Source organism: Arachis hypogaea, chromosome 3, assembly GCF_003086295.3.
Source record: "Arachis hypogaea cultivar Tifrunner chromosome 3, arahy.Tifrunner.gnm2.J5K5, whole genome shotgun sequence".
In the NCBI taxonomy this organism is placed as follows: Eukaryota; Viridiplantae; Streptophyta; class Magnoliopsida; order Fabales; family Fabaceae; genus Arachis; species Arachis hypogaea.
Genome location: NC_092038.1, coordinates 5,527,521 through 5,597,665, shown reverse-complemented (window position 1 = coordinate 5,597,665; position 70,145 = coordinate 5,527,521). Strand labels below are relative to the sequence as shown.

Genomic DNA, 70,145 nt, shown 5'->3' with positions numbered 1-70,145 from the left:
ATAGAGTTAATACGATTAGTTGCTATAATGTGGTATATTTAATTCAAGGGAACCAATACTTCTACAACATTGCAATCTTGACTTTGTCTAGTGAACTCATGGGTAATTTCTAAGTAGAACCACATAAGAGTTTCCCATGAAGAAAACTAGCTAGGCGGTATTCTGTTCTTGCAAGAGGAATCAAGAATAGTACCTGGTTCACTGTTAGTTGGAAAATGCTATTTTGGTTCATACTGTCCGTCGGATTTTTCTTGCCTCTTCTTGTACTCACGGTCTTTGACATGCTGCATACATGCACATGAAAATATTTTGAATGCTCTATAGTAGAGCAAATATTGAAGGATTAATAGTCAAAATAGTGAATGAAAGATTTTGTTCTTAAAAAAATTTATCAATTAAATTAGTCTTTTAAAAATTATAAATTAATTATTTTTATTCTTCAGTTGTTTCATTAACAATGTTTATCAACAATTGATGATATAGAAATATAGAATGTTAACTTGACACCATCTATGACACCTAACATGTGCAATTAGACACTGAATAAATATGTTTATGAAAATCTATTATTTTAGTGTTAGATTACATTAGAATTAGAATTTATATAATTACGAAATTGACTAAATTAATAGTTTTTTATAAATATATTTAGTTAATATTTAATTAAATATTATGCATGCTATTAATTAACATTTGACTTTATTAATTATTAACAAAAATTATTAAAAGAGTGACAGAAAGATAAAAATAATTTATTTATAATATTTAAAAAACTAATCTGATTAATAAAATCTTTTTAGAGATGATTTTAAAAAACAGTCCATCTTTCAAAAATTAATTTAATCGTTAACCGGAATATAAAATCTCTTTTTAACTTTGCATTGAGGGGTTACATTTTAGATTCCTCCAATATATGAATAATGACAGTATGAGTATGATGACGAAACCGGTTTACATATTTAGATTCCTTGAGCAAACTTTCAAAAATAAGCAAATTTTTTCCATTGATCTTAACAGATAAGAAAAATATCTGTTCTGCTATGGTCATTAAATCTTCCACCAGAGGCTTGACCTGGATCTACTTCAGTACTATCTACTTCAGTACTATTATCTGTTCAATGCTAACACCATTTTTTTCCCTATTTTTATCATCAATAAATAGAGAATTATGTTACATATACATCAAAAATAAAGTTAATATCACATGTATTTATATACGAATATATATTATTAATTTAATAACTAATTTTTAGTACACACCTAACATTTTAGATAAACAAGTCTTATTAAGTGGTCACACTAGTTGCATCTAGCGACCACAAATAGAAAAACAATAAAACATGGGAAGTAGCCATCACAAACAAAGAAACAACACAACACAGCAACCAAGAATCAAGAAAATCAATTCATACTCCATCAATGGCCTCTTTTTGTAACCTTGACTTGCAACCCATGCTTCATGTGTAGCACAATGGAAACACTTGGACACACGGAATTCCCTTCCACCACTTGGAAATGAAAGTTCCACAGCAAAGCAATGGCAATGATCTTCAACTGGATAAAGCTTATATTTTTCCCCAAACAACTTCTTGGGCCTCCATTAAAAGCCATGAACTTGTATGATGGTACCTGTATATTGATTCCTTTTTCCGAAATCCACCTTTCTGGCTTAAATTCCAAGCAATCTTTTCCCCATATTTGTTCCATCCTTCCCATTGAGTAAATGGAGTAATACACAATAGTATTTGCATCAACACGATCTCCACTAGGAAGTATATCAGATTTGATGGCACATTTGTGCTCAAATGGCACAGGAGGGAAAAGCCTCATAGCTTCACATATAACTCCATGCAAGTAAACTAGCTTGTCAAGGTCTTCCACCCCTGAAATGAGCCAATTTTCTTCATTAGTTTTGAAGTTTGATCTGATTTCTACAAGGATTTTGGTTTCAACATTAGGGTGAGTTGAAACAAGCCAGAAAAACCAGCATAGACTTGCACTTATTGTGTCCCTTCCAGCTGCTAAGAGATTAACTGCAATGTCTCTTAGAAACTTGTGATCTACCTGTTCCATTCCACTTTCCTCCACAAGAGCTTTAAGCATGTCAAAGTTTGATTCATCATCTTTGGTGTAGTTGAATCTACTTTTCTCTTCCCGACTGGTTGATATATGATCATGGAAGAATTGCTCGACAATTCGAAGGATAGCAATGGAGTCCTTCTCATGTCCAATTTGGAGCCATCTCTGCAACTTCCAGAACCATCTTGGGACCAGATGTCTATAGAAAATTGTATCCTCCATTTTGTTGAAAGCTTTCTCAACAGCAACCTCAGGGAATTGAGTGAGCTTGTTAGGAAGGCAATTGGGATCAAATGCCAACACCATGGAGCAAATACTGTCGAAAGTGAACCTTTGAAAGATGTCTTGCAAGTCCACAATAGTTCTTGATTCTGAAATGTCATTCAGAAGTGGAAGTAGGTAACATTCTAATTTCTTATGAATGACCTTTTTAACAAAGTTCTCAAAGATATTTTGCTTAAACAATGTTTGTAATATGCACCTCTGGTACTTCCACTTGTCTGAATCAGCATTAAAGATTCCATCTCCAAGAATTTCAAAGATCTCATGAAACTCAGAACCTTTGCCGTAGTTGGCAAAGTTCTTACTTGTAATGTGGTACACGTTCATAGGATCACTAGTGACGTAAAAGTTGATGTTTGTGAACAAGGGTCCTCTAACCTTAAAAGTACCTCCATAGTATCTCAAAGCTGTGGTCGCGTATTCATGAATATTGGAACTATTATATAAAATGGCTGGTAGCATTCCAAATAAGGGCAAATTTGGGATAGGTAAGTTTCTATTGATCCTCCAAATGTGGATGGAAAAGAATGAGATGATGGCTGCAAATAAAGCAAAGTAATCTAGGAAGTACATCATGGTGGTTGAAGGAGCTTGATTCTAAGTTGTGTTGAGGTGCAAGAATGGGTGGTTTTTCTCATAAATTTATAGGCACAACGTTTAGATAACTAGAAGTAAATAATTTAGTAAATATAAGGTTTTAAAAATATGCAGTTTAATTAAATTAAGGTTGAATGAGAAGTGGTTTTAATTTTTTTTTTTTTGGAAAGGAAAAAAATATAAAGCTTAGAATATTTTGATAAAAGTATATTTATTTTAAAAATGTTATGGTTATTAGAAACAATTAGACATAACTAATTTAAGATAATTGCTCATGAAGATGTTAAAACTTAAAATAGTTTATGAAGAACTATAGTGTTTTGGTCCAATTCAATAAGGATCGAAGCTCTATTTAGCAGATTATCGATCAGTACGAGTCAAAAATAGGTGAGTTCTACCCAACTCCCTCTATTTCAACATGTAAATTACCCCTGGTAACATGACATGCTTTAATTGGATGCTTAGTTTTAGTTTGAGTTAATTTAACTCAATAAGAGTTAATATGTTAACTAAAGTAGGGTAATTTTGTAATTAAATATTTTTATAAGAGGGATAAATATATAATTTCTATAAACATTAAAAAATAAAGTTATATTTTTATTATTGTGTAGAAATTCAATTTACCCCGGTCCCATTTCTCTCTGAAATTGAAAGAAAAAATCAACTCATTGGGTGTTTCATATTTTGATGAACCAGGAAATAAGTATTTAGAGAAAATAACTAATTAAATGGCTAGGGAAAAAAAATTTGAGCCTGTTAGAACACCGTGAGACCATCTCGACCACAAAGTTGTAGCGCGAACGATCCTCCACCGTTCAGATGGCATGCGCTTTGGAACAATTAATCACACTCTGACCTCACGGTCATAGTTCATCCGCCAGACTTTGGTTCCTGTCTTCTTAGAACTCAAGGATACAGATGTACGAGCCTATAGAACAGATCCTGTTCAAGTAAGGTCGTGTTCTGTGTTTTGTGTTCTTTGTGTTTAGTTATAAAAACTGCTTTTGTTTTGTGAACCTAGCCCGGTGAGACTAAGTTTACTCTTAAAATTTAAGAACGTGAAATCGATTATGATGGCTTTTTATGATGATAGTGTAAAAGGGGAAGACGAAAAAGAAGATGAAAATGATGATTATGATGATGATAGTGATGGTGATGATGATATGGGATTTCTGGATGGCATTGAAATTAAATTTGGAGGTATTTAATTACATAATCACCCACTTTGAGCTATAATTTAATTACTAATAATTTAACCATAGTTAACATAGCAACCAATTAAAAGATGACATGTCACAGAGGGTAAATTACATGTTATTATAGGAAGGATAGGCTAGAATTTACCTCAAAAATAACCCGCGTCATACTTAAGGATGGAAAAAGACTAAATAGCCTACTAGAGTCTAGCCTCTTATAAAAGAGGTACAGACAGGTTTTATTAAATATCTTAATATGTTAATAGATTAGAACCAAACTCACTAATTAGTCTTATTGGTCTGTGAGATCTGTTAAAATATAATTAAATATATAAATATTTTTTTATTATTAACAAAATTATGAAATATTTTAAATTTATTATATTTTATTATAAATATTTTTGTATATTTTAAATACTTTAAAAGATTACAATTTTTGTAAATATTAAATATGACACATTACATATAAATATTTTATTAAAGAATAATTTTTTTAAATAATATTTTTATTTTTATAAAAAAAATTATCAGACCTTTTAACAGGCCAGATCAGACTGAATAACAGACCAGATCTAGTACTTTATAAAAAACTTATAATAGGCTATAAGTCAAGCTCAAACCAAATAACTATATGACAGACTAGGGGTGTGTTTAGTAAACACGTTTCAAGAAAAAAAATATGTTACAATTTCTTGAAAGCTTCAATTTTTTGTTTGGCAAATTTTTTTCTCTACAAACGCAGAGGTGATTATGTTCATAAAACCAGGTTTAGAAGAAGCAATAATTTCTAGCTTCTCCATTACACTAACGTGCTTTTAGCCACTACCTTCAACATTTATTTTTCTTTTACCAACTTTATCCTTTATACATGTTATTGTATTATTTATAGAATTCGTATTATTTCTCTCTATATAAACTTTTTTTTATTATTTATTATTTACTTTTTTTATTAATTTTTTATTTGACATTATATATTTTTATAGTTATAATTTTTGTGTATTCTATTTATTATTATCTTTTTATAATAGAATTTATTGATTCTATTAGATAAAATAAATTAAACAAAAAATTAACCATAAATAATAATAATAGTTAAAAGTTATAACGTATTAAAAAAGAGTACTAAAAGTATTAAAAATATACTATATAAAAAACATATAAAAAAGTATAAAAAAAATTATACATGCATAAAAAAATAACATTATAATTTAATATTATGTATTTTTAAGTAATTATCTATCTAAAATCAATTTTATAAAATCATTTTTATTCAAACTACAATTTAACCAACCACAATCCAAATACTCATTAGATCCGATAAGAACTTACACCTCTTCCAAAATATATCAACTCTTATCATAATTAATCACATCATATACGAATACTTATTTTAATATCGGAATATTATTGGAGATGACTTTATCCGCCGACCCACCAACAAATGTGGCCGCACTCTTTGTTGTAAAGCTCGCGTACCTCACACCTCTAATTACTCTCAACCCAACACCCGACCAACACCTACTCCTGACGAGCAACCGAACCCGTGGAATAACAATTGACAACTGAAATGAATAGATGACTACGCGGTGCAACAAATTAACATACACTATCTCTTTCTCAATTTATGTTTTGATATTTATTTCATTCATCACTTCCAAGGGGCGCTTGGTAGAGGTTGCTTTCTGCCTTGTTGGGAATTGAGAGGAGTAAAAGGAATCAGGAATTGAAAGAATATAAAACTTGGTAACAACAAAGACCTTGAGAAAGATTACTAGATGAAGGCAGTAAATATGTGAAAAGAGATTTGGATAATAGTATTTTGTTTTTAATCTGTACAAAAAAGTAACTACCTGTATGAAATATATATTATTAAATCAAATTTAGAATAACTACATTCACTTAAACTTTTAGATGTATATGAATTGGAAAGTTAAAATATGATTTAAACTTTTCAAAGACAAACTTCGTATAAATCTACCTATTAAGTGAACATATAATCAGGAGAATAACATAACTCAATACAAATTACTGAAGTTCTAATACGACAAATGCTAATGCAATTTAGAAAAATAAGAAATGTAGTGTTTTCTGAAAATAATTAACAGAAAGTGTAAAACACTTATGATTTATAAAGGAAAACAGGTTTGAAAGGAATGATTGATACAACTACAAGACAAGCTATTCATAGAAAGAGCTCTTAACAGAAAACAGAATTGCAACAAGAATTCTGTTATTGACTATTTCTGGAAACTAACTCAGGAGCCAATCTTAGAACAACACAATCATCTTGATTTAATCTTGATATATTATCCTGTATACTCTGTTAACTTATTTAGTAAAGAGCATTTATCTGACTATGTTAAGTGTACACCAAAATCAGCTATAAAATATATGTTAAAATATAAATACACATTAAAAATAAATAAAATCACACATATATTTATATATAAATATATTGGTGACTGATTTTAGTGTACAAATAGTATTTTTGTATTAAAATTAATACTAATATTGTCACAAAATGAGAAATTGACAACTTGACATTCTACCATTCTATAATTTTGTCACATAATTATTATTGTATAAGTGTCTATTTTTTCTTTGCATTACCATTTAAATTTTTTTCTGTCTATAATGTTTTTAAAAGCCCTTACAATTGTATTTATTTTTCTCACTAATTGAATATCAATAGCTAAAAGTCCGTTAATAAAATACAAAAATTAAAAAATTAGTCAAATAAAAAATTGAAACTTTTAAAAAGTTGGTCTCCTTTCAATGTGTTTACCAAACACATCCTACTTCTCACTCATTACTATCGTTCATTGTTAGCAAAATCGGACCGCACTGACCGGTTCGACCAAAAAACTGTGAACCGATCCCTAAACCAATCCAGTCCGATGATTTGAACGCATGAGACAACGAACCGGTGCAAACCGGTCAAACCTAAAGTGAACCGGTCAAATTCCGGTTTGACCGAACCGCTTGAATTTTAAAAGTTTTTCAAAATGTTGAAGTTGGGTTCGAACTCTAGGGCTGCACGCGGATTGGATTGGATTGGATATAGCCTAAAATTTTATTCGATCCGCACTGCACTCGTCGGATTGTATCGGATATAGGGATGGCAACGGGTCCCATGGGGCGGGACATGCCCCCCGCCCCCGCCCCCGCCTCCATTATCCGTCCCCGTCCCCGCCCCATCCCCGTGACGGGTAACGGGGCCCATATCCGCCGGGACCCGGGTCTCCGCGGGTATCCGCGGATTTTTATAAAAAAATAAAAAAAATTGAAAAAAATTAGAAAAAAATTTAAAAAATAGTGTATTGTATATAATTTAGTATTTTACTTACATCAATATCTACTTTAATATTATGAATTACATGTATAGCACTCAAATGCTTAACCAAAAATTCAAAATCAGTAAAATAATAAAAATTTTAGAATAATTATAACAAATGCTTATCCAAATCACAGTAATTATAATAGAAAAAGCAAATAAAGATAATGAAGATGATAACAAATGCTTAATTATAATCATATAAATTATATTTAACTTAATTCAATAATTATAACAAATGCTTAACAAAATCATAGTACACACAAACGGGGTATTCTAGTCTTTTTACATAAACGGAGTTTAAACGGTCTCCACGGGGCGGGAACCTCTATCCCCACCTCCGCCCCGTTTAATATACGGGGCCCCGTCCCCCGTCCCCGCGGGTACAAAATCATCCCCATATCCGCCACGTGACGGGTAAATCCCCGCGGATACCCGCCCCGCTGGGGATTTTTGCCATCCCTAATCGGATATGATATGCGCATTTTTTAAGGCCCGAGCAGATCGGATCGGATCGAATATCGGGTATATCCGCATAATTAAAAAAAACTATTTTAAGATTTTGTTTGGCTATTTTTACAAAAAAATATCCAGAAATTTTATTTTTTATCTGTTTAAGCCTATTTACTCATAAAATATTATCAATAATAGTTCTCTCGAATAAAAAAAAAACAAAATAATAACACAAGATTTAAGTTTAATTATTCTAAGTTGAAGTACAACATAAAAAATTAAAAACAAAATATCATAAAATTCATAAAATAATACACTAAAATTCATATTACATTAGGGTTTACTTTCTTAAATTATGCTATTTATATGTGATGTGCAGATATGCAGATTGGCGGATCGGATCCGCGAATATCACTGCCAAATCTGCAATCCGATCCGATCATAGTGTGGATCGGATCAGATCCGATCCGATGGCTCTGCGGATCGGATAATATCCACAAAATTCGGATCGAATACGGATAATTACCGCGGATATGCGGATATTATCTAATCCATGTGCAGCCTATTAAACCCCCTCATCAAGAAAAAATATGATACTCACAATCACAAAGTTGTTAAGCTTATTATCAATATATATGCAAATTAATATATATATATATATATATATATAAATATCTTTCAGCAAATAATTTACTTCTATTTAATTTATTTTAATTTTAGTTACATTATAAACTTATTCATTCTTAAATTAATTATATTTTTATTTAACAATAATTATAAACTCACTTATTTTTTTATAATTATATAATATCTATTAATATTATTTTTCAATAAATACTTGTAGTATATAATAGTATAATAGATATAAACTAATTAATAAATTATTACAATTCGAAAATAATAGTTATTTTAATATAAAAATAAAATAAAAATATTTATGATAGAGTAAAATTAACAAAATATTTATTGTTCCTGTTTCATATTGTTTTAGAATAGTTAGATATTTTTAAAATATTAGTGAAAATATGTATTTTAAATTTTAATTTTAAATTTTTAACTATATTTTGTTTTTTATTTATATAGAATCGAGTCAATCGGTTCAACTAATGATTCACCGGTTGAATCAATGACCAAATGACCCAGTAACCTAATCGGTTCGATCATATTGACGCTTTGGTTACGAAAGTCGTCGGAGTCTAGGTTCGTGGATGGATTTAATCAGCAAAAGTCCCTCAAACTCAATCAAGGAGCTTTCTTTGGTGGGGAAAGAATAATCTGTACCTTAAAGGACCAGGTTATAAATTCAAATAAAAAAATACATAGATTGGTTTACAAATAAAGTAGAATAACGGTTGAGAGGAATTTGAAAAAAATTTAAAATATTTTATTACAAAAAAGCACCAACGGCGCGTCATGGTGGAGGAGATCCGCTTTATGTCATCGTTGCGTCGTCTTCCCCAGCAAGTTGGGCATGGACTCAGTGTCGCTGGCTGAGAAGATCTAAGAAAAGAGCAAAACATAGAGATTCAGGGAGGAGAGAGAACTCGCTTCGCCGTCGTCGTTGCCGTCGCCACCGCAGTTCATCGCCTCTCCAGATCTAGTAAGCCTCTGAGGATGTTCCATTATGACCTCCTCGACGAGACGCAGAACAAACTCGATTACATCCTCTCTTTCTCTCTCTCTCACTGTTGAGAACATCCATTATAACCTCCTTCGTGATTCACCTCACTCACTCAGAATCGCACGTTCAAAAATTACCCAAATCAAAACCCTAGCTTCTTCAATGGTTCTGCCGCCGCTGTCCGTGGTTGTCGGTGCCTCCAATCCTTCCTCCTTCCCCCTGTACCGAACTCATCCTCTTCTAGCTCAGCACGTTGTCCCCATCTCCCGTGGCTTCTCTGTTTGAGGATTCAAGCTGCTCGCCATCGTGTGGTTTGTCGTCTGTGGTTCGTTTTGCCACTCGCCGTCGTCTCTTCGTCGTCCTGCTGTCCATCAAAGGTTAGTGTCACTGCTTATAGAGTTTTTCAGCTCTTTCTTTCATGCTCCGTTTAGTGAGACTGATTTTTTAATGTGAATGGAAATATAATAATTGATTTTGTGTTGTTGAAATTATTAGTTAAAATGGATTTGTTATTCTGCTACTGCTTTTTTTAATTTCGGAGTATGTTGTGTTTGAATTTTTTTTATAGATTTATTGATTTTAGGTTTAGGGTGATTATTTGTTGCTGTTTTTTAATTTTGTTGCTGATTGTTCTTGATTCCTAGCTCTGTTCACTCTGTTGTGTTGTTGGTAATGGTGTTTTTGATTGTGTTTATCCTTTGAGAGCTGCTGCTAGTGCAGTGTTGCCTTGTTGATTTCAGTTATGATTTTTGATTGGGTTTTTGTTGATTATTTGTTGCTGTTTTTGAAATTTTGTTGATGAAAATCTTGCCAGCAATTGCTCAGACGTGATCATTTTCAATCTTGCCAGCATGCATTATTGGTCCCAAAGGAGGAAGACTACATTGAATGGTTTAAAAATGATGGCTTCAAAGACGTTAAGCTCAAAAGGATAGGTCCAAAGTGGTACCGTGGTGGCTTCAAATTTCAGCATGGCCAAGTTCCTCCATCAGTGCATATTAGGTCTTTTTACATGTTTTCATATGTTTACATCTTTTTACGTCTTCCGACATTTTAGTTGATCTTTGTACATGTAATTGAATTACTGGTTTTTGTTCTTGTAAGCACTCGTTTTAACTGATAAATAATATTTGTCTGAATGCTTAGTTGTGCAATTTTATTTTAGTCTTAGCCATGCTGATAGTTTTCTTTTGTTTTTCTTGGATTATTTCTTTAGATTATGATTGGTGTTCTGTTCTTTCTCTGAGTTTTATGACGACCAGCTGCTTGCCTTCATGGTCTTGATTCTTGTCTGGTTGTGCAAACTCTTTACTCTGATTAGGTGTATATCTCTCTCGAACTTGTATGGTCTTGGGTTTAGACATTTACTGTTTTGATTTTTGCTTTTGACTATATTGGATAACTGTTTCCTTTTGAGGCCTAGTCTGAATGTTCTTGGCCAAATAGAAAATTGTAATAAGGAGCTACCGCTTAAGTAACACTACTTTTGTTTAATAAATATATTGGCCATAATTATATATATTTTTGACTGGTGTTCATATGAAGCTTCATTAATTAATTGAATCTTTATGCAATTGTCGAAATGACAAATAGTTCTGCCTGTTGCACTTTTCTTAAACATACGTGTGATTAAGCAAGTGTTTGGCTGATTGCTGATATGATTTTGCTATCTTTCATGCTGTAATAAGTTTATTTTTCAAGTTGTATCCTAAAAACGTGTTCACTTGAAGTAAGAAATTGTAGTTTTTGCGTACTTAACGTGTGTTTAGATTTGTTATTGGTCATTATTGGTTTTAAAAATTTTGTCCATAATTTTTTTATCATTTTTAATATTTTTTATATTTTAATTTTTAATTTTTTTAATTAATTTTTTATGATAATTTTGTTATAATATGAATTATTACTTTTATTAAAAATGACAAAATAAATAAAAAAACTAATCATATATAACAATAAAATTAGAATTAATAAAATATTATTGTCCAAAATAATACTAAATAAAAAATACTGAAAATATTAAAATAATTATAAAATATTTTTTGTTTAATATTATAAAATTTATCATTGTAATTTTTGTGTATTATTTATTGTTCTAATTTTTTTATAATATATATTAATGTTCCTATTAGAAATAATAAATTAAATCATTTAGAATTTATTATAAACTCTTTTTCATTTCCTTCAAGTTTTTACAGAAAAAAAAATCATGTCAATACGAAAGATGAGTTGTAAAGGAGAATGTGTTTCATTAAAATATATAGTGTTTGATCATTAAAATATAGATTATTCAGGCTGTTTTTGGGAGTATGGATTTGTATTACATTATTTTAAGCCCATATTTCAAAAAAAAAAGTTGATAAAAAAAATCAATTTTTTTCAAAAAAACTGGTCTTTAAATAACTGGTTCAATTAAACCATACTGAACTGGTCTGTAAATTTATTAAAATTTGGGTCAAATATAGAATTTCCACACTTATTATACGAATGCAATCTTAACTATTGAATTAGCATTTTTTTATTTGGTTTATCAAAGTCTGAAAAATACTTTTTTCACCAAAGACCGCCCTCAATCAATACTAAGCGGGGATGCCGCCTGCTACTAAAATCCCGGTTTTTACAACAACAGTTACATTATTCTATGCAAGAAGAATACTTAAAAAGAACAAAGAAGTTTGGATCTAGAAAAGTATGCGGATCCCGGAGTGCTTTGAGAATCACCTCTTGTCAAAGCCTTAAACTGGATGTGGGGGCAATTTCAGTATTTAGGCTCTGAGACCGAGAACCCTCATTGACAGAGCATCGATTCAACCTCAGGAGGTTCAGCTTGCACTATATCCTTATTATCCCTTCCTTCTTCACTGATCATTTCAGAGCCATTATCCACGACAACTATGCTATCATTAACTGTACATAATATATTCTCTCATTCACTCGTTCTCAAATCATGGTCACAAAAATTCATTCTCTCATTCTTATACTCATTTTTTTACTCATATTTACTATATAAATCAATTTTTTTTTATAAATAATCTCATGTTTTTTATTCTATCTTCTCTTTATTCTTGCTAATATTTTGCACATTATTTTCATAATTAAATTTTGTTCTTATTTTGTTAAACAATTGGGTCATTATGTATTAGAAGTTGAATTTTCTAAAATACTAAAATGTATATTTTTATATTTTTTTTTACTTTTATCTAATTATATTTATTGGTCTTTGTTACCCAATATATACATATATATTTAACTTTTTTACTATTTCAATAATTTATATTTTTAAATATTATTTAATTATAATAATAATGTTAAAAATACATAGGGTTGTAATTATTTATGAAAAATAAAATTTAAAAACTGAAAATTATTTTCAATTATTAAAATATTATACAATTATTTTAGTTATTTACATTGCATCTAAAAGCATTATTCTACAAATTCACAAAATACAATGCAAAAAAAATTATGTAACGAATAACATTATCAAAAATAGATTTAGCATTATTTGTTTTTAGATTTATATATCCATCTAAATTTTACGCAAAATGCAGGTCTAAGACTAGTTTGAAGATAAGGGAGTAACTCAGATAAAGACGTTTAAAACGTCTTTTTTTAATATATTTTTTAATAATTAAAATTTAATACATAATTAATTAAACCGTATTATTTTTGTCAAAATTAGGCCAGACAAATTAATTTGACCAAAAAATAGTGAATCAAATCTTGAACGGGTCTAAATTAATATTATTTTTTATAAAAAATGACTACAATATATCCTTATTATAGAAAATGACTAAAATACTCTCATTATATATATTAATTTTGAGAACACTAAATTATAACCTTTTCTTTTTCTGCCGTTATAAAATTAGAATTTAGATTTTTCAAATTAATATATATATATATATATGTGTGTGTGTGCGCGCGCGCGCGTGTGTGTGATATTTTAGTTATTTTTTACCCTATTATAATTATTTTTTATAAAAAATATTAATTTATACCAATTCAAAATTTAATTTATTAATTTTTCAGTTAAAATAATTTGTCCGATCTAATTTTAATAAAAATATAACAATTTAATCGATTATATATGTTAAATTTTAATTATTAAAAAACATCTTAAAAAAACATTTTTAATATCTTTATTTAAATGATTCCCTACAGATAAACCCATTAACATCGTCTATCTTTTTCTTATTTTTCTTCTTGACTTTTTTTCTGATCATTTTTTTGTATCATCAATAAATATGTCTTGTTATTAAGAGGTCATACTAATTGCATGGAAGTAGCAATCACAAATTAAAAACAATTAATACAACAACCAACAATCAGGAAAATCAATGATACTGAATTACTGATCATGTTCCATCAATTGGCTCTTTTAAGTAACCTTGCAAGTTGCAACCGATGTTTCGTGTGTGAACACTTGACACACACAACGACCCTCCAAAGCAAAGCAATGGCAATTATCTTCATTTCAGTTAAAGCTTATTTTAGGGGGAATGTTAGGTAAAATGACTATTTTGAACAATACGAACAATCACTAATCACACTATATCATAATTTAATGCTACTAATTAAATTTAAAATCAATTTACTCTTTTAACCCTATTAATTTACATTAATCAAATATTATTAAAAAATGTTGTTGGTTATCTATATTTTTCTCTTTTTTTTTTTACCCAAATAACTTCTAGGACGACCTGCACTAAATGCTATAAACTTATATGATGGTATGCTCCCTTCTTCCCAAATCCACATTTCTGGTTGAAATTTCACGTAATCATGGTTAGAATTTATTATAATAAATCAAAACTAAATTTGATATATAAGTCAATAACCAAGTCAATATAATATCAAACTAAATAAATATATGAAATCAATACAAAATGTACTTAAATACTATATATATTAATATATAATATCCTATTATGTTTTAACAATTGTTTCCCCATAATTGTTCCATCATTCCTATTGAGTATAGAGTAATATATATGCATTAACATGAACTCCACTAGTAGTAACTGTATCAGATTTAATGCTACACTTATGCTCCAATTGAACCGAGGAGGGAAAAGCCTTAATGTTTCACATATTGCTCCATGCATGTAAAGATGTAAACTAGTGAGCCAATTTTTTTCATTGGTGTTAAAGTTTAATTTGCTTTAATTTGATTTCTTCAAAGATCTTGATTTCAACATGAGGGTAAGCTGAAACAAGCCAAAAGAACCAACAAGAGTACAATACCTGCACTAATTGTGTGAACCTGCTGCAATTTAATTGCACTGTCTCATAGCCTGCGGTTGTTTACAATAACCGAATACAAAATCGTATTTGACAGATGAGATATGAACAGAAATATTATATTTAGAGATATTAAATTAGTATATTTTATATTTATCATGATAGAAATGATATAGAAATACTAATAAAAATACAAATTTTTTTATTTTTTCTTTTATTATTTTTTTAATTTTTTATAATTATATTTTTTATTATTATATTTTTTTTCTTCAAATTTCTTGGATAACAAAAATAAGAATAAATTAAAATTTATAATTTGTTTAAATTTATCAACAAATAAAATACAATAATACAAAATTTTATATTTCTATCTTGAGTAAAGTATCGTTTTTATCCCCAATATTTGGGATAACATTTCAATCGTCCTATTTAATTCTCTAACGTTTCAAAATTGACTCAATGTTGTCCTGCCGTTAGGGATCCGTTAACAGAATTGACGGCGGAACAAAATTGAGACGATTTTGAACGTTAGGGATTTAAATAGGACGAAAATGTTGGGGACAAAAATGATACATAAAAATAAATTTTAATTTAATTTTATCTTTCAATAATATCAATTTTTTGTACTGTACATATAGTATTCAATTATTTTTTAATTACATCTAAATAAATTACACTTAATTACATTACTTTCATTTTAAATAAATTTATTTTTTTATAATTTTAAAAAATTTTGATACATTAGAGAGACAAAAAGTATAATTTATATTTTATTGTATATATATTATTTTTTTCTTTTCAGCAAGTTTATATACTAGTCATTCTACAAATTAAATATTTCATGATAACTAAAATCTTTAAGAGTAAAATTATAAAAAAATTAATTTATTTAGAATGAATGTAATATGATTAAGTGTAATTTACTTAGATGTGATTAAAAAATAATTGAATACTATGTATAGTAAAAAATTGATATTATTGAAGGATAAAATTAAAATTTTTCTATGTATCGTTTTTGTCCCCAATGTTTTCGTCCTATTTAAGTCCCTAATGTTTTAAAATCATCTCAATTTTGTCCTGTTAATGGATCCCTAACGGCAGGACAACATTAAATCAATTTAAAAATGTTAGGGAATTAAATATGACGATTGAAACGTTAGGAACAACTTTAGAACTTATCCCAAACGTTGGGGACAAAAACAATACTTTATTCTATAATTTTATATTTCTATCTTTCATATCTTGTTTTCAATATCTCATTTTATTTATTCTCAAAATCAAACAAAACCTTAGAGATTTGCAATCTATTATGTGCTCTATTCCACTTTCCTCCACAAGAGCTTTAAGCATGTCAAAGTTTGATCCAATTTGGAGTGCTTCTCCTATCCAAATTTGGAGGCACTTTGCAACTTCCAAATGTCAAAGTGAGTTTGTTGGGATTTGGGAAGGCAATTGGGATCAAATGCCACATTACTCGAGCAAATAATGTTATCAAAAGTGACCCTCTAGAAAATGTCTTGCAAGTCCACAGTTGCTTCGTTGAAGCATGTTTGAGAAGTGAAAGTAGGAATCCTCTTAAATTACAATTTAACGAGAATTGATTTAATTTGTTTATAATTTAATATTTATATTTTTGTATGTTTTTTATTTATCATATAATTTTTGTTGCTGTGACTGGACTGCTATTGGATTTCTACTACCTTTTCTTTTTTTTTAAATCCTCTCTTTTGTATTAATATCTAAACAAAAATATTATTTGTATTATACTAAAATCAATTATAATATATTTGTATATAAATACATATATTATTTAATTTATTTTTAATGTATATTTTATATTACAATATATATTTTATATTAACAACTAACAATTTTAATAACTAATTTAATATAAACATAACATGGTTGTATCCATAAAGTAAAATATATTTTTTACATAGTTAACCCACTAAATCCTAAAACAAAAGAATTTGAGTTTAGTTATAAAAGAATTTCATAAATTTATAATTCAAACCAATTCTTATTTTATATATATCATAAACAAAAGATTTGATTTCCAAATCAAATAGACCGTTACGCGCGGGAAAAAATATCCAATGTGGGCCGAATCCCAGATAATTTATTATCCTGATTCCTGACACCGTTGGCTACTTGGCTTTCATAAATCTATGGTCGAAAGAAGTGTATGCAGCTGGCGGATTTAGAGGGGCAGTGGGTATGGAGAAGTGCTAGAAATAAGTAAATTTGATGGTTTATAGTTATTAATTAGTTATTATTAGTATTTTTAATGGTATAATATTTTATTTAATAGTGTAAAATTATTTATTTTTTTTATTGCTTAAATACGGACCAAATTTTAATATAAGTGTTGATTTCATAGACTTTTTCGTGAACATAGTCTCTTTAGCAAATTTGTTTAAAATTTTTTATATATTGATAATACATGTAATTTTAAAATTAAATTGTTAATTTAATGATTAATTAAAATATTTTTTTATCTTATGACCTGAGTTCAAATCTTGTTTATTATATTTTGAATATTAATAGTATATTATAATTTTTTAAGTCAACTATTTTGATCAATAAAATTTTTTTAATTTTATTATCGTATAAAAAATACTTTAATTTTTATAACAAATTCTAATTAAATAATAAAAAATATATACGTAAAAAATAAATTATTTCAACATTTATTTATTTTTTTATAATATTAAAATAATAACATATTAAATAAATTGTATATTAGTATAAATATTTTACATATTTTATTTACTAATTTATTTTAAATACATTTAATTTATGAATGATATCAAATATAAAATTATTATTTTTTAGTAGATTTTTTTTATTTTAATATAGCATTTATTAATATTTTTTATTAAAAATAATAATAATAAATAATATCATCAATTATATAAATATTTAATTTTAACTCCCTCTTTTAAAGATTTCCGGATCCGCCTCTAAGTATACTCACTATACACTGATCCCTCCGAGTAATATAATAAATAGTATATAAGAAATCCAGCTTCTGATAATTAACAAAGGACAATTGAATTTATTTGCATGATTTTACCCTTAAAAGTGCAACCTATTTAATTAAGTCTGACTGAAGCTGCAGGCAAGAAATGAACGAGTTAGCAGCTGCTATGTTAAAAGCCTATAGAGTATTATCTTATTAGCAAGTATTCTATGTAGCAAAAATTTTGCTTATTCATCCAAACTCTCAAAGGTTGCAACTGAAATACTGTGATGCAATCAATTGCTTTCTCAGATTTAAATCACTGTCCATCCTGACTCCAATCCAAAGAAGAAAATTTTGGATTAGTGCCACCTTCTACATTGATATGTTAGTTGGTAGGCTCAAACTCATAGAAGTCAATTTTCACTCATATTTTGCACATTAAAATCAATACACGTCCTTCTATCATTAATTAGGTATATATTTAGACTAATGTAAAAAAGAAAAAAAAAGTACATTGATACAAAAGTAATATTTCTCTATTTATTTCCTAGAATTAATTAGGTAATAGTTCCAAGCTATTCAAGTTACTACAAATTGATTTCTTTACTTATTTGTAATTACTATTGTTATTAGAATTGAACTGAAAACTGATTTGACTAGAATATTAAATTATTAGATCACTAATTCAATTATTAAGTCATTAGTTAAACTAATTGACTAAATTATAATTAAATATGTATATAAAATTTTATTTTATTTTTTTATAATAAATATTTTTAAATTTTATTTTTGTATTAAATTTATATTATTTTTAAATTTTAATAATTTATTAATTAGTTTATATTTATATTATGTTTTAAGCATTTATTGAAAAAATATCATATAATCATAAAAAGAGAAAATATATTGTGATTAAGGGCATCTTTATTTTTTTAATTTGTAAATATTTACTAAAATTTAATATTCATTTTAAGAGTTGTGTATAATTATATTAAAAATATAATTAATATGAGAAAAAATGAATGTTAAACTAAAATTAAAATTGAATTAAATAAATATAAAAGAATTTAGTTGAGGATATATATATATATATATATATATATATTATATATGTATATATATATATATATATATATGTATATATGTATATATGTAGACCAAAATTAACTACTAGTATAAAATATATATTAAAAATAAATTAAATTAAATTATATATATTTAGACATAAATACATAATAGTTGATTTTAGTATATATATAACAAACTAGTTTATAAGATACAGCATGCCTTCCCCCTTCTTGTAATCGATTTCAACTTTCAAAAGCTTCTTGAGACTTGAGTCCAAATCTGCAGAGGTAAAAGAGAGTTTTTGTTTTATCTGTATATCTTTCAATTTCATTTGTTGCTAAATATTGAAAAGTTTTTGTTCCTCTAGAGTGCGGACGTTTTTGCTGGGTTGGGACTTTACCACCCAAACTGCCACTAATACATGTGAATATTGAATGCTTTATAGTCTTTCATCCTTCTAACTTATATGAGCATCACCATCACTCGTGGTAACCTTGGATCTTGATATTATCAATAAAATATCATTGGGCCAAATCATAAATATTTTACACTGTTGTTTGCTTGTGTGTGGTAATTTTTTTTTGTGCAGAAAAATCAATTCTTTAATCAGAAACAGTGGTGAAGATCATGTTATTATAAGAGACTTGAGTCTCATTTTGGTCAGGACGCTTTATAAAAAGTCTTTATATTGGGGAAGATCATGTTCCTTCTCCACACCAACTTAATTGGAGAAACATTTCTTACATTGAATTGAACCGATCAGACTATTGATTTTTTGTTTGTCCGGTCCGATTTTGATAACTATGATAGTTAACACAGTGATTAGCTTTATTTATTTTTGCATGTTTTTGTTAACTTTATATTATTGTGTACACTGTACATAATACATATATCATCACTGATTATTAAAAGACTATACTAGCTAGTTACATGTGAATTTGTGAAGTAGCAATTACAAACTTAAAAGGCACACAATAGCCAATCAAGAAAAACAACGATGAAAATCCCTATACTTCCATCAATTGCTTCTTTTGGTAACATGAACTTTCAAGCCATGCTTCATGTGAAGTATAACAGAAACAGTTGGACACACAGAATGACCTTCCACCACTTGGAAGTGAAAGTTCCACAGCAAAGCAATGGCAACAATCTTCATTTGGATAAAGCTAAGATTTTTACCCAAACAACTTCTTGGGCCTGCATTGAAAGCTATAAACTTATATGATGGTATCTGTATATTGCTCCTTTTTTCCGAAATCCACCTTTCTGGCTTAAATTCCAAGCAATCTTTACCCCATATTTGTTCCATCCTTCCCATTGAATATAGAGAGTAATAGATCATAGTATTTGGACCAATACAATCTCCACTAGGAAGTATATCAGATTTGATGGCACATTTATGCTCAAATGGCACTGGAGGGAAAAGCCTCAAAGCTTCACATATAGCTCCATGCAAGTAAACTAGCTTGTTAAGGTTTTTCACCTCTGAAATGAGCCAGTCTTCTTCATTAGCATTGAAGTTTGCTTTGATTTCTTCAAGGATCTTGATTTCAACTTTAGGGTGAGTCGAAACAAGCCAGAAAAACCAACTGAGACCTGCACTGATTGTGTCCCTTCCTGCCGTCAAGAGATTAATTGCAGTGTCTCTTAGAAACTTGTAATCTATTTGTTCCATTCCACTTTCTTCCGCAAGAGCTTTAAGCATGTTAAAGTTTGGTTCATCTTCTTGAGTGCAATTGATGACTCTGCTCTGCTCTTCATCAAATTTGGTTGATATACATTCATGCAAGAACTTATCAATAATTTGTTGGGATACCATGGAGTGCTTCTCGGATCCGATTCGGAGCCATTTTTGCAGCTTCCACAAGGGTCTTGGGACAAAGTGCCTATAGAGAATTGCATCCTCCATTTTGTTGAAAGCTTTTTCAACAGCAACCTCTTGGAATTCAGTGAACTTGTTGGGAAGACAATTGGGATCAAATGCCAACACTATGGTGCAAATGTTGTCAAAAGTGAACCTCTGAAAGATGTCTTCCAAGTCCATAATAGTTTCTGATTTCGAAACATCATTCAAAAGTGGAAGTAGGGAACCATCCAACTTCTTATGAATGGATTTTGTAACAAAATTCTCAAGAATGTTTTGCTTGAACAATGATTGTAATATGTCCCTCTGGCGCTTCCAGATGTCGTAATCAGAATTGAGGATCCCATTTCCAAGAACTTCAAAAATCTCATGGAACTCAGAACCTTTGTCATAGTTGACAAAGTTCTTACTTGTAATGTGGTGAACATTCATAGGATCACTAGTGAGGAAAAAGTTGATGTTTGTAAACAAGGGTCCTGTAAACTTAAAAGTACCACCATAGTGTTTCAAAGCTATGGTAAAGTATTCATGAATATTGGACATATTCCACATCATAGCAGGTAGCATACCAAACAAGGGTAAATTTGGGATACGTGAATTTCTTTTGATCCTCCAAATGTGGATGCAAACGAATGTGATAATGGCTACAAATAAAGCAAAGGACTCTAGTGAGAGCATCATGGTGGCCTTAAGAGCTTGTTTCTAAGATGTATCTCTGCATGAATGGTTGTTTTTCTCATAAATTTATAGGCACAAATGGAAAAGAAAAAAAAACACTAGAATTGGAAAAAATAAGGATGTGTCTATGTATATAATTGTCATTTTTTCCCCCAAAAATTAGGAATGAGACACAAACCCGAAACTTTTAAATAAAAACAGAAAGATTATGTCACTCGTATAACTAATTGTCATTTAGCTAATTGGTATTTAAGCCAAGACATTTTTTGCGCACCACAAGCACATACATAAAAAGAAGAAGCTTTATCAATTAGTAGGGGCTAACCTATGGGCTGAAGAGGCCAACCTCTTAACTTTTGGAGCCATTAGGGGCCGGGACCAACAAAAACCCATAGACAGGGTTGAAATTTGGTGAGGCTAGATAGTTGAGGTTGGAGGCCAGCTCTAATGGCTTGGGCTGAAATTTGCTCCTTTCTGCCAATGAAATTGTTTCTTTTCTTCGGAGCCTCGTGAATAATATTACACGTCCAAAATTTTTTTTAATTAAATTTAATTAAGATGATCTAATATTAATAAAAGTTATTTTTATCATTTTCATTCACCCAAATCTTATTATTCAATTTGGTTTAAAAAAAATTATATGTGTAACATTTCTCTAAAAAATGATATGAGACGGCTGATTCTTATCTCTGAGGCATTATGTTTGTCCTGGCCTCCTGGAAAAAATTTGTTTGGATGTGTTTTAAATATTCAAAAATAAGATGGATGTGTTTTAAATATTCAAAAATTAAAACTGGTTTTTATATGTGTCACATTATAGAAACAAATGTTATTTAAGGATCGGAGAAAAATGTGCTTAGAATTAATTTGATAAAACAGTAATGTCGGGGAAAAATTAATTTAAGGTTATTTTATTTAAATTAATATTTATAATTTTATGTATATACTATTTATACTTATTACATATAATATTATCAAATCATTCTAATAGTAATCTAAAACTTCAAAATTGAATATTTTTGCCTAATGTTTTATTGTATCTCGCACTTTTTTTGGGATAAAAATATACTAGTTTATGTGCTAAAAGTTTAACAACATAAATACAAGAGTAAACTATTAAAATAATGATACCTAAAAATTTATATACTTACAAAAATAATTTTTAAAGATGTTAACGATAAATAAGTTTTTAAAAAAATTTAAAAATGTAATAAAAAAATTTAGATGTTAAATATATATTCTAAAAAATGACTTTAGATATCAGAGTTTTAATGCAATTTTTTGAAAAGCATATAGAAAAATAAAATATTTTCATCTTTAAAATTTGGTAATTTTATGTCAAGTAAATTTTTTTAATTTTTTTTATTGTGAATGACTAAATTTAAAAAAAATCTAAAAATTAAATTTTGCTCTGAATTTTTGTGTGCACATTTTAAATATTTATTCAAATCTTATTATAAAAATTTTAGATTAAATAGATAAGCCATTTGCTAAATACGAAATTTTTTTATTATTTAAAAAAATATAATATTTATTAATTATTTTTTATTATATTTTTAAATTATTCAGAGACTACTTTGTCAATAACATCTTTTAAAGATATTTTTTGTCAATATCAAAATTTTTTGGACGCGGAATTAGTTGTTAACTCTAAATACAATTATATAAAAATACTATGGATTAAAGTTTGTGAAAACTAGTTGATTTATAAAATTTCTTTCATATATATATATATATAGAGAGAGAGAGAGAGAAAGAGAGAGGGGGGAGAGAGAGATGTGAGAAGGAGAGGTGAATTCTATAGTAGTTATTATTATAGTAATTATAGTGGTTATGAAATTTTGAAATTTAATATTTGCACCACTTTTTGAACAAATCCTAGTGTATTCTAGAAAAAGGAAGAATACATTATTCTTTTAATTTTAAAGTGTAAATCTTAGATTTTTAATTTTAAATTCTAATTCTTAAATTTTAAATTTTAAATTTGAATTATTAATTTAAAATTTAATAAATTGAGAGTTAAAATTTATTAATTGATAAGAAATATTCTATTTTTTATTTAATAAAGAGTGTTTAAGAAAGAATATATATATATATATATATATATATATATATATATATATATAGGAGTTAAACTCTAAAATGGTCTTTGAGATTGACATTTTGCACTAAAATCGTCCCTGAGATTCTAATTGCATCAATTATGTCTCTAAGATTGAAAAAAATGTACCATATTAGTCTCTGACCTATTTTTCATTAATGGCGTGATGATATGGCATGATGATGTGGACTGTAAGTGACATGTGTCATTTCATTATTTGGCCACGTGTAATGGTATGATGATGTGGTGACCAGTGACACGTGGCATGCTGACGTGGATGGTTGTGCCACGTGTCATAATGTTATTTGGCCACGTGTCCGATTATGCCACGTGTCGCAATAGTATTCGTCCACGTGTCATCCATTATGTCATTGTTGTATATGCACCAAATTAGTCATTCACTTTGCATTAAGTGACTCATTTTAGTCCCTGAAATTGAATGTCGTGCACCAAACTAGTCCCTTCACCAGTCTTTTCTCATTTTTTTAAATTTAAAATTTTAATATCTTGGATACACTAATTTCAGTTCTATTTTTTTATATATCATTTAAATACAAGTGCTTTCATAAAAAATTTTAAGATTTTAGTTTTAATTATATAATTCTTTTTAATAATTTAACATTGGTAAATTTTGTAATATATAAGTATATTATTATAAAAAAATAATTATATGATTGATCAGACACATTTTTTTCATAAAAAATATGTTTTAACAAAAAATTAATAATTAAAATATTGTTTTTTTAGTGAAATACACGTTTTCGTTATATATAAATGAGCTAGATTGAAGGATTTCAAGTACCCTCACTATCATCTTTGACCTCTGCAGTCTAGACAAAAGAGGTCGGAGACGGTAACGAGGGAAGCTTGAAATGCCTTTACGTCAACTCCAAGACGGCGGTTATTAGGGGTATCCGCAAGAAAAAAATATTTTATAAAAGTACTAAAAGAGGTCGAAGATGGTAATGAAGGTACTTGAAAAGCCTTCACGTCAACTCCAAGTCGACGGTTAGGGTATTCGCAAGAGAAAAAATATTTTATAAAAATACTTTTATTTGAAAAACATGTGACAAAATAGAATTGAAAATAATGCATTAAAAATATTGAGAATTTTTGAATTTATAGAAAAAAATCAGAAAAAACTGGTGAAGGGACTAATTTGGTGCACGACATTCAATTTTAGGGACTAAAATGAGTCACTTAATGCAAAGTGAGGGACTAATTTGGTGCATATACAATGATGGCATAATGGATGACACGTGGACGAATACTGTTGCGACACGTGGCACAACAGGACACGTGGCCAAATAACATTGTGACACGTGGCACAACCATCCACGTCAGGATGCCATGTGTCACTGGTCACCACATTATCATACCATTATACGTTGCCAAATAATGAAGTGACACGTGTCATTTACAGTCCACGTCATTATACCATGTCATCACGTCATTAATGAAAAATAGATCAGAGACTAATATGGTACATTTTTTTCAATCTCAATGACGTAATTGGTGTAATTAGAATCTCAAGAACGATTTTAGTGCAAAACGCCAATCTCAATGACCATTTTGGGGTTTAACTCTATATATAGATTGATTGAAAGGATGACAATGAATAATAGGTTAGACATATACACTTACTAAGATAGCCTAAGTTAAGGAGCTTTATCACTTACGCTTAGTTTGATAAATGTTTTATTTTTTAAAAATAATTTATAAACGTTAATTTTTAAAAGATAATTTTTTAAAAATTGTAGTGTTTATATTTGGTAAATAAAATTAAAAGGTAGAAACTTAGGTGCAGTCAACTTTACATGAAGTTGATAACTGAGATCCGTTAGATGATTTGACTAAATTTCCATCTAACGGCTCTTAACTATCAACTTCACGTGAAGTCGACTGCACCTGAGTTTTCACCAAATTAAAAATAGTTTTCAATAAATACAAGCAATAACAATTGTGTTTGATAAAATAGTTTTTAAAATTTAAAAACTATAATAGACATAAATGTGAGCGTTAAATTTAAAAATTAATTAACATATAAGGTTATATTAGACTTTTAAATTTTGAAAAATACAAGTCAATTTTAAAAAACTCTACCTTAATGCTTTTAAAAGTATTTCGATCTTTTAAAAACTGCAAATACAAACACATAATTTTTTTATTTACCAAATACAAAATAAAGAATTTAAGCTTTTAAAAAATACAAATACCTCTTTAAAAATCGTTATTAACCTAATCAAATTGAATTAACATCTTTAATCCATAATTTTTATATATTGTCGCCAGTATTCTTAGATCCCACATAAAAAAAATAATTCGTCATGAATCTAATATTTAAAGATTTATTATTAATTAATATATTACTACATACCAAAAAACAAAATTTAAACTTTTTTTAATATTTATTTAAACAAACAAATAAACCCACCGTTCTATCAACTCAAATTGATTCACACTTGGCTAAGCCACCAATTATTTTTTAATGATTGTGGTACGGCAAAGTCGCAAAGGCTTTGTCATCCCTACCCCTACTGCATGGAAATGTAACTTGCTCATTTAAATAACTAAGTCATAATGATATTCAATCATGCATGACCCCACATATTTAATATCTTCAGAAGTTGTTGGCTTTAAAAGATTTTATGATTGAAGTGATTGCATATATCTGGCCATCCTGCTCCTGATAACGGACAAAGGAACGTTGAATTCCCATGCATGCTTAATTAATTTTATTTTTTCTTCTCTTATCCTCCTTCTTGATAGAATATTATATATGGACACAGTAATTTAAAATTATTTTATTTAATTTAATATTTATAATTATATATTTATTATATTTGATATTTTATATATTTATTTTAACAGTAATGATTAAATACAAATAAACAAATTATAACTATCTTTGACCCCAATTTTAGCTCAAAGATTTTCGTATTAATAATATTTGATATAGACATGCATACAGCAATTGCATAATGGGGGAAGTATGTAGAAGCATCGACAATCACAATCCACAGATAGATGCTGGAACATACATGCTTCTATCAATTGCCTCTGTTATATTTCGTGTTAGATGAATTTTACGGTATCAATAATTTAGAGTTTAATTTTTGTTTAATTTATTTTTTATGATAAAATTTAAATATTTAGTAATTATTTATTTTTATATTTTTAAAATTAAATATTAATTTTTAATTTTTTTAATAAGTTAGACAAATATTTTTAGTTATCTTAACAATGACTTTCATGTTAAACACCACAGAACAATTTTTTTCCCTCAATCATAAGCTACGGAGCTGGTACTTTAAAGTAGCTCTTTTGTGCCTTAAGGTAGTGTTTGGTGAAAAGATAAAGACAAAAAGATTGAGATTAAAAGATAGAGATTAAAATAAATTTTAGTAGTCTGTTTAGTGTAAAATGGGAAGAAATTAAAATAAGAATGAAATTCTAATTTAATTTGTACAAAGGATAAAATTGAAATTAATTAATTGAAACGAAGGTATTTTAGGTATAAAATGTTATTAAAGTTTCAGTCTCTATCTCTAAAAATTTTAGTCCCCTGCGTCCCTACTTTTTGGAGGTAATGAAATATTGAAATTTTGAAGACAGAGATAGAAAATTTAATACCAGTCTTTGAACCAACAAACATGATACTAAGTCTCAGTCTTTCAATCTCTGTCTTAGTACCTCAAAACAAACACTACCTAAGGGACATTCATAATTACAAACTCTACACTTCTGCAAATTAGGCCACATTTTTATAAGCGACATCTATCCCACCATAGCCTATTTTCTATTCGTTTCTTTTTGTAACAAACTATCTTTTGCAATGGCTTTTCTTTTCTAAAACATCAGTGTTATAGGACTAATACAACTATTATTTAAAATTGTTGATTAAAAATACGATATTAGACTACTGGACTAAAAATATTGAATTAGTAACTAAAAGTAGTGCTGTCTAATATAAATTAAAATTGCTTGTTAGTTCTTAAACTTTTTCCTTTCTAAAAAATGGCCTCTAGTGGAAACTTATAGTGACCCTTTAAAGTATGACATATATCTTGATCTTATTGCCATGCTTTTTCAAAATTATGAGAAACAATAGATTATATATATGATGTTTGATTTAGATTTAGTATTATTAAATGAAATAAATTAAATATTCTATAAACAAAATTACATATTCTAAACTGTTATATATCCAAACAGAGAAAAAATAATTTTACCATAACAAAATGTTAAAATATAAAGTATAAGAAATGAAGTCTTGACAACAGTTGAAAATGGATTAAGTAAAAAAATATATAATATAAAGGACCCATAAACTCATTAATTTAAAATTTTGGATCAAAATATGATGTCCAAGGCATTCTTACTTAATATAGGCTAAAACCTCTCATGTATTCCACCAACACAAGTAGATAGAAGATAGTTACACCAATAATATATATGATAGTTATCTTTCATATTATATATAACAATATCAATATCAAAAACAAACTCTGTTATGTAAAGATGATGAAGAAATACATTAGCTGATGATATGCTTATTCCTTGTTCACTTAATTATATATCTTATACATATGACAAAATGATATATAATGTTGGTACAATAATGGAATCCATATCATATAGATTATAGAAGATGCCCCTAAATCTAATTAATACCTCTTTTAGTAACCTTGACCTTCAAGCCATGTTTCATGTGAAGAATAACAGAAAGACATGGGCACACATTATGCCCTTCCACCACCTCAAACTGAAAATTCAACAGCAAAGCAATGGCGATGATCTTCATCTGAATAAAGCTTATATTTTTACCCAAACAACTTCTTGGGCCTGCATTGAAAGCTATGAACTTGTAAGATGGTACCTGTATGATACTTCCCTTTTCAGAAATCCACCTTTCTGGCTTAAACTCCAAGCAATCTTCTCCCCATATTTGTTCCATTCTTCCCATCGAGTACAAAGAGTAAAGTATCCTAGTATTTGCATTAACATGATCCCCACTAGGAAGTATATCAGATTTAACTGCAGATTTGTGTTCAAAAGGAAGTGGAGGGAAAAGTCTCAATGCTTCACATAAAGCTCCATGCAGATAAACTAGCTTGTTAAGAATTTCTAACCTTGAAGTGATGAACCAATTTTCTTCCTTGGTTATCAGGTTTGCTCTAAATTCTTCAAGGATCTTGGCTTCAACAACAGGGTGGGTTGAAACCAGCCAAAAAAACCAACTGAGACTTGCACTGATTGCATCCCTTCCTGCTGCTAAGAGATTAAGTGCATTGTCTCTTAGAAACTTGGGCTCTATTGTTTCCATTCCACTTTCCATTACAAGAGCTTTAAGCATGTTAAAGTTCGATTCATCATCATCTTTGGTGTAGTTGAATTTGTTTTGCTCTTGGAATGTGGATGATATAAATTGATGCAAGAATTGGTCAATTATTTTTCCACATTCACCGTAGCTCTTCTCTTGTCCAATTTGGAGCCACTTTTGAAGCTTCCACAAGAATCTTGGCGCAATGTGTCTGTAGAACATTCCATCTTCCATCTTGTTGAAAGCTGTCTCAAAAGCGTTTTCCGGGAACTCGATGAGCTTGTTAGGAATGGAGTTAGGATCGAAACCCAGCACTATGAAGCAGATGTTGTCAAAGGTGAATCTCTGAAAAATGTCTTGCAAGTCCACAACGGTTCCAAGTTCCGTTGCATTATTGAGAAGTGGAACTAGGCAACTCTCGAGCTTCTTATGAATCGTTTTCACAAACGAACTCTCAAACGAGTTTGCTTTGAACAACGAGTGTAGTGTGTCCCTGTTGCGCTTCCATTTGTCGGAATCGATGTTAAAGATGCCATCTCCCATGATTTCAAAAATCTCATAGAACTTAGGCCCTTTAATGTAGTTGTCAAAGTTCTTGCTAGTAATGTGGTGCACATTCATAGGGTCAACGGTGATGAGAAAGTCAAGGTTTGTGAGCCAGGGACCTTTGAACATGAAAGTACCTTCATAATGCTTCAAAACAGTGGTTGCATAATCATGGATATTGGAGAGATGACATAAAAGTGCTGGTAGCATACCAAAGAAGGGCCAATCAATTACGAGATTATTTCTATTGGACAGCCATGTGTGGATGAAGAAGAATGAGACAATGGCTACAAAAATAACAATGAAATCTAAGGAGTCCATCAAGATTTGGCCTTATTTCGAGGGCTTGCTTTGAGTGATGTGTGATATATATATATGCATGATGCGGTTCCTTTGATCATAAATTTATATAGGCACATAACGCTTTCTAACCATGAAGATAATACTATATAAAGAAAATATAAACAAAGTAAAAATATTCTTATACATCATTACAGGAATGAAATTAGCTACTTTCTACATAACTATTCACTAATCTACTTTCATAAATATCTAGGCTGAATTTAAAAAAAATAGTAATGAAATTTAAATCTAACACTTCTATATAAGAATATCTAGGCTGAATTAGCACTTACCTCAACTAACACAGTAACACTTGTATCCAGCGGCGGAGCTTGAAACGAAATTTTGGGGGTCAAATGGAAGATAATTGTCAAGATGTTTTTGATATGGATCCCATTTAAGATAAGCTCGTCTAACCTCATCTCTCTGATTTGGGTGACATTGCCAAATTTAAAGCCGTTTTTCAGGGTGTCGTTTCAAAGAATTATGGTCAAACTCATCAGATGTAGTTCTTTAAACTTTTGAAGGTTGTATCTTACTTTTTTCGTGATTCATTAAAGTAGAAGAACTATCTACAAGTGTTGATATTGTAAAAGTTATATATTTTCCTTCTTGAATATTAGCCTTCCTCTTAAAAAATGCATCATCAACTAACTCTTTGATTTTTTATGATTACTTTATATAAAAATTTGAATATATATCCGGTAAAATATATAAAAAAAATTATAAGGACAAATGTTAAAATTTATAATATTTATTGATTTTTTTATCAATTTATACAAATACAATAATATCAATACTTATTGAATATTCTAATATTTTTTATCATATAAAAAATTAAATTAAATAAACAGTAAAATATAAAAGAATATTAAATTACATAAATAAAAAATACTTAATTTTTTATATTTGAACTAAAAATTAGAGGGAGGGTTGCTTATTGAATAGAGAGCTGCCAAATGCGAATACACTCAATTCAGACCAAATCCAATATGTTTTGAATGTTTAAAATTAAAAATTATTGTGCAATAAAAGCAAGAGATGAAGATTGAACTTTGGTATTTTAAGTCATAATAAAATATTTGAACCAACTGAACTATTTTTTATTTTTTAAAGAGTAAAGTATCGTTTTTGTCCCAAACGTTTGGGGTAAATCCTATTTGTGTCCCTAACGTTTAAAATGTCCTATTTGTATCCCTAACGTTTGTAAAAGCGATTCAATGTTATCCTACCGTCAATTACACACCATGAACGCTTTAGTTTGAGTTTTAAAAATCTCTTCTTAAAGTTAGAATACAAATGTTTGGGATAGAATCGATGATCCACTCCGAAAAATAGCTCATCAAAAGTTGAAACTAATTCCTACAACATTTACATAATTCACTTTTCTAGGACATAATTGAATCTAAACACAAATAGTGGGTATAATATTAAAATCGAACACATCCAAGTGAGACATAATTGAGAATAAATACATCTAAGTGAGAATAATTGAAAAATAAAATCTGATTTGTTAGTATAATTGATAGTAGAATAACATTAAATCACTTTTATAAACGTTAAGGATACAAATAGGACAATTTAAACGTTAGGGACACAAATAGAACTTATCCCAAACGTTGGGTACAGAAATGATACTTTACTCTTTTTTAAAAAAGTATTACTAATTTTTTTAATAAAAGTTTGGGGGGCCATGGCCCCCCTTTGTCTGAACTAAGCTCCGCCACTGCTTGTATCCATCCATTAAAGTTGAGAATTATTATTACGTATCTCAATGAGATGGTTGATCTTACGTACTTTTTTTTTTATTGTCATTGAGATAACTAGGATAATTGATTTAAAATAAATTTAGATGATTAACACCTTTTATATTTGAATCAATATTAATCAATTTTTTATACTAAAACTATTGGTCTTGTAATATTTTATTTAAAATTTAAAAATTTTCACATTTAAGACAAGTATCAAATCCCGCATATAAATTGACATTTAATTAGAAAAAATAATTTTTTAATTCATATTTAATGAAATAAATTTATAATACAGTTACTCATTTTTATAGCAATTTTATTTGTAATTTATCATTTAAGTGAATATTAATGTTATGATAATATATATTTGAATTGTGGTAACCTATAAAAAAGAGTTTTCAGTATTTTAAAAATATCGATGTTATAATATTTTAATCGTTGATTTTAATTATATATAAATTTGATGATTAAGATTAATAGCATAGAATATCTAAAATTTTTTCTATAATAATATAATTATAATCTTTACATATGTAAGTTATAGAAAAAAATTTAAGTATTTTAAAAATATTAATATTTTAATGATTAAAATTATTAAAATATTTAAAATCTTTTTTAAAAATCTTTTTGAAGAGAGAGAAGGAGCAAGCACATTTTAAGTGAGACAAGCTATGACAATAGTGTTTCAGTACTCCAGGTACGATCAGGTTTTCATTTTTTTTTTATCGTTTATTCGGAGCTGAATGACTATTGTAACTCCATTATCAAAAAATCTGTTAGGTTGCATTTATTTACATAATGAGACATTGAAATCGGAATATAAAGATATAAACTTGTATTTTATAAAACAGAAATATTGTGTCTAATGAATTAGTATATTTTGTGTTTATTATGATAAAAAAAATTAATAAAAAATATAATTTATTTTTTATTATTTTATTATTTTTATTAATTTTATTAATTTTTTATAATTATATTTTTTATTATTGTATTTTTTTAATTTTTTGGATGAAAAAAATAAAAATCAATTGAATTTTTATAATTGTTTTAATTCATTATCAAACAAAATATAAAAACACAAAAAATTTTTTTTATTTTTTTTATCTTGTTCTGAATATCTTATTCTCATATTCTCATAAACAAATACAGCTATATGTCCAGTTTCCAAATGAGAGAGATTAGTGGGCAGTTCGGCTCTGATGGCAGTAACGATTGCAACATGTAATGGTCCGTAGGTCACTAATGGATGATTTGAATTTGTTTTATGATTTCACCATTGAGTGCATAAACGGCGAGGTGAGGTCTGTTAGCTGAATCCTGCTTGCGTTGATGATGAGGCTCACAAAATTGGCTGCCGTTGTGTGATAACGCACTTATTTGTCACCGAAATTGGAACCAAAATTGGTTGAGTCATTGGTCGGCCGTCATTGAAATGGTGCCATTGGCTCTGAAAGGTGTGGCCACGCATTTATACCAATATTAGTGATGCATTTCCTACCCATGTGCAACTTCTTAATATGATTAGTACAACTATAATTATGCTTAAATGACTGCATTTGTACAATATTTTGTGGCTAAATTTTTTTTAGATCAGTGATTTTAATGTGAAATATAAAAATATTTGATATTTTAATGTTTTATATTATTATAATAGTACTATATAATAAAAATATTTTTAAAATTATAAAAATTAAAACGTCATTCAAATTTTATAGTAAAAAAAAAATTTTAATTATAAAAAAAAAAGTGTTTTGTACTGCTAATAAAAACTGCACAACCGTTTGGGCAAATTTGACTTTCACTAGTATAAAAAATGCTCACTTATTCAACCAATTAAAGCCCCACACAATACACCCCACATACATTGTGTTCACGTCATAAATCATTGAAATATTTTTAAGTTAAATTTAAATGCTTTTTAGACACTGACGGACTGAAATGCGAATACTGTACTTTGCCTCACTTGAAATGTTTCCGTATACAAGCTCATTAATTATGATGTGGAAATAATACCAACTAAAATAATGTTACTATTTATTTTAAATAAATAGTCTAAATGAGATCTACCGGTTCCAGTTATTCCACATCTCTTGAGAGGTTGCTTCCAAAATTTTATGGTGGATATGCATTTTCACACTTAACAAGTACTGCTCATCAATCAGAGGAGTGCCAGAGGTTAGGATGATCATGCACATGCCAATTATTAATAGAAAAATCTAACATTTAATTTTTTAATATTAAAATTAGTTTTTCTAATGTTTGAAGGGTTTAAAATTTAGTATTTAAAATTTATGATATAGAAGTTAGCTAGAGTGGCTAACGAGAATAACAAATAAAATGGACTAAAGACTTGAACTGAAATTGTAGTCATGTTAAGAATGGTGTTAGGAGAAAGAAAGAAAAAAGAGTAGAATAAAAAATAATTAAAAAATCCAAAATTAATAAAGCTGGCTATAAATTTTTTTTTAATGAAATTTTTTATTTTGGGTGTTTTTATTATTAGGAGATTTAAAGTAAAAATAGAAACAATAGATAACATCTACATTTACTTTGTATATATATATTCAAATATATGTCATGATTAATAAAATTTATTTATAATGTTATATTATATTTTTTGCATTCTCAATTCTAATTATTTTTAAATTCATGTGATTCATTTATAAAAAATATTTATACCAATAAAAGATAAAATTATTTTTTAAATTTAATTATATTAGGCAAATAAGTCCATTATTCAATCAAATAAATTAGTTCAATATAATACTTTTAAATTTGTAATAATATTAATAATAATTATAGAATACAATTTTTTACACAGGTCTTAATCTAATTATTTAAATTCATAAACTCATAATCAGCTCTAGACTGATTTTTTATCATTTCTAAAATATTTTCAGTTATTTAATCTGTAGTTAAAGTCTCTCGCATGTTATATAATCTATCATTTGTTAAAGTTTGTTAGTTTGTCACATTATTCCTGCATATTAATTATACTGCACATTTATAGAAATATCTAAATTTTTATAATCATATTTTATAAGAATAATTATCTAAATAAGATGATTAGAAAAAATTAGAAAATAAATAAATAATTCAAGTACTAAAAATATAAAAAATAATATTTAAAAATATCTAAAATAATATCTAATACTTAAAAATATCTAGAAGTATATTGATTAGCCAATTTCAAGAGTCTATAAATAGGTCATGATAGAATTCATTATAATCAAGTGAGCTAACACACTCAAGTCTCATTAATTTTTGTACTCTTTCTTCTAAACGAAATTAGATTCTTTTAAAATAAAAAAGTTGATAAAATAGTAAAATAAATAGTTAATCATAATTAATTTTGTAATTTTTATAAAATATATGTCTCACTATCTTAATTTAAAAATGATGAATTCATCACTTAATCAACTTTTTTACTTTAGAATATTTTAATACCTTTTAAACTATCGATAATATAACTATCAAATTTATCCAATCATTTATCTAAGTTATTTCTTTATCAAAACTATTATTACTATTCTTGCTACAATATTCAAGTTCATAATAATACACAAAATCAACTTTAAGCTATTTCATAAAATTATCGGTGGTACCTGAGTATGTTTGATCCATCATTTATTGGACATAAAATATTTTTTCATAGCTTCTCAATTATACATATTCACAGTATTATAACTCATTCTAACAAATTTTTCCATAACCTTGACTATCTCAATACAACTATAAGTATTCTCATGTCCTGATTATTCAAAAGACATTATGAGAATTAACATTCTTAAATGAAAACTTTTTTATAAACACAAAATTGGTGGAAGGTTGTCCACGAAAAATTCACCATACTAGAGAATCAACCAATATTTTTCACTATAAAAATAAAGAAATTAAAGAAAGAACAACAAAAAAATTATATTAAAATATACTTTCTCCAACAAGCTGTGACGAAGATAAATTTTTCAAAGATAGGAGAAATATTATCAACCAAGAAATTATGAAAAAATTTGGAGCAATAATAGTAGTGAGCTGACACAAAGGTACACATAATCTTTCTCCAATCTCTAACAAAGTCATATACAAATATGAAAATAAAAAGTTATGAAAAAATAAAAAATTACTATACAATATTAGTGAGCTCAATAACTAAAATGAAAGTTTAGAAATGATTTGCCAAATAAAAAGATAATAGAAAAGATTCTATTAATTTACTATCCAAATTTGATCCTAAAGTATCTAACAATTGAATACACTAAGGATTCATCAAAGCTAGTGTTGGTACAAAAATGATTTTTTTTAACAAGAGGGTGTTTTGCATTGCTGCCAATGGTTTCGACAACAAAAGCGGTGTTTCGACTACAAAAATAGAAACGGATAAGCTGAAATAAAAAAAAAAAGATGATACAAAGAGCGTCGAAGTTAAAAGGTACTTATTGCCTTTCCTTGATCACTAAATCTTGCTATTCGACCTTCAAGTTGAGTAGAGAACATGGAGTGCGAAAATTGAAGAACATGCTGAAGAAACATAGGACTTGAAGACAAAAAAAGATGTGAGTGTCAAAATTTGGGAGTAAAAATCCTTTATGGTCAAGGCAAGGTCATGGATGAGAAAAAAGAAGAAGTAAGATCATGGACAATATGCTCCATGGTAAGACTATTTCCATGATTTATAAATAGTAAAAACTTAAAAAAGTTGTAAGACTTCTTCAAAAACACTAGATTATCACACATAAGCCTTCGCCAAAATTTTCAGTCTCCATGATGCAATGGAAGAACATGGAGCACAAGTGCATGTGAGTGTTGGAAGTCCATATTTATTTGTTTTTCTTTTATTTTCTTTTTTCGTTTCTTTTCATTTATTTGCTTTACGCATTCTATTTTTTACTTCTGTTCTTCAAGTATTTTGTTTTCTTTCAATTTCAACTTTAAAGTTTCATCTGCTTTATTGCAATTCTTTATTATTTGCCACTATTCTAGCAACTCATATATTTCAACACGAACGCTAAGTAATTCTCGGATCGAGCCCACTCTTTTTCAGAGTAGTTGTATCTGCTCTGCGATACTTAAGATCTTGATACAAGTTCGATTCGACATCCTGTCAAGATACCTTGCCAAGGCTACCAAAAATCGAGTGAATCAACTAGCATTAACAAAGATAATAAGCTCATTACACGTTTTTTAACAAAGGATACCATGACGAGGTGGCGATGGCGAAGCTGCGGGAGACAGCAACGATGAGCAGCGAAGATGCTGCTGGAGGTGGCGATGATGCTGCTGGCGGTGTTACATTGACGATTTCGTTAGACGCAGCGACGATGAGGGGAGATCGATTGGAGGAGGTCGTAGAGATGATGAACGAGTGTGGAGCAGGAGGCGCCGACACTGTTGTACAAGCACGGTGCAGGACGTGGCAACCTTGAGGCGGTGACAGTGATGACCAGCGATGAGAGTGAGTGAGGGTGGCGGTTACCAACGAAACGATAGCAAATGGTGGCTATGAGGGTTGACAGAAAGAGAGAAAGAGAAAGGGGACAAAAGTAAGGTTGATGATGTTGCGAAAATAGAGGAGAAGTTTTGCAAATTTGAATTTATGGTCAATTTTACCGGCAGATTTATGCACAGCCTGTGACCAAAACGACACATTTCATTTAATTACCTTACCGTTGGATTTTTTTGCCCCTAAATTCAACAGTAATGATCGTGCCAATTTTTTTCCTCCAATTATTATCGGTGAATTTACCGTTGAAACCGAATCCGAGGTAACTTTTTTACCCGATTGACGAATTTATTGCTAAATCAGTTGATAAATCCGTCACTAACTTCTGACGGTATTCAGCGTTTTTTTTGTAGTGATAGTAGAATTAAGTATATAGATATCAAATATTATTTTATACGAAAAATTATATTGGAGATAAAAGATATAAATTGAGTATTGCACCACAAATGAGCAACTAATTGACATTTTCAATAAGGCGCTCCGAAAATCAAAGTTTGAACCATTTCAACAAATGTTTAAAGTTACACAAATGTATGTAGTACGTTACACATTTATAAAAATATCTAAATTTTTATGATAATATTTTGTAAAAATAAATATCTAAATATTATATTAAAAAAATTTAAAAATACATAAATAATTTAAGTCTAGAAATATCTAGGATAATAACTAAAAATATTTAAGATAATATATATCTAAGAGAATATCTATACCTAAAAATATCTAATAGTATTGATGAAGCAATTTGAGAAACTTATAAATAGATCATGATAGAATTTATTGTAATCAAATGAACTAACACCCTCAAATTTTATTAGTCTTTCTCCTCTCTTTTAAACTATCAATAATATAATTATCAAAATTTTTTAATTATTTATTTAAATTACTCTTTCATTAAAATTATTCTTGTTGCAACATTTAAATTTATAATACAATAAACCAACTTCAAACTATTTCATAAAATCATTTATGCAAAACAAGTAGACAATTACGCTAATTATATAATATAATTATTTTCATATTATATATGATCGATATCAATTACAGACATTGAAAAGATGATGAATATAGTCAATACATGCATCAGCTGATGATATGCTAATTACTTTTTCACTTATTTATCCTGTACAGATGACAAAATGATATATAATGTCCGTACAATAGTGGAGTCCATACCATATATAGATGCCCCTAAATGCTAAATCTAATTAATAATACCTCTTTTAGTAACCTTGACCTTCAAGCCATGTTTCATGTCAAGAACAACAGAAAGACATGGGGACACATTATTCCCTTTCGCCACCTCAAATTGAAAATTCCATAGCAAAGCAATGGCGATGATCTTCATCTGAACAAAGCTTATATTTTTACCCAAACAACTTCTTGGGCCTGCTTGAAAAGCTATGAACTTGTAAGATGGTATGTGTATCTTTCTTCCCTTTTCAGAAATCCACCTTTGTGGCTTAAACTCCAAGCAATATTCTCCCCATGTTTGTTCCACTCTTCCCATTGCATATTGACAATAAATTACCATAGTATTTGTATTAACACGATCCCCACTGGGGAGTATATCAGATTTAACTGCAGATTTGTACTCGAAAGGAATTGGAGGGAAAAGTCTCAATGCTTCACACAAAGCTCCATGCAGGTAAACTAGCTTGTTAAGATTTTCTACCCTTGAAATGATGAACCAATTTTCTTCCTTGTGTATAAAGTTTGCTCTGATTTCTTCAAGGATATTGGCTTCAACAAGAGGATGGGTTTGACACTAGCCAGTAAAACCAATTGAGACCTGAACTAATTGCATCCCTTCCTGTTGCTAAGAGACTAAGAGCATTATCTCTTAAAAACTCGTGATCTATTTGTTCCATTCCAATTTCCTCCACAAGAGTTTTACGCATGTTAAAGTTTTTCCTTTTAAGCATGTTAAAAACTTGCGATCTATGCAGTATACTTTTAAGAAGATTTACGCACCATGAGTGACAGAAAAACTAAAACACTTCTAGCAATACTAAAGATGAAAAATAAAAGTTTTTCAGTGGGATGGAATTACATCATGGAAACTTTATTAAATGCACAAGAAGATTATTTATGATTGTGGCATCGAAATTTTGGTCATTTTCACTTTCATGGATTCAAGCTACTACACCATAAACAACTAATGAGGAATCCATCAAACATTACAGAGATTAATCAATCTTGTAAAGGATGATTACTTCAAAAATAATATTGTCAACCATTTTCTTTCTAGAAGAGTTTAGTGAGTTAAGGAGATACTTGCATTAGTTTACAATGATATCTGTAGACCGATGAAAACACTATCACTCAGTAACAATTGGTACTTCATTCTCTTCATTGATGATTATACTAAGATGACTAGGCATATTTCCTACATGAAAGATCAGAGGTTTTGGCATTTTCAAGAAATTCAAGCAATACGTGGAGAAGCAAAGTGGTTGTAGCATCAACGTACTTCGTAGCAACAGAGGAACTGAATACACTTTCAAGAAATTTAATAAATTTTGTGAAGAAGAGAGTGTCGAGCATCAACTCACAGTTGGATATGCTCCAGCCCCTTGTTGTTTGAAGAAAACCTCCACTTCAATTGGTATTTTTTCACGAAAAGCAAACATGAGATAATAAATCCAGTCTTTCACTAAGATTTCGAATAGCTGTCCCGAATTCAAGTTGATTACATCTTGGATCTGTCGATTGTATTATGGGCAGAGTCCTACTCATGGAAACTTGGTGGAATTAGGCGAAGCTGTAGGTATTATTGCGGGCAATGTCATCACTTTCAATAGTTACATATAAGTCTATATAAGATAAAAAAGCAGGATGACCGTGACGTGTACGCGTGGGATAAACCAAATCTTGATTGAATCTTATTTTTCCATTAGACGGAGCTCGCACGTGTTCTACAGTACCTCCTGTTAAAAAATAGAACTATGATAGAGACGGCACGCTTGATCCTTAAGGAAAAAAATCTATCAAACATCTTTTAGGCAAAAGCTGTATACATAGTAGTATACCTTCTAAATCATTGTCTCACGAAGGTAGTAGAAAATAAAACTCTAATTAAAGTATGGATTTGACTAATGCCTTATGCAAAGCATCTAAGAGTCTTTGAATGTCTATGTTATGTCCACATTCTCACAAAAAATATCTCAATGAGAAGACAGAGAAAGAAATCTTCGTTGAATATAGTGCACAACCAAAGGGATATCATGTGTATAACTTGCAAACAAATAAATTGATAATCAATCGAGACGTGAAGTTCGACGAATATATTTCATTGAACTAGGAAGATGAAAAAGTTGAGAAAAAAAGCATTGAAGTATCACAACAACCACTTACAAGATTAGAAGAACAAGAACGTAAAAAAGCAAGTACAACTACTCCAACAGTAGAGCAACCACTAATTCTCGTCTAAGAAAAAATGAGACATCTACAAGATGTATACGAAACATCTAATTTTGCTAAGATCGAGCCTAAAACTTCGAAGAAGCAGAAAAGCAAGAAGAATAGAAAAATACAATAGAAGAAGAAATCAAGATTATTAAGAAGAATAACACATGAAAGTTGGTAGATCGCTTTTCAAATAAAGATGTTATTGGAGTCAAATGGTTATACAAGACTAAACTCAATCCTGATAAATCTATTCAAAATCATAAGGCTTGGCTTGTTGTTGAAAAAGATATGCACAAATTGGTGGGATAGATTATACAGAACCGCTGCCAAAGGGTAAGTAATTTATTTTTGAATATCAGCAGTTATGAACTGCCACAAAAAGAATCCACAGCAAAATTTTAGTTTATAGTAATTATTCCAACAGTTTTCTAAAACCGCCGCTAATAGATTAGTAGTGCTTGATATTGGAGTGGTTGGAGAATTGCCGCTTTTGGGCTCTGAAATCGCCGTTATCTGCTGGAAGTGTTGTAGAGCTCCTAGATACAATAAGGGCACTCATTGCCTTAGCTACACAAAAACAATGGAAGATCTATCAACACCTTGATGACGTTATACATTACTTATGTTCTACACTTGGAAATTTTCAGAGTCAAAAGTAACGCATAACATCATCAAAGCGTTTGTTCTACACTTAAGTTCACAAATTACTATACGTGATAATTTAATTGATATAATTTTTTAATTATCTTTTAAATTACATATTATATAAATATATTTGGTCTTTTTATATTGTATAACTATCTGTTACTTCTGAATTTAAAAAATTCAAAGTTTTAACTCCTATACCATTTTGGAGGACTACACTTTATAACAACTTTTTTAACATTATAAGTTATGGTAATGATTTTTTATATGCTAAAGAGTTAAAAGACATTTTTAATAAAATTTTAGAAATTATTTATTTTTCTATTTTAAATTCATAAGTTTGTAAAAGTATATATCTCTTGGAATTTAAACTAAAACACATACAAAATTTGAATTTATATTCTTATTCGTTTGATTTTTTTGATATTTTACTTGAATTCAAATGGGAATATTTCGTAAATCGAATCAACTACTTGTGCAATACATATATGGTAAATCGAACCAACTTGATTTGGATTTACTACTATTTGTGCAACACATTCATGGTAAATCAAATAAACTTAATTTGATTTACATGTAAATAGCATAAATCAAATCAATTTGATTCGGCGTGTAATTAATTCTGGTTTAAGATGTTTGTGTAAATTTGAGCTAAATAATTTTATTTATGTGATTTATCCTATTTTTAGGTACTAGATATTCTCTTAGATATATATTATCTTAAATATTTTTAGTTATCATCCTAGATATTTCTAGACTTGAATTATTTATGTATTTTTAAAATTTTTTAATATAATATCTATATATTTATTTTTACAAAATATTATCATAAAAATCTTGATATTTCCACAAATTTGTAACATAATTAATACTCCTCTTTGATGTATATTTGTGTAACTCCAAACATCTCTAGAAATTGTTCAAACTTTGATTTGGGAGCGATTTAGTGCAGACGTAAGTTAGTTGCTCATTTGTATTGCAATATTCGATCTTTATCTTTTTTTCTCCAATATAATTTCTCGTATAAAATAATACTTGATTCAACTATGATGGACTCGATTGTTTGTCATTGCTATTGCTGATTTGCTACCACACAACATAGATGTTGGGTCACACAACTTAGTTGTTGGGTCTTCTTGTTGTTTTTCTATATCTTTGAATATTTTCCTTGGTCATATTGCTTGACTGGTAGCTTTTGGCTATAACATACTCGGCTTCAAGAGATTATTGAGCCACAGTTTCTTATTTCTTTGATACCCAAAAGAACACTCCAAATCCTAGTGTAAATGCATATACAGAAGTGTTTTTCATGTCGTCAATGGAGTTTGTCCAAACATTATCAATATATCCAAATAGTTTTAGATCTTCAGTAGATTTGTAGTGAATGTCATATCCCTTTGTGCCTTGTGATATCTTAATATTCTTTTTGCAGATCCATAGTGCTTTTGACTTGGTTTTTGCATGAATTTTGATAGTAGACTTGTTGTATACACAATGTCCGATTTTGTTGTGGTTAGATAATAAAAGGGGTTAAGTACGATTTTGGTCTCTAAGGTATAGGCTAAAAATTTTATTCGTCTCAAACTTTTTTTTTTTGCATTTGTATTCGTTCCTAAAATTCAACTTGGTTTTAAAATCATCCTTCAAGAAAATTTTTTTTAAAAGACGATTTTACCCTTAGCTTGTATGTCGTCATTTCATCTTTAGCTCCGTCATCTTCTCTCTCTATACGCCTTCTTGATCATCCTCTCCCTCTCCCTTTCCTCGAATGGCGTGCCCTTCCTGCTCACCTGCACCACCGATGCCAATGCCCTTTGCCTCTTTGCCTACTTTTACTTTCGATCAGACACTTTCCCGGCGATCACTCCATCGTAGGTCGGCTGCCCAAACACCAGCTTGTTCGAGTCATGGGATGAAAGCATCGCATATCTCTTGACTTGTGGAGGAACGACTTCATCAGTGTCAATCTAAACTGTGCCACCATTTTTGTCCGTGTTCGTGTTAATGCCATCTTTGGTGTCAGCTTGGGGTTTTCCCGCCGAAACCCTTGTCAACGAAACAGAAATCAACCATGCACGCTATCGTTGTGGTAAAGTGTGACATGCAACAACGAAACCCTCGCGTTCGTCTTTCAGCATTTTTGCCACTCATCTCTTTACTCTGTCTCTACCCACTATCTTTGTCGTGGTTGTTGTCCCGCTTCTGCCCACCGTTTCCCTTATCCCTACTGGTAAGATATTTTGATACTCTTAATTTCTACATTGAATTTGCTTCAAGATTCATGGATTTCATTAGTAATTTATCCTAATTTTTACCTAGTTATTGAATGCTGCTTATTATTTGATTGCAGAATTTTGTTAATTTCATGAATTTGTAATTGAGGATGTGAATCACTTTGGAGAAGAATTGTGAATTTTAAGATTATAAGGCTTGGTTATGTGAATTGTGTTTGGAATTCGGTTTTTACTGTTTTTGTGTTGGTTGAATGGGTGGAGTATGTAAGTCATCTGCTGCTCCACGGTGTTCACAATTACTAAGAAGTGCTTGGTGCTTTTATTGGTGATCAGCGAGTAAGGGTATAATTGTCCAAAGAACAATTTTAAAATCAAGTTGAACCTTAGGGACAAATTCGAATACAAAAAAAAGTGGGGACGAATAAAATGTTCGATTTATGTCTTAGAGATTAAAATTGTACTTAATCCTAATAAAATAGATTTTCAATAAAATTTTTATATTGTGAAGCATCTGTCTCTTTAGATTCATTTTTTTTGGTAATTTTTCATTATAACAAGAGAAATTGACACAGCCTTGCAATTACTCATCTTGAATCTTTTCAATAAATTTTAAGTGTATTTTTTTTACGAAAAAAATGTATTTTATTTTGATTTACCTCGTTATCAAAAAAGTAGAGCACCAATCCTAAGTCAACCATATCAAATTAAACGTATGTTTCACCTCTTTTTTGAAATCTTTGATAATTGTCTATTATTTTTTTGTGTAGATAAGATAGATGTCCATATACAAAGAAATGATAAAAGTATTTAAATTACCTTATGTCTAGATATATATAGTGTAGACCACTTTTGCCCTTTTTAAATTCATGATCAATTAAATATTTGTCAATTTGACTGTACCATATTCGTGAAACTTGCTTAAATTGTCCACAGAACACTTTTAATAATAGATAATTTTTAGTACCCATAATAAAATAAAAAGTACTACTTATCTATAGATGTCAAACAAATAAAAATAAAATTACAAAAATAATTATCTAATTTAAATTTAAATATAAATTTTAATTGGACTAATATTCGAATGTTATTCCAACACATGTCGAATTGCAATAAAACAGTGACACGTTCCAACTTTTGCCTGCTCCATTATTATAGGCATCAATAATGCTGCAAAAAAGGATACTTAACATCAAGTAGTTGAAACTCGACTCTCACAGTCCACATAATAAGTTTCATTTCTGTACATTAATGAAAACTAATAAATGAGACGGTTAAATTTAGGATTTTTTTATATATATAAAATAATTAAAAAACAAACATTTTAAATTGTTCCAAAAAATTTTTATTATAAATTCATCCTTTTTTATTTATGTAAACTACTACAGATACATAGTTGTTACCTACAACATTTTGGTATTCTGGTGTTTTAAGAGATTACACTACGTACTAAACCGCTGGCTATGGAGTACGGAGTATAGATTATTAGGTATTAGCCTACTAATTAAAGACGACACACCATGATTTAGCAAAAAAGGCCAAACAACTAAAATGTAGAAGCCTGCAACAATATAGTAAGAGACATATTTAACTCACTAAAACCCTAAAGGTGGTAACAATTTATCATCATTCATTATATCGGTTAAATGACATTGTTCTTGTTCATGTGGCAGGTTTCCAAAACAAAGATTATAGTCGGATTTTTTTTATTTTAAGCATTTTCATCATATTTATCTCACTATATTAGATTATTTGATAGGTTGTTATTGAAGTAAATGGTGATGATATAATCTAGATGAGATTATATTTAATTACCAATAGAATAAGTAAGATTAATATAAAATGTAATTTATGTTAGATATATTTATATAATAACAAATTCTTATACGAATGACACTTATAAATCATAAATCATGTCTCAAACAAAAAAAAAAGTGATAGTGAATGTCTTACTTCAAATCCCCTTTCAAGCTTGAATGACCTTGTTGTGGCACTATTCATCAATATAAACATTGACATTGTCAACAAACATATCCTTAACCAATGCCTCTATTTGGCTTCAAATGCCATATTTTTCATAACAAGTCCATAAAATACCCATTAACACGTCATTTTATAAGGATGCTTTTAACATCTGTATTTGAGTGGCAGCCTAATATAAAAACCCTTTAATTCGTTAATTTAAAATTTTGGATCAAAATATGATGTCCAAGGCATTGTTATTACTTAATCTAGGCTAAAATCTTGTGTCATTCCACCAACACAAGTAGATAAAAGATAGTTACACCAATAATATATGATAGTTGTTTTTCATATTATATATGATCAATAGCAAATACAAATATTAAAAAGATGATGATGAAGAAATACATAAGCTGATGATGATATGCTTATTACTTCTTCACTTATTTATCTTATAAAGATGACAAGATGATATGTATGTTCGTACAATAATGGAGTACACACCATATAGATCCCCCTAAATCTAATTAATAATATCTCTTTTAGTAACCTTGACCTTCAAGCCGTGTTTCATGTGAAGAATAACAGAAAGACATGGGTACACATTATGTCCTTTCACCACCTCAAACTGAAAATTCAACAGCAAAGCAATGGCGATGATCTTCATCTGAATAAAGCTTATATTTTTACCCAAACAACTTCTTGGGCCTGCTTGGAAAGCTATGAACTTGTAAGATGGTACGTGTATGATGCTTCCCTTGTCAGAAATCCACCTTTCTGGCTTAAACTCCAAGCAATCTTCTCCCCATATTTGTTTCATTCTTCCCATTGAGTACAAAGAGTAAAGTATCATAGTATTTGCATTAACACGATCCCCGCTAGGAAGTATATCAGATTTAACTGCAGATTTGTGCTCAATAGGAAGTGGAGGGAAAAGTCTCAGTGCTTCACACAAAGCTCCATGCAAGTAAACTAGCTTGTTAAGATTTTCTAACCTTGAAGTGATGAGCCAATTTTCTTCCCTGTGTATAAAGTTTGCTCTAATTTCTTCAAGGATCTTGGCTTCAACAAGAGGATGGGTTGAAACCAGCCAGAAAAACCAACTGAGACCCGAACTAATTGTATCCCTTCCTGCTGCTAAGAGACTAATAGCATTGTCTCTTAAAAACTTGCGATCTATTTGTTCCGTTCCACTTTCCTCCACAATAGCTTTAAGCATGTTAAAGTTTGGTTCATTTTCATGTTTAGTGCAGTTGAATTTGCTTTGCTCTTGGAAAGTGGATGATATACACTGATGCAAGAATTGGTCAATTATTTTCTCACATTCACTATAGGTCTTCTCTTGTCCAATTTGGAGCCATTTCTGAAGCTTCCATAAAAATCTTGGGACAATGTGTCTGTAGAACATTGAATCCTCCATTTTGTTGAAAGCTTTCTCGAAAGCGATCTCTGGGAACTGGATGAGATTGTTAGGAAGAGAGTTAGGATCAAAGCCCAACACTATGGAACAGATGTTGTCAAAAGTGAATCTCTGAAAGATGTCTTGCAAGTCCACAATAGTTCCTAATTCCGATGCATTATTGAGAAGTGGAACTAGGCAACTCTCCAGCTTCCTATGAATTATTTTTACAACTAAACTCTCAAACGAGTTTTGTCTGAACAATGAATGTAGTATGTCCCTGCTGCGCTTCCACTTGGGGGAATCAGTGTTAAAGATGCCATCTCCCATGATTTCAAAAATCTCATAGAACTCAGACCCTTTAATGTAGTTGTCAAAGTTCTTGCTCGTAATGTGGTGCACGTTCATAGGATCACTGGTGATGAGAAAGTTGACATTTGTGAGCCAGGGACCTTTGAACATCAAAGTACCTCCATAGTGGTTCAAAACGGTGGTTGCATAATCATGGATATTGGAAAGATTACATAAAACTGATGGTAGCATACCAAAGAAGGGCAAATTAATTATGGGGTTATTTCTATTAGATCTCCAAGTGTGGATGAAGAAGAATGAGGCAATGGCTACAAAAATAAGAATAAAATCTAAGGAGTCCATCAAGTTTCGGCCTTGTTTGGAGGGCTTTGTTTGAAGTGATATATGCATGATGTGGTTTCTTTGATCATAAATTTATATAGGCCGCCCATGATGCTTTCTAATGATGTTTATAAGAAAAAACAAATAAATAAAATCAATTCCATACTTAAACGTGTGGTTTTAAAAATATTTTTATTTTTATATTTTATTATTTATTTCATTTATAATTATTATAAAAAATATATGTACGAAAAATGTTACGTGAATAAGATATTTTAATAACAGAAAAATATAGAAAATTAATTCTATATAGTAGCAAATTTTTCAAAAAATCATGTTTTTAAAATTTCAAAAAACATGCGCTATTCTCATTTTTCTTCACCTCCCTCCATAAGACGTAGAAGTTGCAACATTTTGTGCCATCTCTTACCGCTATCTTTTTTAGTTTTTGGATGATTTTTTTAATAATTTCATGTTTTATTTTTTTAAGTTTTGAATGTTTTATTTTTAAATGTGTATTTTTATAGGTTTTGAATATTTTTTTTATGATTTGAATGTTTTTTATTTTAAATTTTGGATGATTTATTTTAATAATTTTAGATGTTTTATTTTGGATTAAGTATGAGTTTGGTTGTTAAAGTATAGGCTAAAACAATTTTTTGTTTTCAATCTTTTTTTTTTACATACAAAATAGTCTCTAAGCAGTGGCAGATTTAAGGAGGCCTAAGGTGGCCATAGTCCCCATTTTTTTTAAAAAAATTAGTATTATTAGTTTATTATTATTATATAGTTAATATATATATTATAGATTAAATATATTTTAGTATATAAGTATACTAAAAAAATTATATATTAGTAACTTAATATGTATAAATTATAATGTTAAAAAAGTAGAGAATGGTTCAAAATTTATTTCAAATGATAAATTGATAATTTTAGTTATATAAAATATCGCAAAACAAATTTAAAAATACCAAAATTCTAAATATGTAGTTGAATGTTGATTTTTATATAATATAATTATTAATTTTGAATTATATACTATAAATTATATTTTGTTGACTTTTTGTTATGTTATATTTTAATTTATTTTGTATTCAATTTGGCCTCCTCTTATAAAATTTCTGGATCCGCTACTGTCCTAAGGTTTAATTTAATTTTAAAATCGTTCCTAAAATTTAACTTGATTTTAAATTTTTGGCGGCGAAAGCGGAGGCAGAGGTAGATTGTGGACAACTTCTTCTTCTTCTTTCCTTCCCCCTTCGATCTTCTTCTTTCCTTCCCTTTTTGTAAGAGCAGAAACACTCTCCTTCTCCTATTTTTTTATTTTATAATTTTTTGTTATGGGTAATTTGGTCTAAAATTTTAAAATTTAAGTAAAAAGAAAGATTTTAAAATTTAGTTTTAAACCTTAGGAACGATTTTGTATACAAAAAAAGATTGGAGATAAAAAAAAATTTCGACTTATACGTTAGAGACCAAAATCGTACTTAACCCTTTTACTTTCTTAATTTTCATACGCTTTTTTTAAAATGTTTTAGATGTTTAATTTTCTTTTATTATATTTTGAAGGTTTTTTTCACAATATTTTTAATTTTTTTATTTCGTTTGACGTTAGATATTTTTTATTATTTTAGATATTTTTTATTAAGTTTCATGTGTTTGTTTTTTATAGGTTTCATATATAATTCTTTTCATAATAATTTGGGATGTTTTCTTTTGAAATTCTTTTAAGTGGTGAGGCAAAGGAAGGGACGGTGACGGACAACAAGACACTTGCAGACGCGTTAACAAGAACGATGGATATATTTTTAAAAAAAATATTTGATATTTCTAAAATTAATAAATTCGAAACATAGGAATAAAAAAATTCAAAATGATACTGTTTTGTGGGTAGCCTGAAATAGGTGTATTGGGTTTAAGGGATTGGCCCAAACGCCAATAGAAGGTGGCCTCCGACTTGCTGTGCGCTAAGGACGGAGCCGCCGTCCGAGTTTGTGTGCGCGAAAGAATAGGGGGTGGTACCTGCAAAGACACTCTGATGCCTAAGTTAGCAATGGGTTAAACAGGTTTAGAATGTATTGGAACTTTGTTTTATCTGAGTATGTCAGTATATTTTTAGTGGTGATCCAATAACCACCGTTGGAATAGTTCCACTTTTGATGGTGGATAACTGTCCCTTTATCTTAGGGTTGTTGAGATATTGCTTCAGGAAGTGGATGAGAAATTTTAGGGGACAATTACTTATTTGAATAAGTGTTATCTGCCAGCTCATCTCGAGTCTGACTTCTTTGGGGAGGGGCTCATGTCGAACCTGACCTCTTTCATGGGAGGTCGGTTAGGTGATGAGGCCAACCTTTGCATTGGGCCTTTTTGGCTTACTTGGGCCCGAACCACAGTTTTTGACCAGGGTATGAACAATGCCCCTACTCGAGTCCGATTTCTTCGCTATGAGTCGGATTCGAGTATTAATTGAACTCGGGTTTGTCCAAGTCGGGAACCGACGTGATTTGAGTTTAAAACCGACGTGATTTTGAATTTCTCAACCGTTGTGTCTAATCAAACGTCGTGTCCGTTTGGGATTTCACATTTACATGTGGGGGCAATTACATTGGTAACGACGCGTTTTTTTATTGATCGCGTCATTTTACTGTTGTGTCCCTGACATGTTCTAAATACTTTTCCCTCTTCTTTCTTTGTTTAATTCGTCTTCTCTTCGAAGTTTCTTACTTGCACTCTCATTCTTTCTCATTCAAAAACTCCTTTTAGTCTTCCGTCTTGGGGTGCTCCGTTGTTTTTTATGATTTTATTTTTCTTTGTAGGTCTTATTGCCTTTATACCTACTTCCTTTTTGTTGGGAAAATGTCTTCTCGTATTTCTGAGACCGTTTCGAGATGGGTAGATGATTTTGTGCTTGATGAGAAGCCTTTAGTAGACACAGATTTCATTACCGAATTTCGCACCCATCATAGGATTTGTAGTTTTGAGGCTGACGAGCCTAAATACAAGTTGGTGGTCCTGGGTCCTGAAAACCGGATTTGTTGCGGGAGGGTTGCTGATTCTGACCCTCACTTTTCTTTATGTATGATTTCCTTTTTACCCACCTGGGGTTTCCTTCCCCTTTTCTGATTTTGAAATGAAGATATTATCGCACTGCCGAGTTGCTCCTACCCAGCTCTACCCCAACTCTTGGGGTTTCATGAAAATCTACCAACTCGTCAGCCAAAAGCTGAACTTCCCAACTTCTTTAAAGATCTTTTTTTTTTTATCTTTTTCACCTGACAAAGCCATTTAGTGCTCTGAATAATAAGCAACAGTGGGTGTCCTTTTGAGCTATTCAGGGATGGAAGGTTTTTTCAATCTTTGATGAATCCTTCCACGACTTTAAAAATTTTTCTTCAAGGTCCAAGCTGTAGAGGGCCACCATCCCTTTTTCTTATATGAGAACAATTATCCTTGATTTCCTTTATACTGGTCAGAGGCCTCTCCTGTTGAGAAGTATACCCTGGATGATTTGGACGGGGCTAAGGAGACCATTGTGGGGTTTTTCCGAGAGACTTGGGGGAGAGCTCCCCATCTTGACACTAAGAAATTTCTCATTGGTCCTCCGAGTTTTATTCAGTCCGAGCTAGGTAGTTTTGGTTTCTTTGAGATTGTTTTTGTTGAATTCCGACTTGTAACGTTTTCCTTTCTGATTTGTAAGCTGATTTTTATTTCCTTCTTTTAGAAATGGTGAAGAGTGTATCCAGTGCTGCCTACCAAAAGGTCCAAGAGGCCAAGAGGAAGGCTCGTGCCTAGGCTGATGCAGCTAAAGTCGGAACTAATGGCGCTCCTCCTCCTCCTCCTCATGACTCGGGGACTTCCTCTCGACCAATCTTGGTAACCTTTGGCTCTGCTTCTCCTCTCCCTCCTTTTATCCCCCAGTCCGACCTCCTTCCAAACCCAAGAAAAAGAAACGTAATACCTCAGAGACTGGCTCTTCTCCTTTTGGGGAGGCCAACTTCGATGGTCTAAAATTCATTCGGAAGCACATCTTTTCTCATAGCCAGATCGCTATGGACGATGCTTCCCTTCGATATCATCTTCAAATTTTTGTTCGAGGGGGAGTTCGGACTGCTGGTGTTTGCACTGCTCTTCTTGATATCTTGGACAAAACTCCCTTGAGTTCTTTGGGCTCTTCTAAAAAAACTGTAGAGGATCTTCAGGAGAGGATTGTCTTGTATCAAGAAAATGAGAAGCGGCTTCAGAGGGAGAATGCCTGGTTGAAGGATGAGCTGGCCCGGCTTCAGGAGAGAGAGAAGAAGCTAATGGGTCATTGTGCCTTGGCAGAGGGCCTAAAGGAGAACATGGAGCAAAATTATGTCAGTGTTTTTCTGAAAATATTGATTTTCAAAGGCAGCTGGAGTCGAATCGGGAAGCCTATCAAGAGCTGGAGGACTCAATTGTTGAGGGCTCAGAGGAGGCTTAGAGGGTGTTTAAGGAACAGGTCAGAGTTAGTGCTCCTGATTTGGACCTTTCACCTCTCTATCCTCATAAGGTGGTCGTTGATGGAGCGATTGTTTCTCCTCCTCGCCTCGAGACCGAATCCGAGCTAAAGACTCGTGGGCAAAGGATTGTTGAGGCTCCTCCTCGTGAGGAGCAACAGGAGGGATTCTTACCGAGTTCTTTAGAAGCTTCGACTTCCATTGCCGAAGAGACCACTCCGACCCCTTCGACTCCCGTAATAGATCCGAGCTCCCTTCCTTTTGGTGACTCCAATCTTCCTTCTTAATTATTTTAGCTAGTGGGCCCTTTTTGAACAATTTATTTTATGTGTTCGCGTGGTGGTAGTTCTTGACATTTTTTTACCTTTTTTATGGTCATTAACGAAAAAGGTTGTTTGCTTTGGTTGCCCCTTTTTGGATAAGGGCCTTTTACAAAAATATTTCGTTCATGTATGTTTGTAGTCGTCTTGATGCTTTATAACGTTTTCATAAAAAACCCTTTGATTTTGTCAAAAAATCTTTTTGTTAGATGGGCTGTTTTGTTTAAGTTACTGTGAAAGTTTTTTCAAAGACTTGAGACAGCCTTCGCTTTTATCTTTTGAGCGGTTTTCTTATCCCTTTTTGTATTCCCTACATATTCAATTTTCTGCTTATTGAATTATTTTCGTGAGTTAGGTTATTTTTGCGATGCATTTCGATTCTTCTCGGGTTTTCCGACTAGTAAGTCGTTTAGGGGTAACATTCCCGAGTTATCATGATCGTCTTTGTAACCTCTTTACACCGACTTGTACCTCGTCGTTTTATTCTGCCGGTCACATAGGTCGGTCATGGGATTTTCACGCTTTTTCGAGCTTAAATCGGTGCATTTCGTAGAACAATGATGACAATAATGGAATTATAAAGAGATAGAATAAAATCCTTATTTATTGATGGAGGTAACATTTATAAAAGTTAATCTTAGCTACTAAGGGATTTTAAGACTTTTAACCCTTAGTCCCCACTTTGATGCCTCGTTAAAACCCCCTTCAGGAAAACCCTCTTTGGTAAAAAACCAAGAAGTCGGGAAAAAGAGTACATCAGAGAGTGGAGTTCGCTTCTAGCTATAATACCTCCTCATGTTACAAGCATGCCACGATCTTGGAGCTTGACTCCATTCAAGTCGGATACCTTGTAATACCCCTTTCTAAGGACTTCACTTATCTTATATGGCCCTTTCCAATTAGCAGCAAGTTTTCCTTCACCCGACTTGTTAACGCAAATATCATTCTTGATCAGGACTAAGTCGTCTGAGACAAAGCTTCTTCGAATGACTTTTTTGTTGTATCTGTTTATCATCCTTTGCTTCAACGCTGCTTCCCTTATCTAGGCTTGCTCTCGGATTTCAGGGAGTAGTTCGAGTTCTTCTTTGTGTGCTTGGAGATTGCCTACCTCGTCGTAGAACCTCACCCTTGGACTTTGCTCGTTGACTTCAATTGGTATCATGGCTTCTATGACATAAGCAAGTCGAAAGGGTATTTCTCCCGTGGCAGATTGAGGTGTAATCCAATATGCCCATAATACTTGGGGGAGCTCCTCGACCAAAGTCCCTTTTACATCTTGTAGTCTTTTCTTTAATTCAGCCAGTATGACTTTGTTGGCTGCCTTAGCCTGTCCATTTGCCTGTGGGTGTTCAATCGAGGTGAACTGATGCTTGATCTTCATACTGGCTACCAAGTTTCTAAATGTAAAGTAGGTGAACTGGGTATTATTATCCATGGTGATGGAATGGGGTATTCCATACCTGGTAATGATATTCTTATAGCAGAACTTTCGACTTCTCTTAGTTGTAATGGTGGCCAGGGTTCTGCTTCGATCCATTTTGTGAAGTAGTCTACTTCCACTATGAGGTATTTTACTTGTCCAGGCGCTTGGGGGAAGGGTCCGAGTAGGTCCAACCCCCATTTTGCAAAAGGTCATGGAGAAGTTATGCTGATGAGTTCCTCGGGGGGAGCGACATGGAAGTTAGCATGCATTTGGCATGGTTAACACTTCTTTATGAACTCGGTGGCATCCTTCTGCAAGGTCGGCCAATAGAACCCGGCTCGGATGACTTTCCTAGCCAAAGACCTTACTCCGAGATGGTTTCCACAGATACCATTGTGCACCTCCTCTAAGACCTCCATTGTCTTTGAGGTCGAGACGCACTTCAACAATGGTGTGGATATTCCTCTTTTATAAAGGATATTTTTCACCAAAGTGTACTTTTATACCTCCTTCCGGATTTTCTTAGCCTCTTTTTCCTCTTTAGGTATGATGTCAAATTTTATATATTTGATAAAAGGGGTCATCCACTCGAGTTCCAATCCGGATACCTCCAGGACATCTTGTTTAGCCTCTATTTTTGTGACAGAGGGTTCTTGGAGAGTTTCCTGGATCAGGCTTCTATTATTCCCTCCTGGCTTAGTACTTGCTAACTTGGAGAGGGTGTCTGCTCTGCTGTTTAGATCACGAGTTATATGTTTGACCTCGGTTTCCAAGAATCGCCTAAGGTACTCCAAAGTTTTGTTTAAGTACCTTTTCATATTTGGGTCTTTGGCCTGATACTCCCCATTGATTTGAGAGGTCACTACTTGAGAGTCGCTGAAGAGCACTACTTTGGTTGCACCGACTTTTTCTGCTAATTTCAACATGGCAATCAAGGCTTCATATTCTGCCTGGTTATTGGAGGCCGGGATTTCAAATTTCAGGAAGACTTCTATTTGATTTCCCTCTCGGTTGACAAGTATTATGCCTGCACTGCTTCCGATTTTGTTGGAAGAGCCATACACATACAATTCCCATGTTGTGGAGGCCTCCTCTTGATCTCCTGCATATTCGGCAATGAAATCGGTCAGGCACTGGGCTTTAATCACCATCCGAGTTTCATACGTTAAGTCAAACTCGGATAGTTCTATAGCCCATTGAACCATTCTGCCCATAATGTCTGTTTTTTGAAGAATTTGCTTCATGGGCCAGTTCGTTCGAACTTTTATTGTGCGAGTTTGAAAATAAGGCCGTAGCCTTCGAGACGCCACTATTAAGGCATACGCAAACTTCTCAAGTTTTTGGTACCCTAACTCGGGGCCTTGTAGAACTTTGTTGGTAAAATAAACTGGATGCTGTCTGACCTCATCTTCCCGTATTACCGCTGATGCTACAGCTTTGTCAGCTACAAACAAATACAGGACGAGTTCTTTCCCAGTTTTAGGCCAGGTCAGAATTGGAGGTTGGCTTAAAAATGTTTTGAACTCCTGGAAGGCTTCTTCACATTCAGGAGTCCATTCGAACTGGCATCCTTTTCTTAGTAGAGAGAAAAGTGGTAGGGATCTCAATGCTGATCCTGCTAAGAACCTGGAGAGAGCTGCAAGTCGGCCATTCAGCTGTTGGACCTCCCTTAAGCAAGTCGAACTTTTCATTTCAGGGCTACTCTACACTTATTGGGGTTGACTTCAATCCCCTTTGTGTTAGCATAAACCCTAGAAATTTTTCAGCCTCTACTGCAAAGGTGCACTTCGCGGGATTCAATCTCATCCCGTGCGTCCTTATAGTGCTGAAGACTTGTGAGAGTTTGGTCAAAAGATCTGCCTCATCTTTGGTTTTTATTAATATGTCGTCCACATATACTTCCATTAAACTCCCAAGGTGAGGTGCAACCACTTTGTTCATCAGCCTTTGGTATGTGACTCCTGCATTCTTCAACGCAAAGGGCAAAACCACATAGCAATAATTTGCTCTAGGCGTGATGAAAGATGTTTTTTCTTGATCTGGCTTGTACATCAGGATTTGGTTATATCCCGAGTGCGCATCCATGAACGACAAGTATTGATACCCCGAGCTGAAATCTACTAGGGTATCAATATTTGGAAGGGGATATGGGTCTTTTGGACACGCTTTATTCAAGTCGGTGTAGTCGACACACATTCTTCATTTGCCATTCTGTTTCTTGACTAGCACCACATTTGCCAGCCAAGTCAGATATTTGACCTCTCTGATGAAGCCAGCTACTAGGAGGGCTTGTATTTGCTCTTTGACCACTTGAGCTCGTTCAGGGCTAAGTTTTCGTCTTCTTTGTTGAACAGGTCGGAGTCCAGGGTATACTGATAATTTGTGTGTCATAAGCTCGAGATCTATCCCGGGCATGTCGAAGGCTTTCCAGGCAAAGAGGTCGGAATTCTCCTTTAGGAGTCCTATCAATTTCTGCTTCAAGTCTTCTTTCATATTGGCTCCTATGTTGGTATTTTTCCCATCCTCCTGCTCGATCTGCCTTCTTCAGTCTTCCCTCTGGACTGTAGTCGCAACTCTTCTTTGGCTCGGACTCCTCCGAGTTCAATGGTATTAACCTCCTTGCCTTTACCTCTCAGGTTTAGGCTTTCATTATAGCCTTTTCTCGTCAACTTCTGATCTCCTCTGATGGTTGCTATTCCCTCTGGTATTGGGAATTTCATGGATAGGTGGGGGTGGATACCACTGCTCCAAGCCGATTTAGGGTCGTTATACCTATCAATGCATTATAGGCCGAGCCTACATCAACGACTATGAAGTCAATGCTTAGAGTTTTAGATTTCATCCCCTTTCCAAAAGTTGTATGTAGGGGTATGAATCCTAGTGGTTTTATGGGTGTGTCCCCCAATCCATACAGGGTATCAGGGTATGCCCTTAACTCCTTTTCGTCCAATCACAGTTTGTCGAATGCTGGTTTGAACAGGATGTCAGATGAGCTCCCCTGACCCACTAGGGTTCTATGTAGATGGGCATTAGTGAGAATCATGGTGATCACCACCGGATCGTTGTGTCCGGGGACAATACCCTGCCCGTCTTCTTTGGTAAAACAAACAGTAGGAAGGTCAGAAAGTTCATTTCCGACCTGATAGACTTCCTTTAAATGCCTCTTATGAGATGATTTTGTGAGTCCTCCTCCAGCGAACCCTCCCGAGATCATGTGTATGTGTCGTTCTAGGGTCCGTGGCAGTGGGTCTCTCTGATCTTCCTTATCTAGCTTCCTTTTACCATGATGGTCCGACCTTTCTATGAGATATCTATCAAGCCGACCTTCCCTTGCAAGCTTTTCTATCACATATTTTAGATCGTAACAATCATTTGTTGAGTGCCCGTATAGTTTGTGGTATTCACAGTATTCGCTACGACCTCCCCCCTTCTTATTCTTGATGGGCCGAGGGGGAGGCATCTTTTCAGTGTGACAAATTCCCATGTAGATATCGACTAGGAAAACTCGTAGAGGAGTATAAGAGCGATATCTTCTTGGTCTTTCAAGCCCGATTTCTTGTTTTTTCTTGGGCTCCCTCTCTTTCTCCTTTGACGGGTGAAAGTGCCCAGGTCGCCAGCTTGGTTCTCGTAGTCTGGTATTTTCCTCCATGTTGATGTACTTCTCAGCTCTTTCTTGTACATCACTCAAAGAGGTCGGGTGCCTTTTCAAGATGGATTGAGAGAAGGGGCCTTCTCGGAGTCCATTTACTAGGCCCATGATTACTGCCTCTGTAGGTAGATCTTGAATTTCTAGGCACGCCTTGTTGAACCTTTCCATGTAGTCTCTCAGAGGCTTTCCGACCTCCTGTTTTACTCCCAAGAGGCTAGGCGCGTGCTTGAATTTGTCCTTTTGAATTGAAAATCGCATAAGAAACTTATGCGAGAGGTCGTCGAAACTAGTGACCGACCTTGGGGGAGGCTATCGAACCACTTCATCGCCGCCTTTGTCCAAGTCGTTGGAAAGGCTTTGCAACGGGTAGCATCAGAGGCATCAGCTAAGTACATCTGACTTTTGAAGTTGCTCAGGTGATGCTTTGGGTCAGTAGTCCCATCGTACAGATCAATGTCAGGGCTTTTGAATTTCCTTGGAACTTTTGCCCTCATAATGTCTTCACTGAATGGATCTTCTCCCCCCAAGGGGGAATCTTCTTGGTCAACACGAGATCTGTTACCTCGGAGATTGGATTCTAGTCTTAAGAGCTTTTCTTCAAGATCTTTTCGTCGCTCGACCTCTCTCCTTAAGTTTTTCTCTGCTTCCCTCTGTCGCTCCAGTTCTTGTTCCAGCTATTCTAGCCGTCCTTAGTGGCCGTGAAGCAGCCCCATGAGATTGGTGGCATGAGGTTGCCCCTCTTTCTCTGGTTCATGTACTTCAGAGGGGATTCCCTTTGGGTCTTTTACCCCTGAGGGGCCTTCTCTGTGCCGGTTATCCGCTCCTTGCAGAGTGATTATAGCCATGTCATTGTTACATGTATCTTGGTGTTCTTGCTCAGATTCAGACACGGTGTTTTCGTCCTCGTTCAGGTTGTCCACCACTATGCGTTGATCTCCCAGGTCCCCGACAACGGCGCCAGTGTTACGTGGGTAACCTGAAATAGGTGGATTGGACTTAAGGGATTGGCCCAAATGCCAATAGAAGGTGGCCTCCGACTTGCTGTGTGTCTAGGAGCCGCCGTCCGAGTTTATGTGCGCAAAAGAATGGGGGGTGGTACCTGCAAAGACACTCTGATGCCTAAGTCAGCAAGAGGGTAAGCAGGTTTAGAATGTATTGGAACTTAGTTTTACCTGAGTATGTTAGTGTATTTATAGTGGTGATCCAATAACCACCGTTGGAGTAGTTCCACTTCTAAAGGTGGATAACCGTCCCTTTATCTTAGGGTTATTGAGATATTGCTTCTGGAAGTGGATGAGAGATTTTAGGGGGCAGTTACTTATTTGAATAAGTGCTCTCTACCAGCTCATGTCAAACCCGACTTCTTTCATGGGAGGTCGGTTAGGTAGTGAGGCCAACCTTTGGATTGGGTCTTTTTGGCTTACTTGGGTCTGGACCACAGTGTTGGATCAGAGTATGAACAGTGTAAGATCCTGAATTTTCAAATAAATTTTATTATGAGTTAATTTTAATTTATCTATTCATTAGAAATTTTTTTTTCAGAAACTATTTTTATTAAAGCTAATTAAATCAGATTTTGATAATTAATTAGAATTTTACCTAATTTTATAACTATTGAATTATTTTCTATATTTAAATTATAAAATTAGTAGTTATGGAATGACAAGAATTTTTATGTGATTTAATTTAAATAATTGATATTTTTATGATTTAATACTTCAAGTTTTAAGAATAAAGAAAATTAATCTTATTATCTTATAAATTCAATTAAAGAATTTGATTTCAAACCAATTAGTATTTTAATACAACAAATGATATTGTAAAATAATTTTCAAAATTTAATCAGATTTCAAATTAATATTCTATACCCTAATTTAATTAAAATTACCAAATTTCAATTTACTCAAAAATCCCTAATTTCACATTTTTCCGTAAAGCAAATCCTAATTCCCAAATTGAAAACCCTAACCTCCTTATCCCCACCGCCATGCCTCCACAGCTGCCATTTACTTTTCCCTTTTGCCCTTTCTCTTCCAATACACCATACCTTCCTATGCTTCCTTCACCAGTCGCCATCCCATTTCCCGTTTTCCCCTCTTCACTGAGCACACATACATCAACACCAAGAGAGAGATCCAGAGAAGAAGCAACGCCGGCAAGGAACCTGCGCTACCCTCGCACCACGCCACGCCACGCCCTGGAGCTCGCCGTCGCACCACTGTGTCACCGGCAAGAAGCAGAGCCAGACGAAAGAGAGAGACCAACGGAGGAGAGAAAGAAGGGCGTCGACGCTGTCGCCGAGAGAGGGAGGAAGGACGATGGCGGTGTCTCGCCGTCAGGGCCGTGCATGTCGCTGCCCAGTGAAGCCGCGAACATCACCGTCACTGGAGCAGAGGGCGAGAGAGAGTGCTTCCAGTGGAGAGAGGGAAGGCGCTACCGTGCAGCGCGAAGCCGCCGCCGCCGTCGCACGCCCTGTTGCCGCGGTTGATGATGGGTTGCCGAGCCTCGCCGCGTCGCCGTGCTTGGTTGCCGGGAAACGGCACTGCTGTTACTGGGATCCACTGTCGGTAAGGGTTTCATTTTAATCTACGTTCTTCTGAATTTCTGGAACATTGTTGTCACTATATAGCTTTTACAGTTGTTGTCATCGGAGCCTGGGGCTATTGTCGTCACTTGAGGTAGCTACCGGAGCTTCTGCCCCTCCGTTGCGGCATTTTTCTTTAACTGTGGTAATTTATTCTAGCCTTGGAATTCTTATCGTTATTATTCAGCTATAAAATTTTGAGAAGTTCATGATGTTAATATGCTAGGTTCGAGTTCTGGAAACTGTATGATTAAAATAGAGGTTGTTGCGGTGTTACCCTTCTTCGTTTCTCGTGATTGCTGCCGCGAGTTAAGACTAAAAAGGGATTCAACGCGTTTAATTATGCGGATTGCGAATAATTAAGGTAGGGATTTTCTTAAAATCTATTTTATATTATAGAGTTGTGATAAATAGATATTGATACAAAGAGATTTACTTCTGTGATTATATTTGTCTTATGGATGTGATGGTTTGTTGGACTGAATTATTGGGTGCGTGATTGCGTGAGTGGTGTGTGGTTGTGGATAAAAATCGGTTTGAAATGTCATTTACTTGATTATTAAGAAAGGTAGATTGGTTTTAGAGTTTACTTAGTAATATAAATGAAACGATTTTGGAAATAATTTGAGATATGATAATAAATTGATTCTGGGAGCGGTTTGATTGTGAGTTGGTTTGATTTTATGAGTGATTTAATATTTGAGCTGATTCAATTTTAAAAAGAGTTTTATTGTTAGAATTGGTTGATTTGAAAATAATTTGACATTGGAACTGGTTCAATTCTGGAAAATGTTTGAGATTTGGAAATGGTTGAGAAAAGGTTTGAGAAATGTTTGGATGGGACCCGAAAAGAGTGGCAGTGTCCTAGTTTTAGAGGAGATGCTGCCGAAATTTTATAAAATTGAAAATTTTATTTAAAGTAATTAATTAAAAAGATTTATTTTTAAGCATTATACGTTTTAAGATTGATTTGTCTATCAAAGAGAGAATTTTGTTTTGGAATTGAGATTGTAATGAACAGAATGAAAAAGAGGATGATGAGGATTTTCTTTTAAGTATGGCTTTGAAATGAACTTGGAAATGGAATTTGGATTGATGAATGATTATGATGTTGAGAATGTTGAGATGTGAACTTTGAATTATTCACATGGATTATGAATTTGAAATATCTGAGTTACGAGGTTCCCTGGACTAAGTGTCGTGGCTTGCCACCACGTGTACCAAGTTGAAAACTCGATACTCTGTTGACCCTACGACGTAAGTGTGACTGGAAACTATATAAATTCCCGGGAATGTTACCCCCATTGAGCAATATTTGATTATTTGAGGAAAAAAGCTATGCATAGACTCTTGGGGATGCACGTCGGGGGACAGTCTAAGGACAATTCAGACTTGTTGGGTTGGCTGGATAACCGACAGATGAGCCTCATCAGCCATAGGACAGGCATGCATCATATGCATTTGTATGCTTTGCTTGGGTTTGAACTTGTTTTGGTTTGCCTAATTGCTAAACTGTTCTTAACTGCTACTTGAACAATTTGCTGTAACTGCTACCTACTTGTGTTTTCCTTGTCTATCTTGTCTGTGTTTGTTCTGGTGCACTACATTTGAGAATGAATTTGGTGCTGAATTAATGATTGTGTTGTTTGATTGCGTGGTTAGCTTCTGATTGAGATTTTCTTATAACAAAGGAAAGGTTTCGGATTTCTGAAGGATTAAACATTGTTTCTTTAAAAAGGTTTTGAACGATTTCCTATTGATTTTTAAAAGATTCATAAGGCATTGATAATCACTGAGCTTGAAAATAGTTTTCTTATTAAATATCTTCTTATGAAAACTTTAAAACTCCGTGGTGAGACCGTGTGGTTAGGTTCTCACCCCCTACAGCTTTATATTTTCAGGAACCGGATGAAGAAGCATTAAGAAGAGTTATATTGCGTTTGGTTTATATGTTGTTGTATTAATTAGTTTATTTTCTTTCCTCGTCTTTGTTATTACAAATTTGTAAGAGGGATAGGAATTGTATGTTTTATATGTATATATTATTATGAGTTATTAAGTAAAGATTCTTGTATATGAATTTATGTCTGCTTGTATTTTTCTTAAGATAAGGTATTAATTTCCAGTTTTCAAAGAAATCAGCGATACAGTGTCGAGTCACAGGATCCTATTTTAGTATTTAGTATGTAAAGTAGTCGTAATACTTCTTGCTATCAGAATAGCGCAGCCAAAAACGTGACTTCTGATAATGAGGGTGTTACAAACAGATACCTTCATTTTTCATAATTTACTTTTATTTAGTTTTAATTGTATATTCTCAAAAAAAATATCTAATATCTCTAAAATTTAAACATCTAAATTTTGATTACAAGAAACATCTACAATGATATCTTCTTTTTTAATACTTTATTTATTTATTTTTTATTTACCTTCTCAGAAAAAATATTTAAAACTTCTAAACTTTAAATCTCTAAAATTCAAGTATAAGAAATATTCAAAAGTGATATATTTTTTTATTATAATTAAAAGGGTTTTTATTACGTTCAGATTTTTTATTTATTTTTTTTAAATTTTAGATATTTTTTTTACAACAATTTTAGATGTTTATTTTTATTCGATTTTATTTTTTTATTTTAGATTTTTTTTATTTGATTTTGGATATTTTTATTGGTTTGTTTATAGCCCAACTAATAGTTGATGTTGTTGGCCGGGACGCTAATTGGTTACCATACATGATTGGTTGGTTTGTAACTAAATTTAATCAAATATTTGTTTTTTTTAATTAATTTTTATTATGTCATTAAATTATTAGACTAATTTAATTGAACTTGATTATTAAAATTATTTAATCATGTAATATCACCCATTTTGAATAATTGGCTCTTAAATAAAATGTTATATTAATTCTATGATTTAAAAATAAAGTTTAAAATTATTTTAAAATTTATTTTTAATTGTTAATATAATAAATTTAAAACTACATATTATTCTCTTAAAAAATATTATTTTTTGAACAAATTCCTCGTTTAGTTAAACCTACCACCCGTCCTCTCCGTCGTTTAAGCTCCGCAAACCCTTGCCAAATGGGCGTCTCGCCACCTCATTTCCTTCGTCGTGCCAGAAATTTTTCAAAAAATCACTCACTCATCAGTGGTAATAACTAGTAATTAAGCCATTCATGCGTTATGGTAGGGTTCTCAATCATTTAAATTTATAGATTAAACAGATTGGTCCATTTAAATTTATTTTACTCACAAGTTATAATTTTTTTATTTTAGATCATTTATGGTCAGACTAATAGATTAAATAAATTAATTTATTTATCTTTCTATTTTAATTTTAAAAATATTTTAACAAAAAAAATTATGTTTAAGTCAAAAATTTTAAATAACAATGTCTTTTTTAATTTATGGATCGAATTTTTAAATAAAATTAAAAGATATATTAATTAAAAGTATTAATTTTTTAAAAAAATTATAAAAAAAATAAACGAATTATTGTTTAATCTGTTTAATCAATATTTTTTGAGTTAATCGAATTCAATCTATTTAACTTAAAATTTAAACAGATTTAGAGGTACTAAACGAATAAATAGAGTAGTTCAATAAATTTAGTTCATTTTTTCGATTATACATATCATAGCTCTCAAAATAAAAATAAATAAATAATTAAAAATTTTAAGCTTTGCCTGTTTTAGCGAAGTGGTGGAACGTTTCCATTTTAAGAGCTGGGATGGAAATGAAAAAAAAAAGAAAAAAAAGTGATATTATATACACAAATTTTTTTTAACTAAATCTAATTAATTAGTTTAATTATAATAAAATTATTCTCAAAATAAAACGTGTGACGTGGTTCCAGTGCTTTACTAGTATACAATTAAAAAAATTTGTATTATTTGTACAAATTTTTTTATATTTTTTATAATACACAAATTTTTATTGAAAAATACATAAATTTTAAAGTATAGTACACAAATTTTTTAAATATAACACACAAAAATAAAAATATAACACAAGTTTATCGATATCGCACACAAATTTTACAGATAATATACAAATTTTTGAAATACAACACACAAATTTTTGTTAGCTACACCAAAATTTATGTGTATATTTTTTTATTGAGTTCTGTTATACATTTATTTTTTCTCTTTTTTTTCATAATGTGTAAACCGATCACTATTTATTATAAGCTAGTGTTACATTATAAATTTTATTTTTCAAAAAAAAATACACACACAGAAAAGGTGCTGTTGACACTTTTTTTAAGTATGTTATCATGGTTCATAACTATTAATTCTGATGTGCAGTTTCAATATTTTTTTTGTGGTTATGATCCACAAAAAGTGCGGCACGACGGTCTCTAAGTACATTCAACACGTCTCCTTTATGTTTATAGAATACTGTCCTTAGATGTAAGAGGTGTAAATCAACTTTGAATACAATTGTTCATTAATACTGCAAACATCGTACCACATCACATGTGTAATTTAAGTAAAGTGAAACAACAAACGCCTCCTTCATTTTCATAGCACAAGTAATCGAAACTAATAACTTGGTAGCTCACACTAATTTGACAGATATTATTAAACAAATTTTAGTTTATCATAGCACACAAATATTTAAGTGTAGTACATATTTTTATTCAACATAGCATACAAATTTACATATATAACATAAAAATCAGAATTATAGAATAACACTATTTTTTCAAATAACTCAATTAAAAAAAACTAAGATCATCATAAATAACCATAATATATATATATATATATATATATATATATATATATATATATATATATATATATATATATATTAGCACATAAATATATATCGGGTATAAAAAACAACACAAGTAATGAAAGCTAATAGTATGATAACTCACACTAATTTATCAAAAATTATTAAATAAATTCTAGTTTATTATAGTACATAAATATTTAAGTATATAGTACACATTTTTGTTTAATATAGTACACAAATTTATACATATAATACACAAATATTAAATATAAGAAAATGATATAAAAGGTATTTATATTTTTTCAATTTACTCAAAAAATACATCTAATTTACAAGAAAAAAATTAAACAACAATAAGACGTTGAAAAAGAAAATATAAAAAGAAGAAAAAGAAGAAGAATGATAATAGTGATAGCAACAACAACAACAACGGTGATAGTGGTAATAACAACAATGACAATATTAAAAAAAGAAAAAAAGAAAAAAAAAATGTGACTAAAATTTAAATTTTAATAATTTAATTAACTTGGTTAATAAAAATATTTAGATATATTTAGTATTTAAAAAAAAATGTACTGATTCTAGAATGTAAGAAACGGTGGGGTTTACTGCTTTGTGCAGTTTTCAAGCTTTCTTAGCTTCTTGTTTGAAGTCACAAATTTTATGGTTTTGTAATGAGGTGTGGGACATTCCCATCCAACAATTTGCATCGAAATGACAAAACATAGGATTGATTCTAGAAGGAAGAAATGGTGGATTTTCTCTGATTTGCATTTTCACGTTCCACTTACACTTTTAAGTACCCACGTACAATAATAATGTATTGATATATGAAAAAAAAATCATATTATATATCCAAATTTTTAGTAATTAATTTTAATTAAGTTAGTTTAAATTTAATAAAAATTAATTTTATTGATAATGAGAATATAAATACACGTTCTAACAATAGAAATGTTTTTGTGTTCTTTTTTTTCTTTTAGTGTTTTTTTACGTTCTTTCTTCTTTTTTATGTGTTTTCTTCTCATTGTATTTTATTATTATTGTTGTTGCTATGTGTTTCTTTTCCTTCTCTTTTGTGTTCTTTCTTTTTTTGTGTATTTTTTTATCGTCTTTTATTGCTGCTGCGTTTTCTTTTTCTTTTTCTCCTCTTTTTCATAGTGTTTTGACATCATTCTGTATTTTTTCTTTTTTTTTGTTTTATTTTTTTGTTTTTATTCTTGTTAAGAAAGTAAAATCAAAAGAATAACAAGAAGGTAAAATAAAAAAAAAGATGATGAATAAGAAAATAAGAAGATGATGATAACGATGAAGAAAAATGAGGAGAAGGAGTTTTGAGTTTGGTGCATTCTGGATTTGAGTTTTGGTACATTCTGGTCTTAACTTATTTTAAACTGAGTTCGTTTGTCTGTCATCATCATTAAGGAATTTTAGTGTATTCTGGATTTGAATTGTTATACATATAAAAAGAAGACAACGATAATGACAATAACGATAACGATAATGATAATAATGATGATGGAGGAGAATGATGAAGAGAAGAAAAAGGAAGGAGGAGATGGAAAAAATTCAAATGAAAAAAGGAGGAGGAGGAGGAGGAGGAGGAGGAGGAAGGAGGAGGAGGAGGAGATGGAGATGGAGGTGGTGGTGACGACAATAACGAATGAGAAAGATGAAAAAATAGAGAAGGATGAAAAGAAGATGATGATGATGATGATGATAATGGGCGCCTAATTCAATACTCCTAGAAGGTTTGGATTATTAAAACTCTTTTTAAAGAGTTAAACAAAAGTTGACGCAAAAATAAGAGAAAAAATTTATTTGAAGTTTTAGTATTCCTTAATTAAGAAGTGAGAGAAGAAACATCATTTAATTATTAAGGAAAGAGAAAAGAATTAGCATTAAATTCTATTTGGGTTAAATTTTTTGTTTTAATTTAAATTTATTTTATTTTTAGATGGATATTAAATTATTATAAAATTGTGATAAAAATAAAAATTTTAAAAAATTAATAAGCTATAATACTCTTATTATTCTAAAATTTTTTTATTTAAACAAACATATTTATATTATTTTAAAATTAATACGAATAAATTTATTTAAAATTTTAAAATTTTAAATAAATATATTCATCTATTTTAAATAAACGTTATCGTATTATTTTTTTAAAGCGGTTAAACATGGTTTTTAAATATCTCAACAAAAGAGATAGATATATGTAATCTTTTAAATTAATAATATTAGAGTGTATATATAAGTACATAATATCTGAAAAGATTAATAAATCTTACCTAGAAAATATAGTTAGAGATATTTTTTGCTTAAGATAATAAAAATAATACGAATACATTTATTTTTATTAAATTAAATTATTAATTTAAATTATATCTATCTAAATTTTAAATAAAAAATTTAAAAAATTTAAAATTCAAATATGTGAATAAAATTAGATTAAAATAAAAAAAATAAAAATATACGAATACGATTCAAATTGTACAGAAATAAAAATAAGTTTGTCGGTGAACAAATTTATTATTTTCAATGAAAAAAAGAAGATAGTATATTAAATAAACTTTATGAAATAAATTATAATTTTAAATAAATAATTAAAATAAATAAAATATAAAATTATTAATTAATTATATTTTATTAACTAATTAAATAACTTATATACTAATAGAGCATATTAAATTTCTTATAATAATTATAATTATTATTTATTAAAAATATATTTTATAAATTGTAATTAATATGTTTGTAGTTTTTTTTAAAAAAAATATTAATTGTTTATTGATTTCATCCGTATACATTAAATGTTAACTTAAATCAAGGCAACATAAATTAAATTTTAAATTTTAATATTTTTTTTTTTGTTAAAATTATATGGAATTTTAAAACTCCAAACATCAAAGGAGTACTGTAACATCCACCATGATAATGAAGAATAAGGATGAGAAGTTTTGAATTATCATTTAGTAATTTTAGTGCATTTTGGATTTAATTTTGGTACATTTTTGTCTGAATTTGTTTTGAACTGGTGAGTTTGTTTGTATGTCATTGTCATTAAAAAATTTTGATGCATTATGGATTTGAATTGTTATATATATAATAAGAAGATGACCATAATAACAATAACGATAACAAAAACAATGATGATAATAACAGTGATGAAGGAGGAGAAAAATGAATGAAGAGATCGAAAAAATTCAAATGAGAAAAAAATTAAAAGAGGAAGAAAAGATAGAAGTGGTGGCCTGATGTGGTGGTGGTGACTGGTGACAACGATAATAATAAAAGAAAAAGATGAAAAAAATGAAAAAAAAAAAAACAATCAGATGGAAAGAAAAAGAAAAAACCGTCATAAAAAGACAGTTACAATATAATGGTTACAATATAGTGGCGTGCAGTGATGGAGCTTAAAAATTTTGAGGGGGCAAAAAATTTTCATATAAGAAATACATAATAACATTTATATAGAAACAAAATTTATAAATATCATTATTTTTAAAGTTTGATAATAAATAAATAATTTTATAAATAAATTTTATAAAATATTTTAGAGTAGTATTTTTTGAGTTTTGAGTAACCTAAAATATTTATTAATTGAATTAGAACTAAATTTTTAGTATTTTTATTTTTTTTATTGTCTAATTCTAAAAAATTAAGATCAAACTCATTACATACAATTCTTTAAGTATATAAACGGTAACATATGTAAAAAAATTATAATTATAATGATAAAAATTGATATAATACTTATTGAATATTTTTCTTACAAAAAGAAAAATTCAATTAAAAAAACTACTAAAATAATATTAAATTAAATTAGATAAAAAATTATCTAATTTCTTAAAGATGATATAAGAAAATATAATTGTATAAAATTTAATTTGAAAGATTTAAATTATAAAAATTGTGACTTACAAAATTTTTATCAGTTTATACAAATACAATAAAACTAATATTTATTGAATATTTTAATATTTTTTATTTAAAAAATTAAATTGAAAAACTAATAAAACACAAAATAATAGTTAAAAACAAATCAATTATTCTAATGATTATGATGATGGCAAGTCTTGTTGTATTCTACAAAATTATTATAATTTTCAAAAATCTATTAGTGTATAATTTTCAAAAATCAATTAATAAAATATGTTATAAAATAGATTAGTTATCATTAGTAAAATATATTGAGTGAATAGAGATATATGACTTATGAGTCGAAAATAGTGTTTCTAAATTAGTTAAAAAAACTTTAGCTAACTAAACTAGTGATAAAAAAAAACTAGTGATAGTCTACAATATATAATTATTAAATGTATAATGAAATTTTTAGAGGGGCCATAGCCTTCATGGTCTATGAAAAGATCTGCCAGTAGTGGCTTCTTTAATGGCGCATGAATATCAATTAAGTTATACTAATTTAGTTAGATTTAGTTGGATAATTAATTTATTTGTAAAATATTATTATTTATATGTAAATATGTGATACTTTGTTATGCTAGCATGTTCAAATAAACTTCAAAATGCGAAGATGGTTTCGGTTTCATGCATATCATGATCGGACTTTGAGTAAATCTGGCCTTGATGCTGTCAAAGTTTCTTCAAAAGCTCCAAGAGATGGGGGTTGACGCGTACTGTCACTTTGAGGGAGTGGGTTGTTGGAGGTTGGGTTTCATCATTAATTATTACTATAAAAAATATATTAATTATATATTAAAAATAAATAAATTAATATATATATATATAAAATTTTTTTTGTTATATACATAATATTTTTTATTTTTAAAATATACACACTCATCTTCTATATAAATTAACTAACATATACTTTAATAAAATCGACTAAAATACTTTTCAATAATTATTGTAATTATATATATATAATAGTAATAATGATAATATAAAATACATTATTATAATAGATTTTATATATTTTAATATTTTAACTTGTTACAAAAATATTTAATTTGAAATTTTTACATATTTTATAATTAATGGTCAAATATTTTAAATAAATAAAAGGATAATTTACACATTAAAAATAATTAGAAAGCATATTTATACAATTACAATATTCTAAAAGAATTTATATCTTAGTACTAATTCTAATTTATATAAATCGCCATATCCTGTAGGTTTTACACATTTTTATGTAAACTAACGTACCTACGTGATAAAAATATGTTACTTTTATAATTTGTAATTTTTTTTATAATTATTAGAGACTGATTATTTAAAATGATAAAAATAACATATAGAAAATGACAAAATATGTTGTAACTAAAAAATTGAAAATAATATACAAATAAACTAATAGTTTAAGATATTAACATAAATGAGTATTAAATTAAATTATAAAACTCTGATAAAACATATAAACGCTAGCTATACAAAATTAGTATATGAAGTTATGAACACACTATTATTTCTATTAAAAATATATATATATATATATATATATATATATATATATAAATTTTAGTTATACACACATACACAAACACACACATATATTTGATCAAATATGTTATTTTTTTAAGTATGTTTAATTTTTTTTCTACTATTCTTTTTTGTAATATTCTTTTTTAATACGCTATAATTTATTATTATTATTATTATTTATGATTAATATTTTATTTAATTTATTCTATTTAATGAGATCAATAACTTATATTATGAAAAGATAAAAATAATAAGCATGTATTTTCCAAA

General features: G+C 30.3%; 5 protein-coding genes, 1 long non-coding RNA gene and 1 pseudogene across 6 annotated transcripts; 1 reads left to right on the top strand and 6 right to left on the bottom strand.

Annotated features, from left to right (window-relative positions):
- Window positions 1-1,416: 1,416 nt before the first annotated feature.
- On the bottom strand, window positions 1,417-2,937 carry LOC112772004 (alkane hydroxylase MAH1-like). The gene has a single exon (XM_025816886.1). It carries the CDS (start codon window positions 2,935-2,937, stop codon window positions 1,417-1,419), a length of 1,521 nt encoding a protein of 506 aa, XP_025672671.1.
- A 771-nt stretch (window positions 2,938-3,708) lies between these two features.
- On the bottom strand, window positions 3,709-3,918 carry LOC112793604 (small nucleolar RNA U3; annotated as a pseudogene).
- A 5,185-nt stretch (window positions 3,919-9,103) lies between these two features.
- LOC112789042 (uncharacterized) lies at window positions 9,104-10,716 on the top strand. The gene is made up of 2 exons (XR_003196154.3): window positions 9,104-9,939; window positions 10,377-10,716. It is a non-coding gene; the product is annotated as an uncharacterized lncRNA (long non-coding RNA).
- A 9,138-nt stretch (window positions 10,717-19,854) lies between these two features.
- LOC112769379 (alkane hydroxylase MAH1-like) lies at window positions 19,855-21,243 on the bottom strand. Its single transcript, XM_025813893.2, has one exon. The coding sequence runs from the start codon at window positions 21,241-21,243 to the stop codon at window positions 19,855-19,857; it is 1,389 nt and encodes a 462-aa protein (XP_025669678.2).
- Window positions 21,244-27,988: 6,745 nt separating this feature from the next.
- Window positions 27,989-29,746, bottom strand: LOC112789041 (alkane hydroxylase MAH1-like). Its single transcript, XM_025830761.3, has one exon. The coding sequence runs from the start codon at window positions 29,667-29,669 to the stop codon at window positions 28,143-28,145; it is 1,527 nt and encodes a 508-aa protein (XP_025686546.1). The 5' UTR covers window positions 29,670-29,746; the 3' UTR covers window positions 27,989-28,142.
- An 8,313-nt stretch (window positions 29,747-38,059) lies between these two features.
- Window positions 38,060-38,842, bottom strand: LOC112771997 (alkane hydroxylase MAH1-like). The gene is made up of 3 exons (XM_025816873.1): window positions 38,734-38,842; window positions 38,160-38,684; window positions 38,060-38,064 (listed from the first exon to the last, which is right to left on the bottom strand). Exons 1-3 carry the CDS (start codon window positions 38,840-38,842, stop codon window positions 38,060-38,062), a joined length of 639 nt encoding a protein of 212 aa, XP_025672658.1.
- A 6,836-nt stretch (window positions 38,843-45,678) lies between these two features.
- LOC112771990 (alkane hydroxylase MAH1-like) lies at window positions 45,679-47,253 on the bottom strand. Its single transcript, XM_025816862.3, has one exon. The coding sequence runs from the start codon at window positions 47,241-47,243 to the stop codon at window positions 45,714-45,716; it is 1,530 nt and encodes a 509-aa protein (XP_025672647.3). The 5' UTR covers window positions 47,244-47,253; the 3' UTR covers window positions 45,679-45,713.
- Between the last annotated feature and the right edge of the window lie 22,892 nt (window positions 47,254-70,145).

Bases quoted from the DNA above. Each gene is read 5' to 3' on its own strand.
- LOC112772004 (XM_025816886.1), bottom strand. From the start codon at position 2,937: ATGATGTACTTCCTAGATTACTTTGCTTTATTTGCAGCCATCATCTCA.
- LOC112769379 (XM_025813893.2), bottom strand. From the start codon at position 21,243: ATGTCCAATATTCATGAATACTTTACCATAGCTTTGAAACACTATGGT.
- LOC112789041 (XM_025830761.3), bottom strand. From the start codon at position 29,669: ATGGACTCCTTAGATTTCATTGTTATTTTTGTAGCCATTGTCTCATTC.
- LOC112771997 (XM_025816873.1), bottom strand. From the start codon at position 38,842: ATGCGTAAAACTCTTGTGGAGGAAATTGGAATGGAACAAATAGATCAC. The intron at 38,685-38,733 runs GTCTCAATTGGT...CTCTTGTTGAAG, and splicing joins AAGGGATGCAATTAGTTCAG to CCAATATCCTTGAAGAAATC.
- LOC112771990 (XM_025816862.3), bottom strand. From the start codon at position 47,243: ATGGACTCCTTAGATTTTATTCTTATTTTTGTAGCCATTGCCTCATTC.